Source organism: Oratosquilla oratoria, chromosome 18 (genome assembly GCF_046742065.1).
Source record: "Oratosquilla oratoria isolate Oo_2021 chromosome 18, ASM4674206v1, whole genome shotgun sequence".
In the NCBI taxonomy this organism is placed as follows: Eukaryota; Metazoa; Arthropoda; class Malacostraca; order Stomatopoda; family Squillidae; genus Oratosquilla; species Oratosquilla oratoria.
Genome location: NC_134794.1, coordinates 59,607,164 through 59,679,252, shown reverse-complemented (window position 1 = coordinate 59,679,252; position 72,089 = coordinate 59,607,164). Strand labels below are relative to the sequence as shown.

General features: G+C 38.0%; 2 protein-coding genes and 1 pseudogene across 7 annotated transcripts in view; 2 read left to right on the top strand and 1 right to left on the bottom strand.

The window, feature by feature from the left end:
- Positions 1-1,284, bottom strand: part of LOC143034941 (uncharacterized) — a 3,915-nt pseudogene extending 2,631 nt beyond the window's left edge.
- Positions 1-36,684, top strand: part of LOC143035289 (uncharacterized) — a 63,835-nt gene extending 27,151 nt beyond the window's left edge. The window contains exons 5-16 of one of the 5 annotated variants that reach the window (XR_012967310.1): positions 2,925-3,055; positions 10,647-10,712; positions 11,318-11,483; positions 11,813-12,022; positions 12,263-12,455; positions 12,777-12,922; positions 13,290-13,384; positions 24,684-24,901; positions 25,210-25,533; positions 26,124-26,188; positions 28,712-28,802; positions 36,162-36,684. Coding sequence is in view for 3 of the 5 variants with exons in the window: in XM_076202163.1 (XP_076058278.1) it covers positions 2,925-3,055; positions 10,647-10,712; positions 11,318-11,483; positions 11,813-12,022; positions 12,263-12,455; positions 12,777-12,922; positions 13,290-13,384; positions 24,684-24,901; positions 25,210-25,631 (1,647 nt within the window). In the remaining 2 variants the exon portion in view is untranslated. Of the gene's footprint in view, positions 1-2,924; positions 3,056-10,646; positions 10,713-11,317; positions 11,484-11,812; positions 12,023-12,262; positions 12,456-12,776; positions 12,923-13,289; positions 13,385-24,683; positions 24,902-25,209; positions 26,084-26,123; positions 26,189-28,711; positions 28,803-36,161 lie in introns of those variants that run through there. The other 4 variants (XR_012967309.1, XM_076202165.1, XM_076202163.1 and 1 more) reach the window with 4 other exon arrangements.
- Positions 36,685-42,220: 5,536 nt separating this feature from the next.
- LOC143035288 (uncharacterized) lies at positions 42,221-71,443 on the top strand. Of its 2 annotated transcripts, XM_076202161.1 has the most exons (5): positions 42,221-44,429; positions 52,313-52,363; positions 52,683-52,781; positions 67,329-67,379; positions 70,686-71,443. In XM_076202161.1, the coding sequence occupies exons 1-5, from the start codon at positions 42,387-42,389 to the stop codon at positions 71,367-71,369; spliced, it is 2,928 nt and encodes a 975-aa protein (XP_076058276.1). In that variant the 5' UTR covers positions 42,221-42,386; the 3' UTR covers positions 71,370-71,443. The 2 variants fall into 2 exon arrangements, with proteins under 2 accessions (XP_076058276.1, XP_076058277.1); XM_076202162.1 differs by lacking the exon at positions 67,329-67,379.
- The last annotated feature ends 646 nt before the right edge of the window (positions 71,444-72,089 follow it).

Sequence of the window (72,089 nt, the reverse complement as noted above, 5' to 3'; positions counted from 1 at the left end):
GCGCCTGTATCTGCGATGGCTGTGGTGGAGTGCTGTGTGTCGCCATCCGGCCCGGAGACGATGACTTGAAGCCGTGGCTGGCTCATCACCCCGGCGGTCGCTACCACAGCACTGGCCACAGCGTCCTTCTTCGCAGGCTTCTTACCCCCTTTGCACACTTTCTGGAAGTGGCCCAGCTTTCCACAAGCAAGACACGTGGCGTTTGCTGCCGGGCAAGCTGCCCTACCGGGCTGGTGTCGGTCACCGCAGTGCCAACAAGGGCGGTGGCGGGCTTTCCCGGGACCAGCAGCAGCGATGACGTCGTCGTCACTCGCAGCGTCGTGCATGACGTCACCCGCGGCAACCTTGGGATGGCGGTTTGGCGGGAAATCATGCGCGTCCCTCTGAGCTGCTTCAAATGCCACACAGTAAGATCTGAGGCTGTCAACCTCTTTGAATTGAGCGTAGCACTGTAATACCTCGCGTCTTAGGGTTGGTTCACGCAACCCAGCAATGAGCTTCCGCACTAACATGTATTCACTTAAACTCGCGTCACAGCTTGGGCACTGAAAAGCACAATCTAACACCATCTGGGAACACTTCGTGAAGTAATCGCCCACCGACTCCCCCGAGGCCTGCTTGACACTAAAGAAGTCCGACCACTGTACTGCCTGGTTCGCCGCACGGAACACTAATTTGCTGACGTTCTCCAGGGCCTCGGCAGCAGGAAGGGTGTCCCAACGAGCCTTGGGGAACCTGGCGTCGAGCGCCTTTTGGAGCCTTGGGGCACGTAAAAGCCGGATGTAGCGCGCGGCGTCGCCGTCGCCGACAGCGTTGAGCTCGATCCAATCTTCCAAGGACCGACACCATGACCTGAAGTCTGCTGTAGTCATGTCCAGGTCGCACTTCTCCAACCCAGCTGTGCTAAGGGCCTTGCGGCTTGGTGTCCCCATCGCCGCCATGTTTCGCTGCAAAGCCGCTATGGTTCCCTGCTGGGACAGTAAGAGCGTCTGAGCCTGTGCTAGGAGGCCTTCTCCTTCCCTCCGTCTACCTGATGTGGCAGGGAACCTAGGGCGTCTCGGGGTGGTCATCGTAGATGCGTAGGAAGGATTATCACTGCGCCATGTTAGGTTTTTATTTAAGCTTGCATACAATAGGGCTCTTGGCGGGTGACTGACTACCCGCGCTTGGGGTAGTCTCTACGAGCGTGACTCGCAGTTGCCAGCTCTCACAATAAAAACTCCTACAATGTATCAATTTGATATTTTTACAGTATAATCAAATTATTGTTTTCCATATTCCATGAGCATTTGAATGATGTATGTCCATCTCTTCATCCGTCAGTCCATATGATGTCATTGATGACATGTTTTCCGATCTTAATACTTTCCCTAGACTACCGTATTTTCCGGCTTAAAATGCGCATTGGGTTATAATGCGCACCCATGCACTTCGTTATCTCAGTACACAGATAGCGCGCACCGACGTATAACGCGCATGCCCGATCACCATCTAGCGAGAGAATCGAGAACCAATTTTAGTTCCATGTTGTGCGTTGGTCCCTTATTACTTTGTAGCTTAAATAGTTTGTAGGAAATATGATCTAAAAAAAGTTTATTGAAAGTAAAATGTACAGAAAAATTTCGAGATTTTTACAGAAAATGTTCATTTTATATCTTGAGGAAATATTTCGTCTTTACCATTTTTTATTTAATACTGAAACAAACTACAGACTTTCGTTTTAGCTTTGAACCTGCAATGACAGTGGTGAAATAGGACAGTCTCTCATCGAGGTGACATTTAGTTAATATAACTCCCGAAAGAGGGTGTTGTAGTCAGGTGTTTGACACGAGTTTATGAACGGCCGCAACGGAATTTATACCATACCTAAAGTGAAGCAACAAAGCCAACATAAAATTCAAACTAGGATGCTGTGAACATGGGCAAATATCATGAATATTGATCATGTTTCATGGTGTTTAGGCCTATTTAAACATGAAAAATAAGATTCGATAGATACCTATCTATACCAAATATTTATATACAGTAGCCCATGCTGGCGTATTCTTTCATGTCACCATGGCTGTTCTTCTTGTTCTCACGGAATGTCATGGAGAAGTGTGCCGTCCCGACTTTGTGACGGCCAACATTGTCACATTGTTGTGAAAAAAATGACACACACAGCCGCAGAATTTTTATCGTAGGCCGTAGATAATGCGCACCACCGGATAACACGCACTCCCCATTTTAAGGCCCTTCCAACGAAAAAAAGTCGCGCACTATACGGCGGAAGATACAGTAATCTGCTTTTGTATGTAAAATCTCAAATACCATACAAACAGTGTGAATTTTTTTTTTTCCTAAAAATCTTAATAGATCAAGATATACATAGGTCATAAAATGCATGACTTTGTGACGTCACACCAATAGCGTTTTTTTCCAATAAGATTCCCTCTAGCGATATTATTTATCCTTTTAATCATTTATCAAAACTTACTCAAGAAAGGCACAACATTCATGTGTTAGCATGGTAAGTTTTAAGAAAATTTGATTATTTTTTGATTAATTTTTTTTATGAATATTTTGGAAAAATCTGCAAAGCACTGAAGCCACGAAACGTGAAGCGCGAAGTGGCGAGGGAACACTGTATTTGGATTTTGTTCTGAACTCTATCATTATCTTACATAGACTATCTCATATAACCTTTGAAGGCTGTGTATTGAGTATTGAACAATTAAGGGTTTTATTGTAACACAATTTTTTTATTTTGCTTTGAGGTTCACTTGGGTCTCAGTGGGATATAGAATTTTGATAAACTGGTTTTATGAATATGAAAATGGTTTATTCACACTTCTTAGTTATATGGTGTATCTAGAATTAAGTTAATATAGATTTTTCTTTTCTTTTTATCACACCTCGTTTATCAACCCCTCCTGCAAGTGTAGGTAAATGATGCAGAAAAGGAGAAGGTGGAAGCAACGGTAGACCATCGTCGAACTTCAGCCCATTTCCATGAAGCTGAGACCAGAGTAAAAGCATTGCAAAAGGAACTGAAGCGAGCTATTGCCAAATCAAGGTACTCAAGAATTTTGTAATTATTTTATGTCTTGCTTCCCCCTCTTAAAAGTTTTAGATCTGTGCCATGGGAAGACATGCGGACTACTTTAGTTTACTGGTTGAAATCCGCTTCTTTTTGTTCAAATATTTTACAGAGTAATACGAGTATTTTATTTGTAGGTAGATTGCACAAGAACCCAAAGAGAGATGGAAAGGAACTTTGAGGAGGGTATCATTGATAAATGCAAAGATGAATCAAAACTGTTGCACAGGTTTATCAATGTTAAATTGAGACTGGGAAGGAATCACTGATCTAATATTGGATGTTTAGGTCTTTGATGAGGTAGTAACTCAGGCTGAAATAATGAATACAAATTTTCAGCGTATTTTGACTAAGAATATTTATTTTGTAGAGAAGATTGAATGATAATATTGTGTTAGAAGATATAAACATAAAAGTGAAGGAGCTGTTCAAATTATTGGAATCATTAGATATGAGAAAATCCCAACAGGATCTCAAACAGGAAAAAATTAGTGGACAAGATTCATAACCTTATTGTGTTTTCATTTAATGAAGAAGTATCACAGTATTGGAAAAAGGTGAATATGATACCAATCCACAAAATAGGAAGTAATGAGATACCATTAAGTAACAGATTGGTGTTTCTGATGAGCTCAGTAGTAAAATTGTGAGGGAATTGTAGATGATTGATGGGTGAAATACCTAAAAGTGATGAATGTTATGGTAGATAGTCAATTTGGCTTCAGATGATAAAGTTAAAAAATATATACAGACTGATGTCATAAAACAAAATGTACTTTATTTAGAAGTTACAGATCTTGGTCCCCTTCAAAGTATTCTCCTCCCCAACTCACACACTCATCCCAATGGTGTTTCCACTTGTTGAAACAGTCCTGGAATGCAGTGGCGGATCCAGGATAAAAATTTGGGGGGGGCTAACCTGAATTCCTTCCTCTGAGTAGTCTGATGTATCAGGAGTCTGAGGTATACTTAATAATGTTTTTCAGATTTTTCTGTATTTTAGACATATATAATAGAATGTATATTCGTTTTATATTGTTACACGCTTGTGCTAGTCAGTGATAAGGCACTGGCACGCGTAAACTCTCGCATAGAGAGAAATTATTGCAGGATCCGTGTGTAGTGTTAGTGCACATGGACTCATGGAAGTAATGAAAAATAAAAGTAGCTTTAAAAAACAGAAACACAAACAAAAACGTGTATGAACTTCTGAACCTGTTAATAAAAGTATCTAAATTACATTAATAACACATAGCATTGTTCATGAGATCTCACAAACATCAACCTCCTGTTTTTTTGGGCAAATACATTGATTATACTGTCTATTTCAATATTGATTTCATTGTGAACGCCGAGTAGCGCCAGGCCGTTGAGGCGATCTTGATCCATAGTATTCCTTAGGTAGGTCTTCAGTCGCTTCAGGGTTGAAAATGAACGCTCGGCCTCTGTGTTTGAGACTGGGAGCGTGATCCAAACTCGGAGGAGCTTGGCCAGGTACAAATACATTCAGGTCTGGGCGTGGGCAAGGGCATCTCCAATGGATTCAAACTTCATTGTTGTTGAATACCAGCACTCTGCTTCCGCCTTCACGAGGCTCAAGGTCTCGATGTCAGCCTCATAAACCTTTGCTGCTTCCAGTACAGCAGCAACATCTCCATCAGCGCTGCTGAGCAGATTCTTGATCTTGAAGCCAACAGGAATGGTATCATTCCCGAACTGGGTCTGCATCTCAGTCAATACATGGTCGAAGAATGGGACATATACAGATCTTCGGTAATACTCCTCAGCTGTCTGGAAGGGTAAATTCCCTCGCTGCGTTTGGCGCTTGCAAACTTGAGGTACAGGAATGGTGTCGTGTGATGAACCGATCTCCTGGAGGAGCCCCTCTGCCTTCTTGAAGATGTCCTGGAAGCTGGTCAGTGCACCTTCCTGGGTCTTGTTTAGATGCATCACCACATCACCAATCATAGCGTACGCTGAGACTAGATCGACCATAGGGGACTGCAGGGCTCGACTAGGCTCCACAGTGTGAACTAGCACAGACTCAGCGACGGCAAGACCAATCAGAAAGCGCGGCTCTCGGATTGCTATTAGTAGTAGTCCTGCCATCGCGTCCGAGTTGCTCTCGTTCTCCAGAAAGACGGCAATAACTGCCAGGAATTACATAAACACAATGACTGAGTCGTGTCGCTCAACCCATCTAGTAGCACAGAGGCTGACCAGCTTCTTCCGCTTCGTGGACGTGTGGTCTTTTATGAGCTCAGTAAACCTCATTGAGCGCATGTTTGAGGAATAGATGTAGTTATACACCTCGCTGAGAGTCTGGAGTGTGAGCTTTACCTCCTTGGTGTCACAGGCCTTGGTCAAGATGAGGTTGAGACGATGACTGAAACAATGAATCATCTTTGCGAGTGGGTATTCTCGCACTACCACAGCTGCACACCCGCGAAACTTTCCCATCAATAACAGGCAGGTAACTGACAACCATGAGATCGCTGATATGTTTAATAACTTTTTCTGTTCAATTGGTAGTTTATTGGCTGATAAGCTGCCAAATGACCCAGGAAACCCACTTCAATATATAACTCCAGTCTCATCACAATTTAGTCTAATAAAACCATCAACTCACGATATTTTGCGTGTTATAAATAATCTTAAATATAAGTCCAATGGCTATGATTGCCTTAATACAAAGATCCTTAAACTTGCTGCTCCCAAAATTATTCATTTACTCATGCATTTAATCACTTTGTGCTTTCAACAGAGTTGCTTTCCTAATGTCCTAAAAATTGCTGTAGTACACCCGATCCATAAAGATGGGCCCACTTCAAACGTATCAAATTTTCGTCTGATTTCGATCCTTCCGGTATTGTCTAAAGTACTTGAAACCGTTATTCTTGAGCAATTGGTAGATTACCTTGAGTACCATGGGATCATTTTCGATAATCAATTTGGATTCCGTGAAAACCACTCAACATATATGCCTGTTGCTCTCTTACATGAATATATTGCAACTCAACTATCTAATGAAAAATATGTGCCGCAGTTATTCTAGACATTGAAAAGGCTTTTGACACAGTTGATCATAGTATTCTATTGATGAAAATGGCTGAGTACGGAATAAGAGACTTTGAACTTCAGATGTTTCAGTCATATTTATCTAATTGTAATCAAGTTGTCTTATTGAACAGTGTTAAATCGAGATTAATGGGTGTAAGTATGGGGGTACCTCAAGGTAGTATTGTAGGTCCTATTTTGTTTTTTATTTACATTAACGATATCTATAAAGCCTGTGGTATTCCTGAATACTTACTGTTTGCAGATGATACATCTTGATTGATTGCTTCAACTTGATTGCTTCAACAACACAAAACAATCATATAGGTGACAATACAAGTACGTTAAATGGCCAACGAACGTGGTATATTGTATCTCCTTTCTATCCCTTTTCAGTGCAACTGAGACACAACCCTGGCAACCCTACAATATGCGCAGCACAAAACAGATAAATGGAATTAAACAAATGCCAAACACAGCACAATTCCGCCCAAATACCGCACACATGCTATCAGTTTATTTAACCCCCGGACCTGGCAAAACATCAGAAAGTACTAAAATCGATTAAATGACATCCTTACAATGATTCATGCAAGAACAAATTTGGGGGGGGGGGGGCTTCAGCCCCGTCAGCCCCCCCCCTGGATCCGCGCCTGCTGGAATGCTTCTTTTGTAATGTCCTTCAGCTCCTTCGTCGCATTTGCCTTAATCTCGGGAATCATCTCAAATTTTCTTCCATTCAAGGGTATTTTGAGTTTGGGGAACAAGAAAAAATTGCAAGGAGCAAGATCAGGTGAGTAGGGAGGGTGGGGAAGAACAGTGATTGAGTGTTTGGTCAAAAACTCACAAGTTCTGAGGGCTGAATGGGCTGGAGCATTGTTATGATGGAAAAACCAGTCACCACTCCTCCACATTTCTGGCCTTTTGCGATGGATGACATCCCTCAGGTGTCTCAGAACTTCAATGTAGTAAGTCTGGTTCACTGTGGAGCCTTCGGGGAGGTCCTCATGGTGAACAACACCCTTAGCATCGAAGAAAACTGTCAGCATCACCTTGACCTTGGATCGAACATGGCGAGCTTTTTTTTGGTCTGGGGGATGTTTCACTCATCCACTGGGATAATTGGACCTTTGTTTCAATGTCAAAACCATAAACCCATGATTCATCACCTGTTATGATCCTGGACAAGAAGTTTTCATCTTCTGAACAATCAAGCAGTTCCTGACAAACCTGGACACAATGGGCTTTTTGTTTGTCCATCATCAGGCGTGGCACAAATTTTGCAGCAATGTGGTGCATCTTCAATCTTTTTGTCAAAATCTTGTAACAAGATCCAACTGATATCCCACACTCTTCAGCAAGCTCCCTGACAGTCAGACATCGATTTGCCTGCACCAGGGTGTTGATTTTGTTATCGATTGACGTGTAAGGATGTCCAGGACGCTCATCATCTTCAATGGACTGTTGACCATCCTTAAAATGCTCATGCCACTTAAAACATGCTGTATGCTTCATAGCACCATAACTGTAAGCCATGTTAAGTATAGCAAAAGTTTCAGTCTCAGATTTTCCAAATTTAACACAAAATATCACAGCAAGTCATTGCTCCTTCACGTCATTCATGCTGAAATCTGCCAAACAAAAAAGAAATTGCACTTCACTAAAAACCACATAGCTAATACACAAATAAAGATATCTGGAATCAGGTAATGGCATCGTAATCAGCTGATCTGTGCGAACCTAGTGACACCAGGTGGATTCCCCCTGGAACCAACTGGAGCTGTGCAATTCAAACAGTCCTTGTATTTGTTAAACAGACCTCATAAAATCTATTTAGCTTTTACCTGAGAGTGATGATGTGCTGCAGGGGAGGACTAGATGGACTATGTGAACCAAGATCTAGAGAAGGCCTGACACAGTACCTCACAATTGAGTACTATGGAAATTGGAGGATGATAGAGACCTAAAAGGTAAACTATTTGATTAGACGAAAGATTTCTAGAAAGGTATATGAATACATGATGGAGGGCAGTAACCAGTGGAGTCCCACAAGGTTGGGTACTAGTACCTGTATTATTCCTCGTCAGTGTAAATGACATCACAAGCTACACTGTTATGCTTACAGATGATAAGATGATAGGAAAAGTGAGATATGTGGAGGGCTTTAGATTGTTGCAACAAGATGTAGGTAAAACATGCCTGGAATCAAGAGTAGAAAATTAATACCAGTACCAGAGAATGCAGAAGAAATAGCTCAAAAAGACCAATCCATTGCCTCAGGTCTCTTTCGCAGGAGACCCACAGCTCCTAGATGGCAACAGCCACTTAATTGGCCCATAAATCACTCATGAAAGAAATATTGTACTCGTGTTTGGATATGGCTAGAGTAGGGTAGTGGAATTCTAACTTCTACAGGTTGATTTATTTTAACATGAAATGTCCTTCTCAGAGAAGACTGATAGTGTCTCCTTGTAGAGGACTTTTTTAAAGTAGGGGATTCAGTGTAGTCATTTCAGATGTTGCCTCAAGTTTCACAAAGTGGAAAACCCACACTCCCACAGTGGCTGGCAATGCTCCTCAGGCTCTACCACAGATCTCTCTTGGAAGAATGCTTTGACTTGTCTGTGCCGTATCAGTACGGGACTGTTTCTATGACTGAAAATGGCAGTGAGAAGGGCATTTTCTGGTTCTCAGCTCTCCAAAAGCAAAAAATATATAAGAAATACAGTTGAAGTTGATGAAGAAAGATCTTTGGCTCAGCCCTGAGACTGAGTGTCAGCCCCTCAGGGTTGCACTTCCTGATAGAGGTGAAGAGGCTGATGGGTTTTGATGATGGGCAGCTTTGCTGTCCATCTTGCAGGACCACTATATGCAGGTACTTGTCACTGGTCCTTTCACTGGAGTATGACCATAACATGAACTCATTGCTGAACAACCTTGAACTGTTTCAACTACTGACCTCTCACCCAAGTAGTGATACTCTAAGCCACTCAACCAATACCTTGAAGCTCTCCTTTACCATGTCTATAACTCTATCTCTTTGGTAAAATGGCATACTAAAATATTCTGTAAATCCCAACTACTATTTGGTAATACCTATTGTACATACATACATATACCAAGGCTTTTTCCCCCTTTCAAGGGAGGTAGCCAAAAAGGGAAAGGCATAAAAACACTCCCACCCATTTCATCCCTAAATACACTCCACACCCCTCCCACCCTAAGTTAAAGGCCTCATAAAACTTCATAGTGACAGAAATACCATCATGTAAGTGGTGACATCAGTAGTAGTAAGATCAGCAATGTTTTATTTTTTTAAGTGCTCTACTTTACAATTTCAATTATTTATTTTTAATGACCAACCTAATTTATTTCTTAGAAACATTTCAAGTAATTTGCATATAACATAACAAGTTTTTGAAGGGATAGAAAAAATTAATGCCAAAGGGTACCTGACCAAATGAAAATCGGAATCAGTGGAGGTCTTTAGTACATTACCTTGTCAATAATTAGGGTGTATTTTATCTTGTTCAACACAGTGACATGACTAATGTGGTTATATAGAATATAAAAAGAGCTTGGATGAGTTATATAGTCCTCTGTGCATTATTTGTATTGTTTAATAGGAATAGATATTATACAGTTCATTAGGAGAATTCAGTTGACAAGTTTTTGTTGCTTGATTAGGTTACAGAAATTTACACACAAATTTCCTTCTCAGTATGAATTACCACTTAATAGGTGTTCTCAAGTAAATAGACCAGAGCATGAAATCAAACCTGTGATACAGTTTTGGTATTCATTTATTAGAACTTTGAAATGTTGTCTTAGCAAAGCAGAATACTCAGACAAGTGTTTATTCCTGTAGATTCTATGTACAAAGTATATCTTCAGTTGACTTTTCAAGGAAAAGGAACACATAAAATACCTTACAGAAAAAAATTAACTTATATTTTTTGTAATTATTGAATGATAGAAAATATCTATGATAGAAAATATCTATGATATTCCTCAAAAGGATTAAATCAAATTCATGTTTTATTGTAATTGCATGCATGCATGGAATGTATTTTATGTGTGCCTTTCAATTGGAGCTATTCAAAGGGTAAATGTATGACAGGAATGAAAGAAAGCAAATTTGGTGTTCATGTAAGTCTGGTAGATTCATCCACTGTCTTTGATGTTATTTTGTGTGTGTTATGGAAAGGTTGCTAAATTACCTACATGATTTCCAGTTCTATAGTTCAAAATTGTTTATCATATTAATTGTGTTTTCATTTTTAAGTTTTAATGCTAGTTAATGATTGCAGTGTTTTGAGAACATGTACTGGAACAATTGAAGGTATTAGCATTGGCTACCATAACTAAAAAAACATTTTGCAGTTTATTTTAAAAATAGTATTTTTATTTGTCATTCCTGTCAAAACTTTTGCCCATTTTCTGGCTTGCATCCTCAAGGCAGATTTTGTTTTATTTTTTCTCCCTCTTTTTTTCTATTTTTATTCCCAAGTCGTAACGCACGTCGCAGTCTGTTGCAACTCAATAACCTTGCAAGGATGCACCAGCTTCAGTTGTTGTAAGTAGTTGGTCTGTTTAGTTGTTAGTAGGCAATTAGTTTTCACACCACTGCAGTCAGTCTTAGTTGCAAGTGATGCTTTAACTTTTATTTTTCTTTTCACTTTATTTTTATCATTTTATATATTTATTTTTTATTTGCATGTTCTTGCTGTTGGGTGCTGTAGAATCTTGTTTTCTTTGAAAAACTATGATAGAATCACATAATTTTAGATTTTGTGGATGATCACAAATAATATTTTAAGAAAATTTATGCTCTAGGTAGCCATGGTGTTATTGTCATGCAAGAGATTAGTTATGGTCTATCACATATTGTTGAATTTTCCAGTGATACTGGGGCTGATTATTTTTTGAGTAATTACTTACACTTTTAACATACAATTAAGGGCATGTCTTGAGTAGGCCTTTGTATGTATTAAAAATGCAAATATATTCACATTTTGAAATTGCACTTTGGGTCATGCAAACTTTTTTTTAACACTTGTTTTGAAAGATGGATTTTAATAGTATGAGTAAGGTAAATAAAGTAAAGTAAATGCAAGTTTGTACAGCAGTAATTTATCTACAAATACCATTAATGTTTTATGCACTTGTTCTTTTATCAAGGCCCTACTTTGAGTTGAAGGCAGCTATGAATCAGCAGCTAGAATTGCAGAAGCAGCGTGTAAAACAATTAGAGGAACAAGTGGCAGCAGCTAAGCTAGACTACTCTCAAGCCCTTGCCAACCTCGAAACCATATCTGATGAAATTCATAAAGTCAGAATTGCTAAGGTAAATTATAATCTAGTTTATATGTAAGTAGTATGTAGTTTTTTTTTCATAAACATTACAGGAAGGAATAGATTCACAACTGGATTTTTTTATGAAGTGCACCTTAATGTATGTTTGTTATGTTGTGTTGTTGGCATAATTGGAAGTATGCTTGTCTCACATTTTCATAGTTGTGAGTTTGAATCCCACATTCCTCTGATTCCAAGCAGTGACTATTATCTGCCCCAACAGTCCAAGTGCACAAGGGCATAGGTGATGGCTTTGCTGCTTCCTGGCATAGGCTCCTCACCTTTCATCTTTGTTATAGCATCCCATTCATTGCATTTCAGACACAACAGTGCCAACTAGATTTAGGAGTAAGAGGAGTAGGTGTTGGGGCAGAATCTCCATTGCCTCCCCACACTGCCTCAGATAGTGAACTTGGAAGTGATAGACTTAGTTCTCAGATTATGCTGTTGGATGACGATTCAGAGGGAGACGAGTTCATGAACCTTCCTGAGATACTTACTCCTGCATCTGTGACTTTGATAGGATCACAGGTAAATTGTTTATTATAACTAATTGAGTTTTTTTTTCAGAATTAGGTTCATATGTTCTCTCATGTATTGCCTCATGCAAAACAGAATCTACTCGATAGAATACCAATTCTCTCATGTGCAATGATTCCCAGTAATGTGTAAATCTGCTTTTCCTTTATTTATTTTGATTGCATTCTATATCACAGTTTGTTTATATACAGTGGGGGCAAGTGATCTTAACTTTTTTCTCTTGACCTGAAGGTGCAGTCAACAGATTCTTCCGAGTTTTTGGTCCCAGCAATTCGGTCACCATCAAGTGAACAATTGTCAGTAAGCAGTAGACAAAGTGGAACCCAAATCACAACTACCCCATATTCCTTCAGTGGTATCCAGCCATTTACTGTTGCATCAACTTTTATCGCTGGATCCACTCTCAGCTCCTCTGGTGTTATATGTAAGAAAATTGTTTATCCTTTTGTAATGGTACTGGTAATGCATTGAATTTTATTGACAGAGGAAATAGTATACATAGTGTTTAATATTATTTTGTTTGGGTTGTGGATGTTTCTTTTACTTTTAAATACTGAGCTTCAGCCAAGGTCTTTGTTTACCCCATAATAAAAATTGGATTTGGCCCATAAAATGGCCCTTTTGTGAACACACATAATCGTGGGTTAGAGTGAATCTTTTTATAGAACTAATGAAATTCATTTCCAATCACTCCTGAGATGGCAAGCTTAATAAGTACTCAAATGTTGTTTACTTTTTATTTCAGCTACAAGTGCATCTACCAAGGTCACCGATATAAAGACAGTTGATACTGCACAGATTGAACTGGAAGGAGAGGTAGAAAAAACTGTAGTCAAAGAAGTTGAGGTTACTGATGGAGGTGCAGCTTCCTCAGATCTTAGTGGTTGGCAGGTAAGTAAGCTTTCATTTTCTGAAAAGTACATATATACATACATATACCAAAGGATTTTTCCCCCTTACATGGGAGGTAGCCAAAAGACAAGGTATAGAAACCATTCCCACCCATTCCATCCCCTACATACTCCACTCCCCTCTACCCTCTGCCCTCACTCTTATCTTGGCACCTCCTGTCCCCTGAAAAGTAATTTAATAATCTTTTAGCTGAAATATGGTAATTCTAAAGGCTTGCATAGTGAACTAGTAGTGTAGGTAATAGTATAAAAGAATTATATTTAGAGCATTTGTAGTTTTGAAAGATATAAATATATTTGAGACATTCTCTAGATGAGACGGTATTTTTATATTTGCTTCTTTTCAGGTGGTTGGGCTCCAGAGTGGCTCAAATGCATCCTCTCACTACCTCACTGTTGATGACCGTGACTCAGTTATATCTGACACAGAAAGTCTTGCCAGGTAAACTTCCAGAGATTTTTAGGATTTGTGCAAAATTTATTTAGTTCATGTGTAGTTACATAACTTGGTAGGTATTTACCTAATTCTGAAGTTTGGAAAGCAATTCTGCAAGTCTATATACCAAGGACGTTTTCCCCATTATAAGGGAGTTAGTTTTGTCAAAGGCACACACCCTCTGCCACCCATTTCACTCCCACCCATTCCACTTGCATCCACTATCTTTGTTTTCATATTAGCTCATCATGGATGAAGGGTCATCCTTGTCTCCTGCCCACTGCCTGGGTCAGAAGCAATGCAGCAAGAGAGCACATCCACAGCAAGGCTGCTTCACTTAATTGGCAACCTCACCTCTCCGTCCCCTTGTGTGGAAAAAGAGAAGACTAGGAGAAACTCCTTCAGACTGTCAAAATATCCACACACAATCACTCCCTGTATATCTCCCTCCTTCTCCTTTTCTTGCTCAGCAGACATAGAAAAGAAAGAAGACTGGGAGAAAATCGAAGAGCTGCATCAAAGTATCATCCATTCACAGCCATTCTTCACTTACCCCTATCCCTTGCCTTCTCCCTTCCTTGTTCAACAGACATTCCACTCTTGCTCAAAGCCCCTTTCACCCCACCCATCCATCTCATCTTCAGTCATTCCCTCAATTTCACTCCATCCACCTCTGCCTTCGACACCTCTTTTGCAAATCTGTCTTCACTCGTTCTTTCCATGTGTCCAAACCATCTCTTTCAGCACTCTTTCATCAGCCCTATCTGTCATCTCCTTTTCCATCCCAACTCTCCTCATTTCCCACTCTACCCAACCTAGTAACCCCTACCATACATCTCAGACAAAATTAAAAGGTCCACTACCATCAAATACTGTGGGAAAAGGTCTATACAACCATTGGGCAAAAAATAAAAACAGAGTGGAGGAGTCATATTTTTGACTAAGAAAGGCTTAACCCCTTCCATACGGTGATGCCTATGTAGGCATCATGAGGAGCAAGTGGGTACGCGAGGATGCCGATGTCGGCGTCTTGATTATATTTATTGTAGTTGTACCTGCGTGACCCCCATACTCTGTAAACTGGCTTCATCATATTTTCTATGGTTATCAAAATTCACGGGTGAAAGAGAGAACGAGCAATACAGCGGTGACTTTATTTTTTATAATGTGAGTATTATGACGCAACATCACACGTCTGGCAACTAATGCTGCCCACGAGATTTTGGCCTGGTGTGAAGGGGTTAAATGTGACAAAGATAACAGAAGGAAAAAGTAAGGTGGAATTGATTATGGTTGAAGTTTAAAACAGACATGAAAAGTAGAAAATTTGTAGTAATATATATGCCCCCAAAAACACAGTCTTGGACAGATTGTGATCATTCCAAAATGTTGGAAGACACAAAGAATGCATTAATTGAATTACTGAAAGAAGGAAGAAACATAGTAATTATGGGTGACTTTAATTCAAAAGAAATATATTGGGAAGAAATGACAGTGAAAGGTGGAAAAGACCTTTGGGGAAATATTCTACTGGATATGACCATTGAATATACATCGACTCAATGGGTAAAGGAAAATAACAGGTATAAAAACAGTGAAGAACCATCGAGACTAGATTTAACATTTACATCAGAGCATGAAATTGTGGATAAAATGAAATACAAGACTCCAATTGGGAAGTGTGACCACATACTAATAGAGTTTGAACTAAAAGAACAGATTGATTTGGGAAGAGATGAGAAACATAGGAAAGGAAGACTAATGTACAGAATGGATTTTGAGGAACTCAGAAAATTCTTTCAAAATGTAAATTGGGAAAACTTCTTAAATGAAGAAACAAAGATGGAAGAGAAATAGAACATATTAAAAGAAAATTATAATGAGGGAATAGACAAATACATACCAAAGAAGAAACAAGAATGGGTGTACATAAAGTTCTGGTACAGTAAGTCCTCATTATATGGTACATATGCGTTCCTGAAAACCTTACCGCAAATTGAAATTACCATATACCGAACCCATTATAACATGTAATAATGGAATATGGCAGACGTACCTTCTCCCTGCTCTTTCCTCTTCAAAATATCTAGCAGATACTGTATACATGAATTTTTCTTACCGCAAATAGAATCGAGGGTAGTAATTACCAAATACCATAACTGTTAATTTACTGGATAAAGAATTACCGTATAAGGAGGACTCACTGTACAACAAAAAATGTAATGAGGCTAAAGATATCAGACAAAGCCTGGAAAAGATGGAAAAAAGAAAAAAAAATTAGCAACTGGCATATATACATCAAACTAAGAAATGAATATGTAAAAATACACAGGGAAGAAAAGAGAAACTATGAAAAGGATATAATAGAAAAATGCAAGGACCAACCTAAACTATCCTATAGGTATGTAAATGACAAACTAAACGATAAACATGAAATAGTGAAACTGCGTCAAGGGAATAATGAATATATAGATGATGTAGAAATGGCTGAAATTATGAACAAACAATTTAAATCTGTATTCACAATTGAAAGTACACAAAATTGGGAGGAAGGACAGAGATATATCCCCCCAATGAAAGAAATAACTGTGACAGAAGGAAATAAGGGACCAAATAAAAAACCTTGACATCAGAAAATCACATGGGCCAGATGGAATTGCAAATTGGATATTAAAAGAATGGGAATGTATCCCTGTATCCCTGCTTCTGGGTGCAGGAATGGCCCGTCATCCGGGAGGTGCTCAGATGAGAGGAAGGGTGGGAGGGGTGTGGAGTGTATTTAGGGATGAAATGGGTGGGAGTGTTTTTATGCCTTTCCCTTTTTGGCTACCTCCCTTGGAAGGGGGAAAAAGCCTTGGTATATGTATGTATAGATGAACTAATGTACAAAATACACAAGATAATCGATTTCTCACTCAAAGAAGGAAAAGTACCACAAGATTGGAAAAATGCAAATATTGTATCAATATACAAAGGAGGGGACAAGGAAAATCCAGCTAACTATAGACCAGTCTCCCTTACAAGCACAATAGCAAAGATATGTGAAAAAAGTTATCAAAAGTAAATTCATTTGGAAGAGAATATACTAAATCCAAAACAATTTGGATTTGGATGTGGAAGATCATGTGCCACAAACTTGATTTGCTTTTCCTCAAGGCTAATAGAAATAATGCAAGAAAGAAAGGGATGGGTGGGCAGATTGTGCCTTCTTAGATCTACACAAAGCATTTCATAAAGTAATGAATAAATATAGGAGAGGAAGACTTACAGAAAATCGGAAAAAAATGGAAAAAGGACCAAGAAAGCCAAAAGACAGCTTTCAAAGAAATTATTCAACAACAAATGCAGGAAAATACCAAGGACACAGTTATTCAAGTAATCAAAGAGAAAGAAAATTGGGTTACAGATACAGTAGACACCCCCCCCCCCAAAAAAAAAAATGCATAATATATAATATAAAGGAAAAACATATTTGAGAGAAAAAGAAGGGAAGGAAATAGCAAAAATATTCTGAAAGGAGTACAAGACAAAGCAAGAAATAGAAAAGGAAATAGAAGTGCATAGAATAGGGCAATATTAAAAAAAAATATATCTAAAGATCAAATTAAGGTCACAAATGGTAGCAGAAGTATTAGCAAAGCAAGAAAGTTGGCAAATAGTGAAAACTATAAAAGTATATGGATAAAAAAAATGAACAATGAGGAAAAAAGAGAAAAACAGTACAAGACAAAGACCAAGAAATAGAAAAGGAACTAGAAATGCATAGAATGGGGCAATGCTAAATATATATATATATATATATATATATTTAAAGATCAAATTAAGGTTACAAATTGCAGCAGAAGTATTAGCAAAAGCAGGAAAGTTGGCAAATAGTGAAAACTATAAAAGTATATGGATAAAAAAAGAAATAAACAATGAGGAAAAGAGAGAGAAAACACTAAGAAGTAAAGCTAAAAAAAAAAAAAAAAAAATGGAAATCGAAAAGAAAAAGTTCTATTGGAGAGTACTAGATATTAGGTTGAGAAAATGGTATATTCAAGAAAAAGAAATGAAAGAAACAGAGAACAAGATAGAGAAGGAAAAAAATTAAAAGTGACTTGTACTAACATAGATGATTTGAACTCAGGATTAAATGAATTAAATTATGTGTCAGAAGAAAAACCAGATGTCATGGGAATTGTGGAGACAAAATTAAGGGGTCCACTACCACCAAATAGTGTTGGTCAAGGATTATATAATAACTGGATGAAAAATAGAGAAAAACTTGAATGTGATGAAGGTTACAGATGGAGAGAGCAGTGTGGAAATGATCATAATAAAAGTTGAAAATAGTGACATGAAAAATAGAAAGGTTGTGGTAATCTATGCGCCCCCCCTTTTTTTTTTTTTTTTTTTTTTGAAAGAACAATTATTTAAATATGTTAGAAGGATGGAGGAAACGTAGCACTTATGAAAGATTTTAACTGCAAAGAAATATGTTGGAAAGAGATGATAGTGAAAGGTGGAGAGGACCTTTGGTTGAATATATTACTTGACTATAGAACATACAATGACCCAATGGGTAAAAGAAAATACTAGATGTAGAAATAATGAAGAACCATTGAGACTAGATTTAATATTTACATCAGAGCCTGAAATTGTGGATAAAATGGAATACAAGACACCAGTTTGAAAGAGTGACCACATACAACTTCAGTTTGAATGAAAAGGGGAAATACATATGGAGAAAAATGAGTAGTACAGAAAAGGAAAATTGGTGTATAACAAAATGGACTTTGGGATTTTTTTTTTTTTTCTAAAAAAATGAGTTGGGAAAATTTTCTACAATAAAGAGACACAAGTGGAAGAGAAATGGATGATTTTGAAGGATTTTGTGCTTTATGCCCCCAAGTATTACAATTGTAGCATTCTATTCAAGCATCCCTTGAATTGCTTCTGACTCTATGTTCAGATCCTCTATTTCTATAATCACTTCTAGATATCCTAGTTTCTGTTGTCCCACTGTTATCACATATGGACTAATTGCTTTAGATTCACTATACCCTTGAAGAAGATAATCTACCTCCCCTAAATTCATAGTTGTCTTGAGATCTTTATACAGCTTTTCTGCCATTCATCTGAGCTATTTGTTAGCAAGGCAAATGTGATTAATTTGATTACCTGAGAAATTTTCATTTTATCACTAGATCTTTCTATCCAATCTGAATTTTTCAAGATAGAATTGATGTCCTTAGACCATCTGTCTAGTTTTGCTAAGTATTCTGTGTCTGATTCACTTGTTTATACTTTATCATTCTAACCAAAGACCTGATAGGATCCTGATCACACTTTGACATAAAATGTTTAATGAATGCCTTCTTATAAGCTTCATATTGGTTGATATCTTCCATTTGCTGGAAATTTATTATAAGCCTAGCTCTACCCTTCTCAGGATCTACATTCTCTTTTAAAATTTCTATTTTCCTTTTTTCATCTGTTATATTTTTGCTTACAATTAATGTATCAACCAAACTAAGAAACCTATTAACTCCCAAGGTGTTTTCATCACCTGTGAATTTGGGAATATTGACATTTGAGGTATGAACCTCGTGTCTTAATACATTAGTGTTAGTGGTCATACCTTCAGTGTTTTTAAAGTCAATTTGAATTGACTGCCTCCACATATGTCAACCTCATCATCCCTCATCAATCCTTTTTCACTGCCTCATAGTGGTTGCAGACTCATTAATTCACTGTAATAGTTGTAGCTCATCCCCTCGTTCCTCATAACTCAATGTACCTCATTCACTCGTAGTAGTTGTTTGTAGTGTTGTAGACCCCTTGCTCCTTGTCTTGCTATCCCTTGGAGTCAGCATATGCATGGTTGTGGTTGCGTTTGTGGTTGTGCACTGTAGGTTGGTGTACCCTTACACCTGTAGACTTATCTTGCATTCAGTCTTGTTGTTTGCTGCACTCACCAGTCTCTTTGGAGTGTTTTCTATTCACTCAGTTTGTCCTGTAGCTGCTGTCACTTTCTTATCCCCATGTGTGCCACCACTTTCAACCGTGCCACTTTCAGTTCCCGTCTCTCCATAATTATTGATTTAATTCAGTTTAACTGTTCCCTTCTATGATATATTTCTTCATTCACTTTCCTTTTATCATATCTTGCTTTAGAAAGTAATGTCTCTTGATGGAGTGAATTAAATGGAGGTATAGTTTTTCTTTTCTTCTCAAATATTATACACCAAGGGACTCCTGCCTAGGATCCCCAATCCACTCACTAAGTCACTTCTGCTCTGACGTCACTACCTTATCCATCCAGTGATCTTCAATGTTACAAATAAGTGCCTCCCCTAAGGGTGTGACTTTTCTCCCATGTACCAATAATTTTTTCTCCTCCCACCCTTCTCCAATCAGAAAGACTGTTACAACATCTTAAGCAATACCGCTTACACAAGCAATCTCATTATCAAAGGCAGAAATGGCTTAGTTTACATATTGTCACATTAGCATTAAAATCTGGACCCTAGCAATTGTTTATAAACTTTAGATGGTGAGTGAGATTATGCAACTCCTTTGCAGCTATTGTTTTCAAAACCTCCTACACATGAAATAAAATGCTCATCACTTACACTTCTATCTACCTACTTATCTACCTTTATTTACCAGCCTCATACAAACCTGGTCATGCACAGGAGGGGAGTCATATATGGAAACTGGCCTATCTGTTGCAGGAATAACAAAATTACAGAAAGTCACTACACAGCAACTAGGAGGTACATTAATGCCATGTGCTGTAAGAGCATCGATGCCCAAAAGGCAATCACACATAAAGGCAAGACCAGAGACAATGACAAAAGTGACATGGAAAACTATAGCATGTGAGGAAAACCTTTAGGGAATACAAACGGACCCAAGAATAGGCAAGGGAGCACCTTGTACAGAATATAACTATTACAAAAAGGAGATAAAGGGAGATTGTACAAATCCTGGAGAGCATAATAAACTTTTCTACTTATGAGACTACATTCTGCACCAGTATCTATAGTGACAGAAAGAGGTGTATTCTCTGTAAGAAATTGGAAGGTGAGTAACTGAGAAGACTCAGCAGCCACCAAGGGGATAATCTGTGACCTCACAGTACCCTCAAACTTTTGGGTTGTGAAACAAGTGCTTGTGAAAATGGGATGGAGATTGTCTAGGGTGAGAAGGTGCCTCAGCTCGAAGCTGCAAAATCTTGAAAAATCAATCAGTCAAGTGTTTACAATGACCATGGATATGACAGTAGTTAAGCTTGTCCTGTGGCTCTACTCTAGAGGGGTTATGTGTCACATTAGAAGTAACATCTGATACATTCCTATGGACAGGGGACTGTCTTGACTTATGTACATGACACTTACGACAAAAACAAAAATCACTCGAATGACCTGACTTGTTACAATAGGTACATGTGAGTACAGGAGGGGTAAATGTAGAGGAAAGGGAGCTGCATGTAGGAACTGAAGACTGGGGGTGGAGGAGGAGAACTAGGAACATTGGCTTGTTGCTGAGTACTGCTAATACACAAGGAACCAGAAGTTACTTCCCTAAGTTTACATGAAAGCTTAGTTACAAAAGACGGTAGAGTCTCATCTGTCTTATAGCTGAGAGAAGAGGCAGGTCTCCTTTCAAAAGGTGCTAAAAGAATGATGTATAAAAGAAACTCCAAAATAAGGTGGAACCTATCTAAAGAGATAGTGCCATGATCAACCCACTCTGAATGGGAGAGAGAATCTAAGGCTTCAACCATAATTTTGCTGGCCTGGGCCTTTGTACGCCTATAGTCAAGAGTGCCCAATTTCAATGTAAGAACATCAGCCAAATTAAAACACCATTGAAAAGAATTGCCTACAGGGGGATCAGAAAAAAATTAAGGAAATTAGACCGAAAGAGGTCGTAATTATACCCTAAAGACTTGAGGTCGAGGCAAGAAGACATCTCAGACGCCAGAGAATTAGGCACAACCTGTGACCTTACGAAAGAGAAATTCTCTGACCCCGCAGAAATATTAGTATTAACAATACAATCTTCACACTGGCAAAGAAAATCAATGGCTTTATACTGGGGATCACCAGAAATTTAATAACAGAAGGATCCTGATGTAACAGCATGAAAGTATGAGCCATTGTCTGAGGTGATGTTTGGGTATTAATAAAGGAGGGCAGCTTATGTTTAGTAGACATTGCTAAACAAGATCTTGGAATTTTGGTACCACTGCGACATTGAGAAAAACAGAAAAAATATACATATATTAAGAATTGGAACTGCTTTACAAAATCACACACTCCTTTACAGGAAAGATGAATCCATCTAGTCTGATGGTCATATAACAATGTCCAATACACAGGAAATACCTAAAAAAAAAAGATTGAACAATAACACCAGTTTTCTTACAAACAACCAAAGAAAATGTGACTGTCAAGAAATGACATCACAGAGGAAACAAACATGGCAGCCAAGACAACATGCCTGGCTATATACACAATACACAATAATGTTTAACAATTCAAAATAACCAGTCAGAGGCAAAGTATTGAAACCGGCAAATATGTTGGCCAATTCTTCATTCAATCTAGGCATGAACTGTAATCCGTCCTCATCCAGTCTCCAAATTAATTGCCATAAACACAACCATAGGGAAGCATTCCACCAATGCTGAAGACGATGACAATAAACAAAAGTTCAAACGAAGCCAGAACATGAAGAACCACGAGGCATTTGTCTCTCAATAAAATCACATGGGGGACCTTGCCAATACACTGTTCCTTAGCACCATCACTTATTAAAAGTTATTAAATCCTGTAACCCTAGAAACTAGAGAGGGAGACAGAAAAAAAAGCACAAATACAAACGCAATATGCTGGCCGGCTCTAAAGTTCACAACACTGCAAAGTTCAAAGTTGCATTAAGTATACTTTTGAATGTTCAAAACACAAAGTTAATGCAATAGCAGATGTTTTTAATGCACTGTCACCATATGTATAAGGGTGGCCAATGAAATACTGAATATGTATAACTTAATAATTGTAAAGCACTACATATACAAGTGTGCGGTCACTTGGGAGGCAGAACCAAGACTGCCTCTGATGCCAAGCCATGCCACCAAGCTCAGACTTGGTGGGAAAGTCACAGCACGGGAAAAACATACACAAATCATAACCAAATAATACAAAAACAAATAAAACATGATTATATAACATGTGACAAATATATAAGTGAGAAAACATGTATCTCCTGGTCTATTAATACATATGCACAATAATCACAAATGTACGGTGCTATACACGTACACCATAACAATGATCCTTGATGTCAGGGAATTGCATGGCCAGGATGGAATTGCAAACTGGATATTAAAAGAATGTAAAGATGAACTAATAGACAAAGTATATAAGGTAATAAGCTACTCACTCAAAGAACGAAAAATACCAGAATACTGGGAAAATGCCAATATCGTACCAATATATAAAGGAGGAAACAAGGAAAACCCAACAAATTACAGACCAGTCTCCCTTACTAGCACAGTAGCCAAAATTTGTGAAAAAGTTATCAAAAACAGGTGGACAAAACATCTGGAGGAGAACAGTATACTAAATCCAAGACAGTTTGGATTTAGACAGGGAAGATCATGTGCCACAAATTTGATCGGTTTCTATTCAGGACTAATAGACATAATACAAGAAAGGGATGGGTGGGCTGATTGTACTTTCCTAGATTTACAAAAAGCTTTTGATAAAGTACCAAACAAAAAATTATTAAGAAAACCGGAAACCATAGGAGGGATACAAGGTAAACTATTGACACCTGATAAACATGTCAATAAATTATTTGGAGAGACTTATAACTTATTGAGATCAATGAAAGTGGCCTTCGACTACATAGATGAGGAGATGGTAAAAAAAAGAATAGTTGTCACACTGATAAACTAGAATATGCTGCAACACTGTGGGCACCTAGTACAAAGAAGAACATAAGAAAATTAGAAAGAATCCAAAGAGCAGCAACAAAAATGTCACCTACACTGTCAAATCTGACATACGAACAAAGATTGGAGAAATTACATCTGTCAACACTGGAACGGAGAAGAGAAAGGCGATTTGTTGACCATTCTCAGAATTATGAAAGGGATGGAAATTCTTGATAGAGATGACTTATTAAAGTGGAACAGAAGAGAAACAAGAGGACATGAAAAGAAACTAAAGAAAGACAGCTACAGAAGAGACCTGAAAAAAATAGCTTCCCATACAGAGTGATTGATGTCTGGAACAAACTGAATGGAGAAACAGTGAATACCAGAACCATACACGATTTTAAGCATAAACTGGATGTGGAGAGATACGAAAATGGGTCACTACGAGTATAGCTCTCATCCCGTAAAATACAACTAGGTAAATATAATCTTCTCTTTGCATCCATCCCCAGATGCCTATTTCTCATGACACTTTTTTAAATCCCCCAAGATATTTACTTACTTCTCTCAGTCTATAGTTTACCTCTACTCACACCACTCCATTTCCTGCCACATGTATCCTCAAATACTTAAAACTGCCCACTTCCTGTAGTCTCTCTCATGTAAGACTTGCTTCACTCACTGCCACCCTCTCCCTTTGTACATCTCATCATCTTACATCTACCCACATTTACCTTTAACTTTCTCATATCGCATACCTTCTCAAACTTCATCACAAGTGCAATGTCATCTGCAAGTTCACTGGGTCACCTCCCACTTCTCTCCATTATCTTTAACCATCTCCAGTCTTCTGTCTGTTACCCTTGCATATACTTTTCATACCACCCCATCCATGTACACATTAAACAGCCATGGCAACATGACACAGCCCTGTAGCAGCCCCACCTTACCTCAGACCATTCACTCTCTCTATTTCTAACTTTAACTCAGGCTCTACTACTATTGACTGCCCTTAACAGCTTTCTCCCAGTCCCATATATCTACAATACCTCCCACAGTGCCTTCCAGTCTACCCAGTCATAAGCTTCATCCAAATCCATAAAGGCCAAAAAAAATCCTTAGCTTTTGTCAAGATTCTGCAGGTACCAGTGATAATAATTGTTTTCCTGAGTTTTAGATTAAAATTTTAACTATATATGTACATTTGTGATCTTAGTTATATATATTAGATGTTGGAAACCCAATATAAGAAATTGTGCCATTCTTTCAGGTTTCATTAATATTGAAATCAAAGGTTCACTATAATTCTTCAAAGCTGTATTATATACATTTGATATTAGAACCAAATAACTGTAGCCTTATCATTGACAGCATTGAAATGTTGAGTGATGAAGCCATAATGGGCCTCATGCTTGAGGAAGAGCTGATGGAAGCCAGCCAGTCAATCTGCACACCAGTAAACACCCCAGTCATTGAGAGCTGCAAACCATCATTACAGCCAACTGCTGCACACCAATCTTCATCAGCCATTGAGACAGCTACACATTCTCTCCTCAACCTTCGGATCAGTGGGCAGCCTTCGTGCCGGGGTTTGTGATGCTCATTTTTGCTTATTTTTGTAGATGCATCACAAGTTTTTTCTTTATATCTCAAGATTTAGAACTTATATACCATTGACTTGATTAGGACCAGTACTGGGAGGCTGCTTGTCGGCTGTACTAGATGGACTTTTGGAGAGAATCATCTTTTTTCTTTATGAAATATGTTAACTTAGATTAGTAGTTATTATTATCATTATTTTTATCTAAAAAATTTAATTCAGCCATATTGCCTGATTATATAAATGGTAAATTAGAAGTGCATAAGTCATGCTAAAAGTTACTTTTAAACTTTTCAGGATCCTCCGCATCATGTCTATCAGGCGTCAAGGATAGAGTTTTCTTGTGTAAAAAAGAAGATAATTGTGGTGATGATAGTGACTGTGAAGAAGAGAAATCAGATCTTAACAAAACTTGTTTGGCATTGGACCTTGACTCAAGTTCCCCTCTCTTTGAACGCAAGTTTGATCCCCCCAAGTCATTGACCTTATCAGCAGAAACTCCATCAGATCCTTCTTCACCAGAAGCCATCACTCCAGGTTATGCCCCCTTAAGAGACACTCCTAATTCACCAGATGACGATGATTTTGAATTTGATTCAGGAACTCCACTGTCGCCTGAAGGTAAACAACTTATTAGATTGAGCAGCCAGAGAGGGGACTACGAAGATCCAATATGCACCTCAACTCCCATGACAGATAAAGCTAAATTCATGAAATGATTATACATATAATTGTTTACTATGCTGTCAGTCATTACACTGTATGAAGCAAGTAATTCATGAACATCTTCAGACATAACAATCATAGGATGGGAGATTCTTAATATTTTATTTAAATTTTATCAATTTTGTGGTGCTACCACTAAACTACTATCTTTTTGTATAGTAATGGTAAGGGAAATTGTTCATGTTTATTCATGCTTGATGATAAATTTTTACTGTAAAAATCAGTGCTATTCTGTCCATTTGATTCAATGCAGTGATTTGAGTTTTTCAACATGAATATACACTGTTTTTGTGGGCCATTGCAAACACCGTAGTAATAAAATAATTGCCATCAGATACAAAAATCTCCTTTCCTAAATTCCAAATAAGTTTAGAGTCCACATATCATATAGTTATACTGTGGATTTTACTTTGAATTTTCAGTCGTATTATGCAATTCTTTTCAATTTTTGTTTTGTTTTTTTTTCCTTTTTTGCTTATATGTAGAAGTATGGAGGTTGTGACAAGAAGGCCAAAGTTTATGATATTCCACTTCAAAGAAAATCTTTAAGGTAAAGGAAATCTATTATGATCAAGTAATGTTGAATTGTTTGTGTACGTGTACTTAGAGTAATGACTGACTTCACCTTTGTAATGAATGCAGGTAATCAACAAACTTAGTTGCCTTCAATTGGAATGTTGTTGTTTCTGATTTTATAGATAATTTTTACAGAAACATTTTGTATCCGACTTGATGCTAGTAGCCTTGCATTTCATTGTACGCATTCCTATGTAGGTGTAATACATAACCAGTTTTATAAGTCTACTCTGGCTTTTCAAATGAAATGGTTTTTCCATGCAAAAGAAACATCTGAAGAACCTCATGTCAGTGATGCAATCTGGTGTTAGGATTTTGGTTGAAGTCTGCTTGGTGCTAATCTTGTTAAGAAATGAGGGTTTATCGTAACAGCATTTTGTAGCTAAATGTATGAATGTTAATTCTTTTTTTATTTACATGTCCAGTAGAAAACTTTATCATAATTTATTTATTTATTAATTTGCATATATATAGTTTATATTTATCTTATCCCCTAGACTAGATTAATTAATATTTTGGTGATTCCAAATACAGGAATGGCTTTTCCAAGTGGGAAATGGTAATTGTCTTAATCTGTTGCTCCTGTAGTAAACAAGTAAGAAACTTGAAATTGTACATATTGAATAGGGATTGGTTTTCTTTTGCTTTCCAGATTTGTAATAATAAATTTCACTCTGGAATTAAACAAATTAGCTTATATGGTTCTATACACATCCAGCAGGACCAATGATGGGTACCTGCCTGTGATGATCCTACAAGATGGACAGCAGAGCTGTCCATTTTCAAAACTCAACCCCCTCACCTCCATTAGGAGGTGCAGCTCTAACTGGCTGGCCCCAAGATCTATCTCTCTCTCTTTCTCAATCCTCACAGCATTTCTTGTATCTTTTTCACACATGAAGAACTGACAAACAGTGACTGCTCCCTTCCTTCTACTAATTTTAGCCAGTGAAAGAGAAACAGTCCCACACTAATACAATACAAACAACAGTCTAAAGTTTCTTCCCAGAGAGATCTGTTGGATGCCCCAAGGACTATTATTAGCCACTGTTGGGCTGCAGGTTTCCAGTCATTGAAACTTCAGGCAACAATTATTATCATGCATCCAGCATACAGAGATTTTCCTTCCTCAGGAAAGGATTGACATTTGCGGGGTCCTCCTTCTCTTACTCCCAAATGATTGTACCTTATTTGAAATTCATGTATGGGTCTAGCTTAGGTTAAATCATCCTCTAGGTTATTCCAGGAACTTATTCATCACCTCTCCAATCCCTGTTACGTATGATCCCAAGTACAGCTCTCTGCTTCCTTCAATTGTTTATCTTTGAAACTTTCCTCCATCACACCTTATACATCTCATCACCATTCTTTTGCCCATGTGCTCATTTCACATACCCTCCCAAAGGCTGCCACTAGTTAGGTAAATACTATTAGGTAAATATTTAAAAGACAGGAAAATCTTTGTGGGCTGTATGTGTTTGTAGTGATGTAAGCAAACTACCAAGTGTTTATTGCCCTTGCTTTAATTAAGGCTTGGTTATTGTTTGTTAGTACATTCTTGTTGCAGCTTTATATACTACTTTGTGAGTGAATATGGATTTAAAAGCTTAATTTATTGCGCTAGAACCAACAACAGGTACCTGCAAGAGTAGGTCCTGTGAAACACAGGTCCAAGAAATTCATCTATTTGCTGTATGTAGGAAGAACCCATCAACACCCTTGCCTTCAGCTGGAGATGCAAGTCAGTTTCTAGAGATGGCCCAGAATCTGTCTTTATCAGCTTTAACTGCTTTTCCTCCGTTTCACATAGGTGGAACTCACAGCCAATCGCTACTCTCCTCCTCCTAAGCTGGTGACACTAATACATCACATACAATAGCCTAACATTTCTTTGCAGAGAGATCTATGGGATGACCTGAGGACCAGTGACAGCAGTTGTGGGGCTGCGGGTTTTCAGTTACTAAAACTTGAGGCAGTATTTTTATTATTATTATTGTTATTGTTATTATTATTTAAATATTATTATTATTTCATTATTGTTATTATTATTATTATTATTATCATGATGATGACTGATGATGATGATGGGGGTGGTGAGGGAGTAAGTGTGAATGATATTTTGACACAGCCCGAAGGGATTTCTCCCCATCTTCTCTTTTTCTGCATGAGAGGACAGAAAGTGGGGACTCACCAGTTAGATGAAGCTGCCTTGCTGTGGATGTGCTGTGTCTTACTACATTGCTTCTGACCCAGGGCAGTGGGAAAGATGCAGCGATGACCTGTTATCTAGGAGGAGCCAAGATAAGAGGGAGGGAGGGTGGTGAATGGGAGTGGATATGGGGATGGAATGGGTGGAAGTGGATCTTATGCCTTTGTTTTCTGGCTACCTCCCTTGCAAGAGGGAAAAAGCTATTGGTATATCTATATATGATTATTATTATTATGATAATGGGGGGTGAGGGAGTATGTGTGAGAAATAAGTTAAAGTAGCCCGAAGGGGATGGAGAGCAGAGATCACCAATTTAATGAAGCAGCCTTGCTGTGCATGTGCTGTGTCTTGTGACACTGCTTCTGACCCAGACCAATGGGTAAGATGCAGGGATAAGCTGTCATCCAGGAGGTGCCGAGATAAGAGGGTGGAGGGGAGTGGTGTATGTTAGGGATGGAATGGGTGGGGGTAGTTTTTATGCTTTTGTTTTTTGGCTACCTCCCTTGTAAGGGGGAAAAAGCCTTTGGTACATATATGTATGTATTATAATAATAATAATAATAGAGTGAGAAACAAGGAGGTGAGGAGGAGAGCGGGGGGTGGAAAAGGAGTTGGGAGATAGGGTTGATGAAAGAGTATTGGGATGGTTTGGACACATGGAAATAATGAGTGAAGAAAGGTTAGTAAAAGAGGTGTGGAAGGCAAAGGTGGAAGGAGTGAACATGAGGGGATGACCAAGGATGAGATGGATGGATGGGGTAAAAGGGGTGTTGGGAAAGAGGAGGATGTCTCTTGAGGAAGGAAGGGAGAAAACAGAAGATAGGGGTGAGTGGAGAATGGTTATGTATGGATGATGCTGTGATGCATGGAAGGGAGTGGATGGGGGATGAGGGGATTAGAGAGTATGTATGAATAATATTTTAACACAGTCCGAAGGGATTTCTCCCCATCTTCTCTTTTTCTGCATGAGGGGACAGAGAGGGGGTGGCACAGATTAAATGAAGCAGCCTTGCTGTGGATATACTGTCTTGCTGCATTGCTTCTGACCCAGGCCAGTGGGCGAGACGTAGGGATGACCCATCATCCAGGAGGAGCCAAGAAAAGAGGGAAGGAAGGGTGGTGAATGGGATTGGAGTATGTGGGAATGAAATGAGTGGGAGTGAATTTATGCTTTGACTTTGGCTACCTCCCTTGTAAGAGGGATTATATTTGTATTGGTAGCATCCCTCTGTGAGGGTAGTGAGTGGAGAGAGTGAATTGTATGAGGTGAAGGTAGGGCTGCACCAACATTGTATAATGTCACCATGGTTGTTCAACATGTATATGAGTAGGGGTGGTGCAGGAGGTAAATGTGAGGTTCATAGGCAAGGGTTTGAAACCAGTGAGAGAGGAAGTGGGAGGTAAACCAGTTGTTTGTGGATGACCCTGCTGTTGTTTGCTGCATTGCCTCTGATGCAAGTAGTGGGCAGGGTACAGGGATGGCCCTTCGTCCACAAGAAACTATAAACATTGACTAGCAAATGCAACATGCTCACTGTTTGTTGTTTGAATTTCAACTTACAACACAAATTTGATTATCTTATAAATATATATATATATATATATATATATATATATATATATAATAACAATAACAAGATAAAAAATAAATAAATAAATAAAATAAGATTATTTGTTCGTATAGCACACCATACATAGAGACCACATTGTATTACATTGAAGTAAATACAATGAAGTAAGTACACAAATTACAAAGTAAATTCTACTTAATGGATCTCTAGATCCTATACTTCACCAGATTCTTCCAGAAATTAACTCAGCAGAGAAGGTACTCCCAAGACAAGCAAGAATTGCACTGAAATAGTATGATGCAGAATTGGCCTGGAAAGATACTCGATTCCCCTGACACAACCCCTACTTGGAGGACAAACCTCTTTCTACTAAACTATCTTGCACGCAGTCACTCCACCTACACAAAAGTTTTTCATCAAATGCTTTATGAGCTCAATTTGTAGCTATAGCTCACCCCTTGGGAGCTGCATATCTCCTGCAAAGAAGAACTATTGCAAAGGATTGATTGATAGGGTCATTATCCATTTCTATTTTATGCCTTCCATTCAGCCTTTGAATTTGTACTTAAATTACTGTGAAAACATGATTAAGTTCCTATATGTTGAATATTATCATAGTGCAGTGATTTTCACTCTCACCTTATACTGTGGAGGCACATTTTCATTTCCAATGGCTGCTAGTGATTGTAACTTGTTTTGGAAGTCTGTATATGTAGAGTTAAGGTGACAGCTTTACCCACAGTTAAGCACCTCACATAAGGTCCCCACTTCTTAGAATTCTTAAGTAAACACAGAAATAAGTTATCTTACTTTCCTTAATTAAGTGTAGTATATCTTAATCCTCATTTCCTTGGTTGGAGCATGCAGCTAATTACCATTGCTTCAGTGTATGAAACACTGCTTCATATAGTTCATTCTAAATTTATTTTTCTGAAGTTGGTATGGTTACAGTTATATATTTGCACTTATTTTGGTAATTTTGAAGCTTGTATATGCAAAGGAGTCAAGGCTTTAAAATAAAGGTTGTATTAGTAGAATTCTAGAAAAAACACTTTAACACTAATGATTACTTGTTTGTAAATTTGTTAATTTGTAGGCTATTTATGTTATTAGTCTGTCTTTTTTTGTAGATATCTTTCTTCAGTTTTATTAGTGACCCATTTTGTTTTCTCTTGAGTTGTGAAACTTCATCTAGGCAAGTATAAGTTTGTAGGTAGTATTTGTCCTTGTTTTGATAATACATAGGATATGCATATTCCATTGGATACATTTTGAAAAGCAAATCATTTACTTCCTTCCAATAGTAGAGGAAGGGTTCTTAAACAGGGATATCCATGGTACAGGAGGCAAAGGGTGGGGATATGGAACACTATCCCTGAATAATCAAAGAAAAGGAAAATTTGATTTGATTTGCACCATTAGCAGTATAGAGGAACCTTGATTCACAAATCCATTTCATTAAAAAAAAAAGTATATTGTGAACTCAATACCTATGAATGAAAGCATATTTTCCAGTAAAAAGTATTGTAAATCTAATTCATTCTTTGCCCCTCAAAAGTATATGCATGTGTATTGTATACAGAATATATTTTCACATATCTATCTATATAACAAGGACTTCTTCCCTTATATAAGGGAGGCAGCCACCTGCTCCCACCCATTCCACCCCTGTCCACCACCCTTGTTTCCCTCTCACCTTAGCTCCTCACTGGTGAAGGGTCATCCCTGTCTCCTGCCCACTCCTCAGTTAACCCCTTTGATACGATGACGCCTACGTAGGCGTCATGAAGAGCAAGTGGGTACGTGAGGATGCCGATGTCGGCGTCTTGATTATATATATTGTAGTTGTACCTGCGTGACCCCCATACTCTGTAAACTGGCTTCATCATATTTTCTATGGTTATCAAAATTCACGGGTGAAAGAGAACGACCAATACAGCGGTAACTTTATTTTTTATAATGCGAGTATTATGACGCAACATCGCATGTCTGGCAGCTAATGCTGCCCGCGAGATTTTGGCCTGTATTGATAGGGTTAAGAAGTAAAGCATTAAGGCACAGTACATCCACAGGAGGGCCACTTCACTTCACTTGGCAACCTTCCCTCCGCATCCCCTCATGCAGAAAACAAGGAAGATAGGGAGAAGTCTCTTTAGACTGCATCAAATTATCATCGATAGACAACCATTCTCCACTCTCCCCTATCCCTTGGTTTCTCTTTTCTCTGTTCAACAGACATTCCCCTCTTGCTCAGAGCCCCTTTCACTATATTCATCCATCTCATCCTTTGCCATCCTCTTAAATTCACTCCAACCACTTCTGATTTTCATGCTCTTGTTACTAATCTTTCATCATTCATTCTTTCTGTGTGCCCAAACCATCCCAATAATTTATCTTTCATTAGCCCTATCTACCAGCTCCCTGCCCACCCCTGCTTTCCTCCTTACCTCCTCATTTCTCACTCTATCTAATCTTGTAACCCCTACCATACTTCTCACATACTTCATCTCAAACAAATTTTAACTTCTCCTTTCTGCCTCTCTTAAACTGCAGGTCTCCACCCCATACAGTATTGTCAGCACAATCACCCCATCATGCAATGTTCTCTTTGCTTCCATTCCCAAAGGCCTATTTCTCATGACACTTTTCAGTCCCTTAAGACGTTTACTTGCTTCTCTCAATCCACAGTTTACCTCCACTTCCATTCCTCCATTTCCTGCCACATACAACCTCAAATACTTGAAACTATCCATTTCCTCCAGCCTCTCCTTTAAGACTTACTTCCGACTCTCTGCCACCCTCTTCCCTTGTACATCTCACATGCAGAAAACAATAAGATTTTTTTATAGAATAGAAATTAAACAGAATAAATGAGCAGTTAATTTCACTTTACTGTTATTGAGGATTCAATCAATCATTTGTTGCCTCAAGTTTCAATACTAGGAAAACCCACAGCCCCACAGTGGCTGGTAACAGTCCTTGGAACCTCCCACAGATCTCTCTGGGAAGAAATTTTGAAATGGTGTTGTATCAGTATGGGACGGTTTCTGTCACCTGCTTAAAGTGATAGAAAGAGGAGAACAGTGGTTGTCAGCTTTCCATGTGTGAAAAAGTGCAAGAAGGTGAAGCTGATAGAGAGAGAGCTTGGGCCCAGTCTAGAGACAGAGTGCCTGTCCAGTATCACCTGATAGAGGTGAGGGGGTTGATGGGTTTTGAAAATGGGCAGCTTTGCTGTCCATCTTGCAGACTACCACATAACATGCAGGTACATGTCATCAGTCCCTTATTGAGGGTTCTTCTTCTTATCAACAGTCACTGAATATTCTAATAAACGCTGTCACATGCTGTTACCATTTAAATATTGCCAGCGGCATACAGAATTACTGTGGTCAACTAAAGAAGCAAAAAAAACCCTGCTTGTGCAGTTTTTACTGACACTTAAAAGGATTATGTATTTGTCTCTTGGGGCCACAACCCTTGGTGGGTATTCATATTTCATTGGCAATAACCATCATATCATCTCTGTTTTCGAGGACAATATTACCGGTACAATGAATAGGCAGAGTCTTGAAGGTGATAAAGGAGAAATTTATAGAGGGTAGCAATGAATGGATAGTAGAAGTTAGATGTGAACAGCATTCTGATTTTGGGTAGATACCAGTTTCTAATTTAAAAGAATGCTATGTAATTCTGGTCCTTAGGGATGTCAGAGTCATTTATCATTCTTTTATGTTGGAAACTAGTCTCCATCTTGAGGGTAGCAAAGTACTTTGAGCTTGGAGTCTTTAGTAGGCAGCATTTTCACTGTGCAGCACCTTGGGTCACTCTCCTCCTTTGCCATACTGTAGGTCTACTGCTGCCAGATGCTTTCCATCAGCTGAACAGCCAGCCCCTTTCTCAAAACCTAAATCCTACATTAATAACATTCATATTTTACATATACATAACCTTCACTCCTCACCAAGAAACCTCCCAAGGAAAGCAAACAAATAATTGAAGATACTGTAAGTATGCTGAAAAATAATGATACCAGACCCAAGTCAAATGTTAAAAACAGACAAAATGTTGGGAATCAAAATGGAAATAAGAAAAATAATAATGAGAAAAAAAAAAAATAATGATAATAGCAATATATATATATATATACATGTATATGTGGAGGCATAGAAAAAATTGTAATGAAATCAGGAGGAGTTAATTAATATTTACAGATTGGAACAGTAGAAAAAGGAGCAACAAAATAGAATGGAGGCAAGTATGGTAAGAATCCTTGAAAAGATATAATCACTTGTCAGGGATTTGGTAGACAAAAATGAATGTATTTTATCATAGTAACAGGTGGGACATAGGCTTGCATTTTTTTCATGAGTAAGATGGGAGCACAATATGCAAACTGCTAGAGAAATTACATTATGATTATGAGAAATGACTCGAGCTCACCAGAGCTGTGGGTCTTCTACAAGAGAGATGTGGGGCAATAGAATTATCAACTGATACACAATTACAGCTCATTTAACACCATTCCCAGCTATTTCATCTCATATACGGTACATTTAGGCTCCATTAAATTGTCTCTGCCCCATACAGTGTTATGGGTAGTCATACCTTCATACAGTCTTCTCTTTGTGTCTGTCCTTGAATACCTATTTCTCGCATCACTTTTTATTACCCTCAAACATTGTACTTATTCCCCATAACCTATAGTTTACCTCCACCCCTACTCCTGCTATATGTGACTCTAAATATGTAAAGCTCTTCACTTCTTGCAACCTCTCTCCTTTAAAACTCACCTCCTACTTGCTGCCACCATCTCCCCTTGTACATCTCATCACCTTATTTTTGCCCAATCTGGCCAGGAATAGGTTTCTCAAGACCATAGGTCTCCTACAAAAGAGAGGAAGTTGATTGATTTAATAAGATTGATAATTCAACACTATGTTGAAAGGATTATGGTGAAATGTTGAGCAATCCACTGAGGTCTAGAATCATGAAAAGGCTAAGAACCCCTACTTGAGAACTAGATTGGCATTTTATTTCAGTAATGTAATTTTTGTAAATCAACTGATCTTGCTTCTTCAAAAATAAAAAATTGTAACAGCTGCTGCAGGAGTATTTTGATAACAGCTTAGATTAACATTCCAAATAATGGTATATGAAATTTATTTATTTATTTTTATTTTTACTTTTTTTTTTTTTTTTTTTAAGTTGAATTTCCTAAGTTACCCAAGTCAGGTCATTACAGTAATAGTCCACCAGTTTACCATCCATTTCAAAGCTTGACAAGCATCCATGGTGTATTTATTGTAGCCAAAATATACTCCTGTGAAAGATACAGAAAGAAGTGCTACAAATTAGCAAGGCTGAGTCTCAGACTTAGAAAAATAGCTAATAATGTTTTAAGCATTATTCCTTTGTGTATTGTAAAAGTATTATGAAACAGTACTGCTCATCTGACTTGCATTTACTGAAGTGCTGTGAAGCAGAACTACCTGGTTCATTGAATGTGTGAGAGGGATGTATAAAAGGATTGTGAAGCAGTTTTGCACATGTGAATATCTATTGTAAGTATTGTAAAGGAGTGCTGTTTTATGTGTTTCCTATGTTCAGACTTTTCTGTGTGGTATCACCTATTTATGAGCTGTCCATTTGAAAATTGTTAATATGTACAGTAGTAATATCCTTATCCTCATAGTGGTCAGGAGTTGCATAAAACCCTGCACAGACCATTTGTCCATGCCGTTATGGTTTTATGAGGGATGTGGTCAGAAGTGGCATAAAGTAACCAAAAGTATATCAGATTCTCAGAAAAAGAGTAGCACTTCATCGCACTGTAATTAACAGTGTCACAGTGTGAGATAACCTTGAAAGTGTTGTGCAAAACAGACAATATGTGGGAGTTGGCATTATCCCACTACTCTTAATTCTATTCAGCAGTTCTTCTGTAAGATCATTCATTGCCATAGTCCATTTTATAAGCTAAAAAGTATTGTTTCTCAAGAGGAAATAAAAATGTTATTCATAATTAGAGTAAATATATTTTAAATTGTTTTGTACAGCACACTTTTAGGTCATAGAACATTTACAGTGTTTATGAAAATAAGTTTATTAGTAAATTCACCACAGATTTTTTGTGTTCTAGATACTAATCTTGTTTTATAATGATACAGATTTGAAATGATTGCCTGAACAACTAGGGTAGAAAGCTGGAGTGATTTCTGAGGAGTTTGCAAGAGACTGCAGAAGCCCAATGCCATATTGTACATTGGCCTAATGCTAGTATTGTTATTTATGAACCACAAGGTTGTACCTGTGTGTTTTTTTTTTATGAATTTGATCATTTGAGCTTTGTAGGTGAGTCGTAATGATGAAAATCTGTCTGGTTGTGCATATTAATTTTTGTGAAAGCATTGTGTGAAATACAAAGGTTATATCAGCCAAAAGTGTTTCTATATAATTGTAATTCATTAAATTGGTATAGCAAGGGTAGGTAAGACTAGTGTCATAGAATAATTTGAAAATTTATATGGAGCCTTGTAATTCTAATGGATATAGCAAGTAAGATGGAATATGAGATATCATCTTGATGTGGTCTGAAGTCCTACCCAGCTAAAGCAAGCTGCCTAATAAATATAAAAGGAAGAAGTCTTTGGACTGAATACTATAAATTATAATGAAAGAGATATTGAGTACTATACTTTGTTTTATTTTTTACCTTTAATTTGAAGGACAGAGGTCATAACTAAAAGAAAGAAAAAAATAGTCAATATATACCTTTGCAGCAATACTCTTCACACATCCCCCCCCCAAGAGAAGACATCAGAAACAATATCTGATTTTATATAACTGTCTGATAACCCTTAGATGAGATACTATCACAACCTTATAAAATATAGAGGTAGCACCTATTTCTCACTCCCTAACTCTCCTTCAGTCAGGCAAGCATTCACTCTGAGGGATGGGGGAGTTGGGTAGAGAAGTTAAAATGTGCAGATGGTCAAATGTTCTTGATGACAATATGATGATGATATGGTTTAACATCACAAACTCCCCCTTATGGAAGGGTAGGATGGTGCCCCTCACTGAGAACTTTGTAGCGTGGAATTAAATTAACCATGCCCTTGGTTCAATTTCACTGGTGGCAGGAATCAAACTGCCATCCCCTCGACCTTCTCCGCAAGTAACGACGCCCCAACCTGATCTAGATGACTACCTCCTCTGCAAAGTATCAAAATTTGCTGATGGCACAAAAATTACTGGTAAAGTAACAACCACCAAAGAGAAAGATTATCAAGCTGGGCAAGCAAGTGGCAAATGAAATTTAACATTAATAAATGTAAAGTCATGCACATTGGAAGTAACAATATTTTGGGGAGATGTTGACTTTAGAAGGATAAGTAGGTTTTGATAATTGCAATGGGAGATGCTTGGAAAGTGAGTCAAAGGAAAGGAGAATGAATAAGTAAAAAAGGTGGTATAAAGAGTATTGGAAGAGATGAAAGCTGGTAAGGTATGAGTTAGATGGTTCTCATTATGATAATGGGAAGAACAGATATAATAGAATGGCTGATGAGACTTTACTGTGTGCTTATGGGCAAGAAGTGTACCAGTGGACTGGAAGAGTGCATGTATAGTTTCACTACAAAGGAAATGGGTAAAAGTATGAATAGTTTTCAGGGGATCAGTCTATTAAGTTTAGTCAGTAAGGTGTAAAGGAGGGTGTTATTTGAGAGAATTAGGAAAGGAATAGAGAAAATAACGGAGGAAGAGTAGTATGGGTTTAGGAAAGGAAGTGAGTGCATAAATAAAAATTTGTAAATTTTGGCAAAGGATAATGACATCTTAGACCTACTTTCAGGGATGTGGAGGAGGCATTTAAGAGGCATTATGGAGTGCATTGCAGGATGTACAGGATATGGAAAAGTCTGTTGTGGGCAGTCAAAATTTTTACATTAGTAGAGCTTGTGTGAGGGTTGGGAATGGAAAAAATGAATGGTCTCAGGAGAAGGTGGGACTGTGCCAAGGTTGTGTAATGTTACTGTGGTTTTTCTATGCCTATGGAAGGGGTGGTGAGGGAGGTTATCATGAGAGTGCTTGGTAGAGGTTGATGAGTGAGAGTTGAAGAAAGTGGGAAGTGAGCCAATTATTTGCAAATAACACTGAGCTTCTGGCTGAGTTTGAGGACATAATGAAACAGTTGATGTCAAATCTTAAAAAGTGTCAGAGGAGAAAGCTGAAAGTAAATGTGAACAAAAGTAAAATGATGAGATGTACAAAGAGTGATGATGGTGGCAGGTTAGAGATAAGTTGGATATAAGGCTGGAAGAAGTGAACAGCTTTAAGTAATCAGGGTCACATGTGGCAGTGAATGGAAGAATGGAGGTAGTAGTGATCTATAAAGTAAAGGAGGAAAGTAAATAATTACTGTCTCAATTGTCCCTAGAGAAAAGTAAATGTCTGGGTGAGTAAAAAATTATGAGAAATAGGTATCTGGATATCAACAAAAAAGAGGGGGCTGTTCAAAAGAATAATTCTGTCCATTGTGTATCAAGTAGATATATGGAATCTGAAGGTGGCAAAGGAAAAAAAAAAAAAAAAATTGAGATGAAATATCTAAGAGGTACAATAGGTGTTTCAAGGATGGATAAAGTGAGGTGGAGACAGCTGTTGGGTAGGGTAGATCAAAGAGTGCTGAGGTGGTTTAGGGCATATGGAAAAAAAAATGAGCTATGGAAGACTAGTAAAAAATTTGGGAAGCAGAAGTGGAGAAAAGAAACTTAGAGGATGACCAAAAATGAGGTGAAAAGAATACTGGATATAAGAGGAATATTTGTCAGGCAAAGAAGAGAGTGCAAAAGATAAGAGTAAATGGAGATGGATGGAGAAATGATGTGGCTCTAAGGGATGTCATCATGTCTGCTCCATTTTTTCTTGGGGAATGGGGTGTGAGGTGACCATATAATGAAGCAGTAGGAATAAACAAATTCTGGCTATCAGGCTCTTAACATATTAAGTCTTGCTGCACCGCCTCTGACCCAAGTAATATGGCGGGGGACGGGAATTATCTTGTAGCCACATGATGCTAAAATGGGAGGGATAATGAGTGGGCTTTGAATGGTTATGGTATGAGTTGGTGTATGCTTTGACTCTGCACCCCTTTATAAGGGGGGAACCCTTTTACTATTATATTTGTATATGTAGATTCATACTATTTGACAACTTTCCAGAATACATTCCTTCAATACATGGAGAGACTCATTATACTGGTCATCTGACATAAATAGAATCTCAAACAAGATAAAGAATGGCGCCTATTAGAATTACCTTTAGGAGAGCACTACATGAAAAACAAAGGTTTTTGTAATTGTATTAAACTTCTCTAAAATGGGCACTAAATCTAGGGTGGGGTGGGGGGCATTGGGGGTGGCATTTAGGGTCAACTTACCTAACCTACATTTTATTTCCTTTATGCCATGACTTGAAGAACATGCCATTTAGATTGATTTTATATTAGATTACAAGTAATTGTTGATTACAGTTAGGTTAGACATTGTTACAAATAAAAATTGATGTTAGGCTATGATTTTAGGTGAAGCTGACCTGAATGAAGAATATTCACACATTGCAAATGCTTTCTTATCATGCCAACTACACAATCAATGAATGGAATAGATTTCATGTATAGCATACAACTTTATTATGGACCAAAATACCTTGTTGACATACTTTGTTACTGTCACCTGTTATAGCACCAAAGTCCTTCCCCTCTTCCCTTGGCAGGGGGCGGGGGAAAGCAGCACACCTGGGATATGCATCAGTAGTATAGTCCACACACAGAGTGAAGGATATAAGCAAGATTGAGAGAATACAAAGGGCAGCAACCAAACTGGTCCCCAGCCTCGCAGATAAACCATATGAGGAAAGACAAAAAACAATGGTCTCAAACTGTCTGGAAATAGATTTAATTTGGAAGTGGGTAGAAACAACTTTGCCAACCATGTAGTCAATCAATGGAATAAACTTCCTGCAGAGGCAATGCGATGTAATTCAGTTTGAAGCTTTAAGAATCATTTAGATAAACACCTAAGCAAGATGCTGTAATGACTATCATTTATTCTATATTATTTGTTTATTTATTTTGTTATCATTTGTCTATTTGTTTATTATTATTTGCTTCTCATTTATTATTAGTTATATGTTTATTATTATTTACTATTTACCTGTTTATTTATTATTCACCTATACCTATGCGTTTATTTATGTATTTTATTATTTACATTAATATAGTTCTTATTTATTCACTTATTTCTTTATCATTATTATGATCTTTTTTTGCATCCGACCTAGATATGGGCCAAAAGGTCTCCTGTCAGCATACTCCGTCTTTGTAATCCTTTGTAATACTGGGTCTACCAACTTTGAAAGATCGAAGAGAAAGATGTGATGTGATAACAGTATTCGGGTCACTAAAGGGGATAGATTGCATTGATAGAAGAGATCTGATTAAAGATAAAAGGGCTTTAAGAGGTCATGAAAGTAAATTAAGAAAGACCACATGTTGAAAGGATGTGAAGAAATACAGCGGAATAGCTTAGAAGGCGATATAACCCAAACTTAAACAATACATGAGTTAAAATCTAAATATGATAACTGGAAATCAAAGATATAGATTAAGTTGGAACTACATAAATTTGAGTCTAGGTATGTTAGAAAATTAGAGAATAGAAGACAGGATCCAATGAGCATTGCTCCTTTCCTGTAACATACAATTAGGTATATACACCTGAATGAATCAAATACATGACAAGAAATATATGTGAATTTTTACACTCTCACATTAAATGTAAATAACTGATGTAAATTACTACAAATCCACAATTAGCGAAAATGTAAATTTAGGGATGCTATGCATCCCCAAGACAATGGTATTAGAAATAAACTTAAAAGAAAAAAATACATACATACACATATACATACACAGAACAAGCTGGATGGAAGCACAATTTAAGCCAACACCATAAACTTAAAGGAAAATTTTGATGAACGGAGTCAAAGGTATGTGACCCCACAAGCACGGCTTGAACCTCATATACTACAACTAGATGATTATTACTCCTTACAAGGGGACCAGCCAAAGGTAGTTACCCATTTGTTGTACCTTTCATCTTAACTCATTGTGGATAAAGGGCAATCCCTGTTCCCCTACCACTACTCAGGTCAGATGCAAGGCAAATTGCACTTAAGTATATGTGAGATTAACTTAAAAAAGGAGGGGTACATGGCAAGGGAAATGTACTATTCTAACATAACTAAGAATTAAACCCAATTGATTGATAATTCACAAATTAAACATATAGAATAAAAGTGCTATAGCCAGTGTAGATAGGGTTATTGGAAGAACTCGGTGTTTGGAGAAGTTAAATTAGATGGGGAAAGTTGCACATGGTGTGCATAAAGGGTGTAAAAGAACGGTGGTTAGAGCACTGAACTTGCATCTTAATTTAGTTTTGTATCTATCTTATGTCGTTCAAATCCGAGCATGGAGCAAACTTCCTTATAACTCTGCTTGCTTCCCAGTACGAAGACGAGTGGAAAATTCGTCTAGTATAATTATGAATCGCATAAATAGCATCAATGCAGTCTTTACTGAGAGTTGTGACAATAATAATAATAATATAGGATATAATGGTCGTGAGACTATTTTAGAAAACATCATACCGACTGAAAGCAATAAAAGTGTCGTGTAACACATTGGTCATAACATCCATGAAAATGAAGACTTTCTGTTGGTAGTCTCATCGATTGTTTCCAACTTTATTCGGCGTTAGCTCTCGTCGCTTTTCGCTGCGGCATTTGCGAGCCACAGCTAAGCATTATCCGATATGACAAAGATGTAAATTGGAGCACCTCTTTAATTTCTGAAAAGACAGAGAGGTTTGGTTTGGCAATAAAATCAAACAAGATGAATGGGGGAGAAAGGTGGAGTTCAGTGGTTTGAATTGATGTTTACACCGCGGCGATACCGATCGTATGTTATCGAACGTTAGCGTTTGAAATTTTTTTCAAGGATTCAAAGGACTGACAATAACCGGCAGTTGGGGGGCAATTATATATTTCTTGTTTCATATTCGCTTTTTTGGTAAAAAAAAATGCCCACACAGTCGTTTATCCCGCTTTAACGATCACCTCCTTTTACCCCTCGCTGCTGTCGTTTACATCGCAGGTTCGCAGCCCAACGCTTTGTTGTTTTCCTCTTGCGATCATAGCGCCTTCACTTTCTCTTCGCGTTCGATTCGATTGTTGAGTGTTTATCAAAATTTTAACGACTGTAGTGTCATTCCGAGGTACTTAGAGAGATCGCAGAGGCTGTGTTTGGTCCTTGTGTGTCTTGAGAAATGACTGGGAAGCGCGAGACCGAGTTGTACAAACTAACCATGACCCCCGATCCCCTCAGTGTTGTGGGTCATGACATGAAGTTAGAATTCGTTGGCTATGATAAGGGTGGTGAAGCAACTATTTCATATACCGAAGATATGGATCCTGCGCGGCCCAACGTCGTCAGGAGTGAACGAACTGTAAAAAAAGATAAAGAGACAAGTATGGCAAATTCTGCAAGCTGGATTCCAAAGTATCACCTTAGTGTAATGGAGGACAACGATCGGTCCAGTGAAATTATGTACGACTCGAAGAAGCCGCGCAAAAGTGTGAATCTTCAAGTGAAATTAGAAATTATAAGGCGTCATGAGGCAGGTCAAGGTGCCAACTCCATTGCTAGAGCAGTAGGTTTGGCACAATCAACAGTTTCTACAATTATAAAAAATTCATGTACTATTAAGACTGCTAAGAGTTTTATGATTCCAGCTTCAAACAGAATCCCAAAATCTCGTGACATTGTGATGGCAAAAATGGAACGTATTCTTAGAGTGTGGATTGAAAATCACATCCGTTGCCAAACTCCTTTATCCACCGGTGTGATTACGAGCAAAGCGAAAACCTTGTGGGAAACTGTCCGTAGGGATATGGCACCTGAAGCTCTGAAAGGAACTGCTGATACTTTCAAGGCAAGTTCAGGCTGGTTTGAAAGGTTCAAAAGACGTTCCAACCTTTGCAACCTAACCTTCAATGGGAAAGTAACTACCAAGACAGCAGCAAAGTCGATAGCTGTCAAATATGGACTGGATGACCTCCAGGATATAATTGCAAAGGGAGGGTACTCTCCAAGGCAAGTCTTAAATATTGACAAGACAGAATTGTGCTGGAAGAACCTGCAAGCCCACACAGAAATCAGTCAAGAAGGGAGCATACCCAGTGTCAGGATTGATGATGATCCCCTTACATTGATTCTGGGAAGCAATGCTGAAGGTGATTTTAAGCTAAAACCATTGTTAGTATATCAGTGGGAGAACCCTTTGGAAATCAGTAGAGTAGACAAAGAGAATCTTCCTGTGATGTGGCAATCCAGCCCTGGTGCAAAGATTACAACACCACTATTCCGCAACTACATCGTCAATTACCTTACCAAAGCCTGCAAGGAATATAGCAAAGCTACTAACATTCCTAATAAATTCTTGCTCCTCATTGATGACTCTTCAACATACCCTGTAGACATGGGTAAGTGGACCAGCAACATTGAAGTAATGTTTCTCCCTTCTAACACAAAACCACCCATGAGCCAGGATGTATTATCAACCTTTACAGCCTATTATTTTCACCATACAATGGAGCAGCTCATCTTTGAAACAGATGGAGATACCAAACCCACTGTTGAGGAATTCTGGAAATCATTTACCATAAAAAAAGCTATTGATAACATTGTGGCATCATGGACTGAGATTAAGCAATCTACTCTCAATGAAGCATGGAAAGCAATCTGGCCTGCATGTGTTTATGAATTCTTTGGGTTTAATGATGATGAATGTATAAAGCGGTACTCCTTGGACCTGTCTCATGAATCTGGTTTCAGTGAGGCTGATGATGATGAGGAATACTTTGATAGTGACTCTGAGCTAAGTGATGAAATGCCATTGACTTTTGGCAATAAGAAATTGGATGAGGAGCAAAAGGAAAATCTTAGTGCCCCTTTGAAGAGCTCTTTGGTGATGCATCACCAGATGAAGAGTGACAGTAAGAGCACAAGTAAGGAAGAAAGGCAAGAACCTAGTGCACCATTGAAAAGCCTCTCCACAACACAACTTCGCCTTTTTTTGACTGCAATTTCTGATGCATTGGCCATTGTAGTTTGCAGTGACGAAGATACTGCAAGAAGCTCAGAGGTATCAAGCAAGGTGAATGAAGCCATTGAGTGCTATCAAGAATTGTACAAAAAGAAGTTAGAGAAAATAGAACAGTCTGTTACCTGCAGCTCCTTCCACCCAGTTAATTCTGTTTCACAATCTAGTGAATCTGGACCTCCCCCACCTAACTCATCAATGTTCCATGTATGTATTATTTACTTGACTAATATTCTAATTTATTCATGTAGTTCTCTCAAATATTAATATGTTGCACTGGTGTCCTAGCCTTTTACTGTAAAGTCGCATTTAACGTGTGCTATTCAATCCTAATTATATTTAGCTTAAGGAAGAACTTCTTGCTAAAGGCTGTAAGGCACCCTCAGTTAATCCTTTCACTATAGCAATACCTTTGTTTGGTTTTTGTAAATGCCAGACAATTTCATTCACTAAATTTAAGGACTTCATGTTTAAGGGTTAGGTTAGATATGGTACCTACATGTCGGATGAGTAACAACACAAACATTGAAGAGAATCATTTCACCATCAACCCCCTCACCTTCACCCACTCCAGAGCAGGACCAAGATCTATAAATTTCTACAGTTTTCCCATCATGTTTACACATCAGTGACACTTACAACTGGTGACGTCTTTCATCTCGCTAACCAGTGACATAGAAACAGCCGTACATTTATAGTTATGTAAATACAATTGGAAAATGCTACATGGTTGAAGGATGTCAAAAAAACAGTTCACTATACTGTACTTACTAAGTACGTTTATTGAAAACTGGTCATCAATTCTGGAATAGCTTAAAAGGTGATAAAACCCAAGCAAAAACTATGTGCAAATTCAAAACTAGGTATATAATAACTATGAAGAAATTGAACCTCATAAGTACAGTGCCTCTCTTGTATATTACAGTTAGGTAAATACAGCTCAGTGTCATTAGTAAATTTAGATATCCTCAATGATCCCAACTACCCAAGCTAAAACTATGAGAGAATTAAAATCTAAATTTAAGATTTGATAGTTGAAGAAAAAGACAGTACCATACATGTGTAGCTTATTTCCTGCATATTACAGTTAGGTAAATATAAGCTTTAAGATTATATAACTAAAGTTAAAATCATTGCAGATTCTTAGTCGGCACAATAGTTCGGGATAAAGAGATTGGACCTTAGGAGTGTAGCTTCTTTTGTGTATGTTACAATTAGATAAATAAAACAAAAAGCAGTCATAAATTTGTTCTCAAAGATTTGAGTGGGCCAAAGGACCATTGCTGGTTATTGTGGGTTTCTGCAAGTTTCTAGTGGAAAAAAATTAGTGAATCTCTTCTAAGTTTCATTCTTGGGCCACTTCTGTTGAGTCAGTCAATATATTGCCTCAGATCTGTTTTGCTGAACTGCAGCCCCCAGAAATGATTCATGACCTAGATGCTGTGGATGTATTTCATTGCATTGTGTGAATTGGAGGATATCGGGCAAAGTGTCCTCAGTGGGTCCTCAGTATAATATTTGCCTCTTGAGCATAAGGCATCTGTTGCCAGGTGTATTCTGTGTTGTTATTGTTTCATGACTTAGTGATGACCATCCCTACTTTGGGGTTGACTGATACCTGGTCACCCCTCTTCCAAGAAATATGTGTGAATGACATAAACTGTGGGATAGATATGGAGTTTCAAACAATAAGATTTGTTATTTCTATTTTGCTCTTGATTTTTTTTTTTTTTTTTTTTTTTTTTTCCCCTAAGTAAATTCTTTTCAACAACAAATAAGGGTGATATTGTCATAAACATTTTGGATAGATAAAATTGATCTACCAAGAGTGAGAACCATTTTGGTTGTTCTTTGTGGGGTTAAAGGTGATGATTAACCTACCTAATCTAATTTAACCTAGCCTAACCTAATTGTGTGCTGGTGGCATTATCGTAAGCATGCTGGTCACACATTTGCACAGTTGTGGATTCAAATCCTCCATTTATTTCCTAATCCCAAGAGTGACTGTTACCGGTTCCAACAGTCCAAGCACATAGGGCAAAGATGACAGCTTTGGCCGTACTACCGTATTTTTCGGACCATAAGGCGCTTCGTACCATAAGGCGCACCCGTAATTTGCTATTCCCTGTCCTTACATAAGGCGCACCTGACCATAAGGTGCACCTGGTCTCGTCATCGGATAATCATGCATATGTGAGTGCATTCAGAACAACATTTTCGTTGTTGAATGAGAAAAATCAGTTGGGATTTAGCAAAATTACAAAAATAAGTGATATATATTTTTATTTTGGTCAGTGAAATCAGACCACCTCCATGGACGTCTGCCCTGCCAATTCTCCTAAAAAACAACAAACACATTACGGGAATTGTGGGAAATAAAACCAACATTAGCAGTTTTATTCCCGGAATTCTCTATTCACTTACAAACACAAGATTACAAATGGAGGTAATTTTTAGTTTCGACCATGGGCGCAATATAGCAATAAAAAATTGGTTATTAATTTTGTAAATTATAATATATCAACGTAATATGCAATTTTGTGAGCGGAAATAAAAAACAAAAAATGTGCTGAAACAGATTTCGTAAGTAACAAAGTCGTGTCGGACGAATGGTACGCCATGTTTGTTATGATAGATGCCGACGTTGAAGATATGAAAGGGTGATAAATTTGTCTAACCTAACCTAACCTGTGTTAAATCATTACCTGCAAATTAAATGTCATCCGGCTCATCCTTGTTGTCGTCGTGAGAGATGTTGGCGTCCCGATCCTATGCTACCGACTTTGTTCATTAGCATATTTGCTTGTAGCAAGGTATTTTTTTATTTTCATTTCTGCCCACAAAATTGTATATTACGTAAATTTTAATTTACAAAATTAATAATTAATTTTATATTGCTATATTACGCCCATGATCGAAACTAAAAAAATACCCAAATGACTACAGTCTGAGTGGAGCGAGACTATATCAATGCAAAATGGCAGTCTGTGTTGTGGACGCTATCATGTCATAGCCATGATAGCGTGAATGAATGCTGTGGCATGAACCCGAAAACTGTCGAAGTTTTCACAATTTTCTTGTGAAGATACATGCATCTTGGTTATAACTTGGTTGTAACTTTTGCTAGGCCTATCATGCACTGTCGCCGTCGGCAGGCTAGCTACGAAACGTGTCAAAATAGTACGTCACTATCCGAGGCATTTTTTTGCACTGAAGTCACACATAAGGCGCACCACCCGATTTTGGCCGATTTTAAGGATTTTTTCCGCGCCTTATGGTCCGAAAAATACGGTACTTGCCTCCAGATGTAGTCTCTTCACCTTCCTCTAACCTAATGTAACCTAACCTAACATAGCACATACATTATTGTAATTACCTAATTGTAAATGAAGCGGCCTTGCTCTGGATGTGCTGTGTCTTGCGGCACTGCTTCTGACCCAGGGCAGTGGGCAAGGTGCAGGGATGACCCGTCATCCAGGAGGTGCTCAAATAGGAGGGAGGGTGGGAGGGGTGTGGAGTGTATTCAGGGATGAAATGGGTGGGAATGATTTTATGCCTTTCTCTTTTTGGCTACCTCCCTTGTACATACATACATATACCAAGGCTTTTTCCCCCTTCCAAGGGAGGTAGCCAAAAAGGGAAAGGCATAAAAACACTCCCACCCATTTCATCCCTAAATACACTCCACACCCCTCCCACCCTCCCTCTCATCTGAGCACCTCCTGGATGACGGGTCATCCCTGCACCCTGCCCACCGCCCTGGGTCAAAAGCAGTGTCGCAAGACACAGTACATCCACAGCAAGGCCGCTTCATTTAATCGGCGACCCCCCCTCTCCGTCCCCCTTTGCATATAAGGCGAGGACGGGGAGAAATCCCTTCGGGCTGCGTCAAAATTTACTCACACATACTACCCCACCCCCCCGCCCATTCCTCCTCATGCAATCACAACATCATCCATATACAACCATTCTCCACTCACCTCTGTCTTCCGTCCTCTCCCTTCCTTCCTCAACAGACGTTCCCCTCTTCCCCAAAGCCCCCTTCACCCCATCCATCCACCTCATCCTAGGACGTCCCCTCATGTTCACTCCCTCCACATCTGCCTTCCACACCTCTTTTACTAGTCTTTCTTCACTCATTCTTTCCATGTGTCCAAACCATCCTAATATTCTTTCATCAACCCTATCTCCCAAATCCTTTTTCACCCCTGTTCTCCTCCTCACCTCCTCATTTCTCACTCTATCCAGCCTAGAAACCCCCACCATACTTCTCAGACACCTCATCTCAAACACATTCAAACTCCTTCTCTCTTCTTCTCTTATGTTCCACGTTTCTGCCCCATACAGTGCTGTTGGCACAATCACTCCTTCATACAGTCTCCTCTTCGCATCCATTCCCAAATGTCTATTCCTCATTACACTCTTTAAACCACCAAGGCATTTACTCGCTTCTCTCAATCTACATTCTACCTCCACCTTCACTCCACCTTTTCCTGCTACACTTGCACCCAAGTATCTAAAACTATCCACTTCCTCCAGTCGCTCTCCCTTAAAGTTCACTTCCAGTCTACTGCCACTTTCACCCCTTGTACATCTCATCACCTTATTTTTACCCACATTTATCTTTAGCTTTCTTCTATCACATACTCTCCCAAACGCTGCCACCAGCTTCCTCAATCCCTCCTCTGACCCTGCCACAAGCGCAGTGTCGTCCGCAAACAACAGCTGGCTCACCTCTCACTTTTCTCCATTTTCTTTAACCATCTCCAATCCCTGACCCACTACCCTAGCATTCACCTCTCGCACCACCCCATCCATGTATAAGTTGAACAGCCAGGGCGACATAACGCATCCTTGACGAAGTCCCACCTTTACTTCAAACCACTCACTCTCTCCATTTCTAATCCTGACACATGCTCTACTACTCTCATAAAAACTCTTGACAGCTCCCAAAAGCTTTCCTCCTATCCCATAAATCTGCATAACCTTCCACAGTGCCTTTCTGTCTACCCTATCATAAGCCTTTTCCAGATCCATACAAGCCCAAAAAACATCCTTCCCCTTTCCTATAGCTTTCTCACATATCTGTCTTACCACAAAGATCTGATCTACACAACCTCTACCTGTCCTAAATCCACACTGTTCCTCACCAATTACTCCTTCTGTTCCTCTCCTAATCCTCTCAATTAAGATCCTCCCATAAGCCTTCCCTACTACACTTAACAGGCTAATCCCTCTGAAACTACTACATTCACACTTGTCCCCTTTTCCCTTGTAAAGAGGAACTATACAGGCACTTCTCCAGTCCTCCAGTACTCTACCCTCTCTCCAGCAAACATTAAATAACCTCACCAACCAGTCCACCATCACTGAACCTCCCATTTTTAAGACATTCTGCATGGCATCCATCCAGTCCAGGTGCCTTACCTGCTTTCATCATCTTTACAACTGCCTTCACTTCATCCTTCCTTATTTCTCCTCCATTCTCCTCACTCATCACTCTCATTTTCTTCGCATTTCCCACTGCAGCTATCTTTCCTTCCCTATCCTCCTTCACATTTAGCAACTCCCTAAAATATTCTGCCCATCTTCCCCTTACTGCCATCTCTTCCATTATCATCTCTCCATCTGTACCTTTTACCTTTTCTTCCCTACTTGATTCGCCTCCTCTTCCTCTCTTAATTTCTTTCCAGAACATCTTTTTATTACTTTCAAAATTTTCTGTCATACTCCTACCCCATTTCACATCTGCTCTCCTCTTTGCCTCCTTTACCTTTTGCTTTACTTCTCTTTTCTTTTCTTTGTACGTCTCATATGACTCCCGCGTCCTCTTTTGTAACCAATCTGTGAATGCTCGCTTCTTCTCTTCTACAACCTTCTTTGTTTCCTCATCCCACCATTCACTACCCTTTCTTCTATTTCCCCCTGTCCTTGTTCCACACACCATCCTTGCACACTTTAAGACTCCCTCCTTGAACCATCCCCATTCCTCCTCCACACCCATCTCTGCTCTATCCTTTACTCCCTCCCACTCCTCCTTCAGCTTCTTTTCGTACTCCTTCTCCTTTTCCTTTTCATTCAAGGAGTTCACTCTAAGCACCTCCCTACCTTTTGTCCCTTTCCTCTTTCTCCATCTATCCTCCACTCTGAGCTTACCTTCCACCAAAAAATGATCTGATATTCCCCCACCCTCTCCCCTTAGCACATGTACATCCTTAACTCTTCCTATCATAATCCTATTTACCACTACATAATCCATTAGCGCTCTATCTACCACCCTTCCCTCCACCACCCTCTCCCATGTGTACTTATGCTTGACTTTCTTCCGAAACACTGTATTTGCTATCATCAACTCTCTTTCTAGACACATTTCCACCATCAACTCTCCACTACGATTCTTTCCTGGAACTCCACACTTCCCAACCACTCCATCGATTGGACCATTTCCCACCCTAGCATTAAGGTCTCCCAGTACTATTACATTGACATTTCTTCCTAAATCCTCTATGCACTCATTTAAATCTATCCAAAAGGCCTCCCTTTCTTCCACGCTCTTCTCACTGCCAGGCCCATATGCACTTACAAAGACCCACATCTCCTTTCCCAGTTTCACCTTCATCCACATTATCCTTGAGGAAACCTCCTTCCACTCCACTACCTGTTTACCTATCTCCTCACTTACTAGAATAGCCACCCCTTCCCTCCCTCGCCCTCTCTTCACTCCTGATAACCTCCCACTTACACTCCCAAACTTACACTCACCCTTCCCTTTCAACTTAGTTTCACTCAAAGCCAACACATCCATCTTACTTCTCACAAACATACTACCTATCTCTTCCCTTTTACTCTCATCTGTACCACATCCACGCACATTAAAAGACCCAAACCTTAGGGTGCTGGCCCGAGGCCCTCCAGCACCCCTTATGCCTTCACTTTTCTTTTTAGGAATATGCCCCGTGGGGCTACAAGGAGAAGGAGGCCTAGTCCCTCTCCCCGTCCCTTTCTTCTCGCCTCTTATGATCCAAGTGGGATACTTGATGGCAGTATTCTTTTCCCCCATCACAGAAAGAGAATACTCAGAGAAATGGTACAGGACAGCAACAAGGGGTTGGGGGACAGCATAACGGAGGGACAGTCGTAGTATAAAAGTGTCATCATTTCTCTATGAACAGAATTTCTTCTATCATAGACAAAATGATGTGTGGCTCTGGTCCGTAGGGGCACCCCATATAGACCCTAAAGTATCGACTGCATGCTACTTTGCCACAATAACAAGCAGCCAATACCCCAGACGGGGTATATACGGAAAAAGCCTTGGTATATGTATGTATGTAATTGTAATACACAGGATAGAATTTATACCTAGTTTAACTTATGCTACAATTTAGATTGGTCACATCAGCTTCTAAGCTATTCTAGTTGATGCTGGAATCCCATAGAAGTTGAAATATTGTAGAGATGGATCATGATGTCTCTCTCTGGCTCCCTCTGTCTCCATGAGGGATTGGAACAGGTGGGTATAAAGATGACAATAATGGTGTACTTGTGATGTATAAATGGTGGGGGAAGAGAAGAACCAAGCTTATGAGGATTGGTTGGAAAATATTTTGAAAAGAATAATATGTTTTGGAAGTAAATGAAAAGAGTGAGGGTGGTTGAGTCAGGTAGAGAGGAAAAGTTAAAGGGTGGAGATAGACACTGTTAATGGAATTAGTGGTAAGGGGAATATGGGCAAAGTATTTCAGGGAATTGTTGAATATGAGAGTTAGTGAGGGTCTGGTTGTGGCAGTGGGAGATGCCTGGAAGATATTTAAAGATGACAACTATCAAAAGTTTTGGCAGAGAAAATACCTATGGAAGACAAAACTTTTATTGATTGTACATTGCATTCAGATCTTTTTCAAATATGGAGACTATACTCGGAACGTGAATGTGACGAGAGAAGATAATGATAGGGTTATGGGAGATGATGAGATGCAGGGAGTATTGAAGTTGGTGGGGCACTTGGGTTGAATATGTGTTTTATAGGGTGTTGTGGTATGTAATTCATTTATTTATTTTTATTTATTTATTTATTTTTTGCATTTCAGTATGGTTCACAGCAGAAATTCCCAGTCTGTTCAAAGGAAGATATAGAAGATGTATGTATTTACTGAATAAGAATTTTTAGTACTTCCCTTGTCATAACTGTTAAATCTTTATTTTTATATTCTTATATGTTGATTAGCTGTCTTCTCTACAATATAAGCACCAGTAAATCTTGATTTTTATGATTTACATTTATAAGGCTATCAAAGAAGGCCAGGATGTGCACAGCATGCATTTTTTATTTATATTACCACTTTCCTAGCCAATTCTTTTTTTTTTTTTTTCTAATGATGTAAACCACATACCACTAGATTTATATCTGGTGTCATGTATGTATAAAATTAATGAAAAAAATATGTTATACTACTGCAGACATCCTACAGAAATGGACGACCTATACGTAAAAGGAAAGGAACATTCATAACTGGCCCAGATTTCATAAATGGAGATGAAGATGGTGATATTGCCTCAGTAAGTATTAAACATAGGGAGTAGTTATGTGAGAATGATATTTTGATGCAACCTGAAGGGATTTCTCCCCATCTTCAATGTTACTGCTTGAGGAGGAGAGGGGGAGTCAGTTAAATGAAGCAGCCTTGCTGTGGATGTACTGTGTCTTGCTGCATTGCTTACCGAGGGCAATGGGCAAGTTGCAGGGATGACCTGTCATTTAGGAGGAGCCAAGATGAAAGGGAGGGAGGGGTGGTGAATGGGGATGAAATGGGTGGGAGTGGAATTGTGCCTTTTGACTTTATCTGCCTTCCTGGTTAGAAGGAAAAACCCCTTGGTATATGTAAGTATTAAACAAGGAAACATTTCCTTTCCTCTTCTTTTTTCTGTCTGTGTACAGTTGTTCCTCCTTTGCAATGCCCTTGGCATCATATACCTTTAAGGGTTCTCATGAATGGATTCCTATCCTATTACTTGTCTGTACTTAATTTCACCTATTAGATTATGTTCTGTTTCTTGGATCTGTTTGTCATCTTTTAAAGTATCTTATTTTCCCAGTCTGTATCTTAATTATAGTTGCCATTGTACAAATATTTAAATTCCATTTCTTACTGCATTTCTTCTTTCTTGTCCAGATTCCACTCTTCTATTCATACCTTAGTCACACACACACACACACACTTTCAACGAACGGACGGCTTGAAGAACGTTCTGAAGAAAAGTGCCAATTGTGGATCCCAACGCAAAGAGAAGTGCCTTTTTGTATTTACAGGGTGGGGGGAAATTGCTCGTGGGGTAGTGGGAAAGTAAGGAAAGAGGAAAAGGGGAGGGATTGCTGGGGAAATGGAAGGAAATGAGGATGTAGAGGACTTGGCCCTAACAGACCGCCGAAAAGTAAACAAGCGACCGCAAGACGAGCTGGAGGACGACGGAATGTCTAATAAGAATGTAAAGATTAGAAGTATAGATAGGAACAATACAGTAGAAAGTGATGAGAATATTTTCAAGGGATTTAAAGAGAGTGGGGGGGACACAAACCCCCCCCCCCCCCGACTGACAAGACTAGAGAAGAAGGTTGATAAGGTGATCGAGGACTTGGAGAGTAGGTTAGGTCATATGAACACCATTTTACAAAGGGTTGAAAGATTGGAAGAACTAGAAAAGGCGAATAAAAACTTAACTGATGAAATAGAAGACCTAAAAAGACAGTTAAGAGATGTAAAGGTGGAGAATGAGGAATTGAAGAAGAATAGTAAAGAAAACAGAGAAACAATAGCTAAAGAAAGTAAAAATTGGAAGAAAACCCAAGAAGGAAATAAGGTTTCATTCACTGACATAGTCAAACAGCAATTGAAAGAACATACTGAAGACTCAGTTATTAAAGTGATGAGACAAAAGGAGAATATAGTAAGAGATTTAGCAGACAAGAAGAAATGTATAATTATATTAGGAATGGAAGAGAAACACAACACAGATAGAACCACAAGAATCAAAGAGGAAAATGAAAAAGTAAGCCAATTACTAGAATCAGTTCAGGAAGATGAACCAGAAATTATGAAACAAATCGAAGAGAAATTTAGACTCGGAAAGTATAGCACAGACAAGACCAGACCAATTAAGATTAAATTCAAGTCACAAACAACGGCAGAGAATATCTTATCCAAAACAGGGAAACTAGCAACAAGTAAACAATACAAAAAGATATGGATAAAAAGAGAAATGAATAAAGAGGAAAGAGAGGAAGAAAAGCAGAAAAGACTGGAAGCTAAGGCAAAAAACGAGAACAGAACGGAGTCAGAGAAAGAGAGATTCTATTGGAGAGTAGTGATCATGAAACTAAGGAAGTTCGACATACAAAAGAAAAACATAAGGGAAACAGAGAACACAATGGAAGTGGCAGAAAACTAAGAGTGTCTTACACAAATATAGATGGATTAATAACAGGATTGAATGAGCTGAATGATTATTTGAAGGAAAAAGAACCGGACATAATGGGAATTGTAGAAACAAAATTAAAAGGCCCACTACCACCCAACAGTGTAGGACATGATGCATACAATTATTGGATTAGAAACAGAGAGAAAAAGCAAGGGGGTGGAGTTATGTTCCTGACTAAGAAGGATATAAACGTGAAAGGTGTCATATATGGAAAGAATACAGTAGAGATGATTATGATAGAAGTGGAAGACAGAGATAAGAAGAGCAGAAAATTTGTGATAAATTATGTGCCTCCAAAAACAGCCTCATGGGAGGAGAGTGAACATAAAAGTATGTTAGAGGACACAAAGATAGCATTAACTAAAATAATGGAAGACGGAGGAAGAATAGTTATGATGGGCGACTTTAATTGCAAAGAAATCTGCTGGGAAGAAATGACAGTAAAGAGTGGTGATGACTCATGGGGAAATGCTCTACTTGAGATGATTACTGACCATTCAATGACACAATGGATACAAGAGAACACTAGGTATAGAAATGAAGAAGAACCATCGAGGCTAGACTTAATAATTACATCTGAACCTAGAATAGTGGACAAGATTGAATATAAAACACCAATAGGTAAAAGTGACCACATATTGATTGAACTGGAACTTAATGAAGAAAAATATATGAAAAGAAATGAACAATATAGAAAAGGAAGAATGATGTATGAAAAAACAAACTTTGATAAAATAAGAGAATTCTTCCAACAAGAAAACTGGGAAGAAATATACAAAGAAGAAACAACAGTGGAAGAGAAATGGAATATTTTGACAAAAATTTACAAAAAAGGAGTGGAAAAGTATGTCCCAAGACAAAAACAAGAAAAAGAATATGTAAAATGCTGGTACAACAAAAGTTGTAGGGAGTTAAAGGACAAAAGAGACAAAGCCTGGAACAGATGGAAAAAAGACAGAAGACCTGAAAAATGGAAAATATATACTGGTTATAGAAATGAATATGTACAAAAGTGCAGAGAGGAAAAAAGAAAATATGAAAAAGATGTTATAGAAAAGTGTAAAGATCAACCAAAACTATTCTACAGATTTGTAAACAATAAACTGAAAAACAAACAAGACTTAGAGAAATTAAGACAAGGAGGAGTTGAATACACTGAGGAAATGGAAATGGCAGAAATTATGAACAAACATTTTAAATCAGTGTTTACAAGGGAAAATATACAACCTGAAGAGATTGAGTGGAAAGAAAAAGTCCCCCCTATGGAAGAAATAGAAGTAACAAAGAATGAAATATTGACACACTTGGGTAATTTTGATGTCAGAAAATCGCATGGGCCAGATGAAATAGCAAACTGGATTCTGAAAGAATGCAGGAATGAACTGGCAGACAAAATACATAGCATAATAAGCAGTTCCTTAAAAGAAGGAAAAGTTCCAGAAGATTGGAAAAAAGCAAATATAGTACCTATATATAAAGGAGGAAATAAAGAAGAACCTACCAACTATAGACCAGTCTCTCTAACAAGTACAATAGCAAAAATATGTGAAAGAATTATCAAAAGTAGATGGGTAAAATACTTGGAAAAAAACAACGTACTAAATCCAAGGCAATTTGGATTCAGACAAGGACGATCATGCGTCACCAATTTAATATGTTTCTATTCAAGGCTAATAGATATAATACAAGAAAGAGATGGATGGGCTGATTGTGCATTTCTAGACCTAAAAAAAGCTTTTGACAAAGTACCACATAAGAAGTTGCTTAAGAAATTAGAATATGAAGGAGGAATACAAGGTAAATTGCTAAATTGGATGGAAGACTTTTTGCAAGAAAGAAAAATGAGAGTAGTGATAAGAGATCAGCACTCAAAATGGAATGAAGTAATAAGCGGTGTCCCGCAGGGAACAGTTCTGGCCCCAATAATGTTTGCTATATATATTAATGATATGGATGAAGGAATTGAAAGCTATATGAGCTTCTTTGCAGATGATGCAAAATTACTGAAAAAAGTGAAAACTGAAGAAGATTGTGAATCACTACAGAGAGATCTAAATAAAGTACAAGAATGGAGTAGGAAGTGGGAGATGGAGTTCAATACAAAAAAGTGTAGTATAATGGAATTTGGAAAAAGCAAAAACAGAATAACAGGATCATATAATTTGGGAAAAGAAGGAATAAAAAAAGTAGAAAATGAGAAGGACCTGGGAGTCATTGTTATGAATAATATGTCACCTGAGAAACATATAAATAAGATTTTTGGAGAAACTTATAATTTAATAAGAACAATCAAAGTGGCATTTACATACCTGGATGAAGAAATGGTGAGGAAAATCCTAATCACCCTGATAAGACCAAGATTGGAATATGCAGCAACGATATGGTCACCAAGTACAAAAAAATGTATAAAAAAACTTGAAAGAATACAAAGAGCAATTACAAAACTGGCACCAACACTCTCAAAACTATCATATGAAGAGAGACTACAAAAACTTAAACTACAGACACTAGAGCAAAGAAGAGAGAGAGGAGATTTGATAGCTATTTACAGAATCATGAAAGGCATAGAAATTACTGATAGAGAGAATCTGATAAAATGGGATGACAGAAATACAAGAGGACACGGAAAGAAAATAAAAAAAGACAGCTATAGAAGAGATTTTAAAAAGAACAGCTTTCCTCACAGAGCAATAGACAGTTGGAACAAGTTAGATGAGAAAGTGGTGTGTGCAAAAACAATACATGAATTTAAAAATAGTTTAGATAAAATGAGATATGAAGACGGGACCCCACGAGCATAGCTCCCCTTCCCGTAAAATACAACTAGGTACAACTAGGTACAACTAGGTAAATACACTTTCAACGAACGGACGGCTTGAAGAACGTTCTGAAGAAAAGTGCCGATTGTGGATCCCAACGCAAAGAGAAGTGCCTTTTTGTATTTACAGGGTGGGGGGAAATTGCTCGTGGGGTAGTGGGAAAGTAAGGAAAGAGGAAAAGGGGAGGGATTGCTGGGGAAATGGAAGGAAATGAGGATGTAGAGGACTTGGCCCTAACAGACCGCCGAAAAGTAAACAAGCGACCGCAAGACGAGCTGGAGGACGACGGAATGTCTAATAAGAATGTAAAGATTAGAAGTATAGATAGGAACAATACAGTAGAAAGTGATGAGAATATTTTCAAGGGATTTAAAGAGAGTGGGGGGGACACAAACCCCCCCCCGACTGACAAGACTAGAGAAGAAGGTTGATAAGGTGATCGAGGACTTGGAGAGTAGGTTAGGTCATATGAACACCATTTTACAAAGGGTTGAAAGATTGGAAGAACTAGAAAAGGCGAATAAAAACTTAACTGATGAAATAGAAGACCTAAAAAGACAGTTAAGAGATGTAAAGGTGGAGAATGAGGAATTGAAGAAGAATAGTAAAGAAAACAGAGAAACAATAGCTAAAGAAAGTAAAAATTGGAAGAAAACCCAAGAAGGAAATAAGGTTTCATTCACTGACATAGTCAAACAGCAATTGAAAGAACATACTGAAGACTCAGTTATTAAAGTGATGAGACAAAAGGAGAATATAGTAAGAGATTTAGCAGACAAGAAGAAATGTATAATTATATTAGGAATGGAAGAGAAACACAACACAGATAGAACCACAAGAATCAAAGAGGAAAATGAAAAAGTAAGCCAATTACTAGAATCAGTTCAGGAAGATGAACCAGAAATTATGAAACAAATCGAAGAGAAATTTAGACTCGGAAAGTATAGCACAGACAAGACCAGACCAATTAAGATTAAATTCAAGTCACAAACAACGGCAGAGAATATCTTATCCAAAACAGGGAAACAATCAACAAGTAAACAATACAAAAAGATACGGATAAAAAGAGAAATGAATAAAGAGGAAAGAGAGGAAGAAAAGCAGAAAAGACTGGAAGCTAAGGCAAAAAACGAGAACAGAACGGAGTCAGAGAAAGAGAGATTCTATTGGAGAGTAGTGATCATGAAACTAAGGAAGTTCGACATACAAAAGAAAAACATAAGGGAAACAGAGAACACAATGGAAGTGGCAGAAAACTAAGAGTGTCTTACACAAATATAGATGGATTAATAACAGGATTGAATGAGCTGAATGATTATTTGAAGGAAAAAGAACCGGACATAATGGGAATTGTAGAAACAAAATTAAAAGGCCCACTACCACCCAACAGTGTAGGACATGATGCATACAATTATTGGATTAGAAACAGAGAGAAAAAGCAAGGGGGTGGAGTTATGTTCCTGACTAAGAAGGATATAAACGTGAAAGGTGTCATATATGGAAAGAATACAGTAGAGATGATTATGATAGAAGTGGAAGACAGAGATAAGAAGAGCAGAAAATTTGTGATAAATTATGTGCCTCCAAAAACAGCCTCATGGGAGGAGAGTGAACATAAAAGTATGTTAGAGGACACAAAGATAACATTAAATAAAATAATGGAAGATGGAGGAAGAATAGTTATGATGGGCGACTTTAATTGCAAAGAAATCTGCTGGGAAGAAATGACAGTAAAGGGTGGAGACGACTCATGGGGAAACGCTCTACTTGAGATGATTATTGACCACACAATGACACAATGGATACAGGAGAACACTAGGTATAGAAATGAAGAAGAACCATCGAGACTAGACTTATTAATTACATCTGAACCTAGAATAGTGGACAAGATTGAATATAAAACACCAATAGGTAAAAGTGACCACATATTGATTGAACTGGAACTTAATGAAGAAAAATATATGAAAAGAAATGAACAATATAGAAAAGGAAGAATGATGTATGAAAAAACAAACTTTGATAAAATAATAGAATTCTTTCAACAAGAAAACTGGGAAGAAATATACAAAGAAGAAACATCAGTGGAAAAGAAATGGAATATTTTGACAAAAATTTACAAAAAAGGAGTGGAAAAGTATGTCCCAAGACAAAAACAAGAAAAAGAATATGTAAAATGCTGGTACAACAAAAGTTGTAGGGAGTTAAAAGACAAAAGAGACAAAGCCTGGACCAGATGGAAAAAAGACAGAAAACCTAAAAAATGGAAAATATATACCAGTTATAGAAATGAATATGTACAAACGTGCAGAGAGGAAAAGAGAAAATATGAAAAAGACGTCATAGAAAAATGTAAAGATCAACCAAAACTATTCTACAGATTTGTAAACAATAAACTGAAAAACAAACAGGACTTGGAGAAATTAAGACAAGGGGGAGTTGAATACACTGAGGAAATGGAAATGGCGGAAATTATGAACAAACATTTTAAATCAGTGTTTACAAGGGAGAACATACAACCTGAAGAGATTGATTGGAAAGAGAAAGTCCCCCCTATAGAAAAAATAGAAGTATCAAAGAATGAAATATTGATACAATTGAGTAATCTTGATGTCAGAAAATCACATGGACCAGATGAAATAGCAAACTGGATTCTGAAAGAATGCAGGAATGAACTGGCAGACAAAATACGTAGCATAATAAGCAGTTCCTTGAAAGAAGGAAAAGTTCCAGAAGATTGGAAAAAAGCAAATATAGTACCTATATATAAAGGAGGAAATAAAGAAGAACCTACCAACTATAGACCAGTCTCTCTAACAAGTACAATAGCAAAAATTTGTGAAAGAATTATCAAAAATAGATGGGTAAAATACTTGGAAAAAAACAACGTACTAAATCCAAGGCAATTTGGATTCAGACAAGGACGATCATGCGTCACCAATTTAATATGTTTCTATTCAAGGCTAATAGATATAATACAAGAAAGAGATGGATGGGCTGATTGTGCATTTCTAGACCTAAAAAAAGCTTTTGACAAAGTACCACATAAGAAGTTGCTTAAGAAACTAGAATCTGAAGGAGGAATACAAGGTAAATTACTAAATTGGATGGAAGACTTTTTGCAAGAAAGAAAAATGAGAGTAGTGATAAGAAACCAGCACTCAAAATGGAATGAAGTAATAAGCGGTGTCCCGCAGGGAACAGTCCTGGCCCCAATAATGTTTGCTATATATATTAATGATATGGATGAAGGAATTGAAAGCTATATGAGCTTCTTTGCAGATGATGCAAAACTACTGAAAAGAGTGAAAACTGAAGAAGATTGTGAATCACTACAGAGAGATCTAAATAAAGTACAGGAATGGAGTAGGAAGTGGGAGATGGAGTTCAATACAAAAAAGTGTAGTATAATGGAATTTGGAAAAAGCAAAAACAGAATAACAGGATCATATAATTTGGGAGAAGAAGGAATAAAAAAAGTAGAAAATGAGAAGGACCTGGGAGTCATTGTTATGAATAATATGTCACCTGAAAAACATATAAATAAGATTTTTGGAGAAACTTATAATTTAATAAGAACAATCAAAGTGGCATTTACACACCTGGATGAAGAAATGGTGAGGAAAATCCTAATCACCCTGATAAGACCAAGATTAGAATATGCAGCAACAATATGGTCACCAAGTACAAAAAAATGTATAAAAAAACTTGAAAGAATACAAAGAGCAATTACAAAACTGGCACCAACACTCTCAAAACTATCATATGAAGAGAGACTACAAAAACTTGAACTACAGACACTAGAGCAAAGAAGAGAGAGAGGAGATTTGATAGCTATTTACAGAATCATGAAAGGCATAGAAATTACTGATAGAGAGAATCTGATAAAATGGGATGACAGAAATACAAGAGGACACGGAAAGAAAATAAAAAAAGACAGCTATAGAAGAGATTTGAAAAAGAACAGCTTTCCACACAGTAATAGACAGTTGGAACAAGTTAGATGAGAAAGTGGTGTGTGCAAAAACAATACATGAATTTAAAAATTGTTTAGATAAAATGAGAAATGAAGACGGGACCCCACGAGCATAGCTCCCCTTCCCGTAAAATACAACTAGGTAAATACATATCCAATTTACAATTAGGTAAATCTATGTACACACACACACATGGAAGAGGTCATGGAAGTGAATTAAGAAAGACCACATGTGGAAAGGATGTGTAGAAATACAGTTTTCCATATAGATGTATAAACATGTGGAATAGCTTAGAAAGTGATATAACCCAAGCTCAAACAATACATGAATTCAAATCTAAATATGATCATTGGAAATCAAAGATATAGATTAAGTTGGAACCATACATGAATTTGAGTCTAGGTATGTTAGAAAATTAGATAATAGGAGATGGGACCCAATGAGAATTGCACCTTTCCTGTATACGACAATTAGGTAAATACACACACACTATTTTATTTATATCACAAAGTGTTGTCTTTCATTGGTGTATCTACACTGATAATAAATTATTTCAAAGGCTTCACGCCCAAAAAGGTAAGTCCATTGGAAAAACTAATCAATATAGTAGAGAGAATGAGTTTGAAAAAGAAGACGAGTCTCAAGTTGGTTACTTTACCATGGAGGTAAGTGAAATTCTTGATGATGATGTTATGGTTTAACGTCACACACTCCCCCTATTGGGAGGCTAGGACATTGCCCCTCACAGAGGGCTTTGTAGCGTGGAATTTAATAAACCATGCCCTTGGTTCAACTAAGCTGGTGGCAGGATTCGAACCGCCCTCACCTCGACCTTCGCCGCAAGTAACGACACCCTAACCCGCTCAGCCAGCGAGCTTCCAAGTGAAATTCTTACAAAGTTGAAAAGATTTAGAGAGAGTTGAAGATAGCAAATACCGTGTTTAGGAAGAAAGCCAAGTATAAGTACACATGGGAGAGGGTGGTGGATGAAAGGGTGCGAGATAGGGCTTTAATGGACTACAGAAGAGTAGGAAGAGTTTTGTATGTACATGTTCAAAGGGGAGAGAGTGGGGAAATATCAGATTTTTTGGTGGAAGGTAATAAGTTGAGAGTGGAGGATAGATGGAGAAAAAGGAAAAAGACAGAAGGTAGGGAGGTGCTTAGATTTAACTGCTTAAATGAGAAAGAAAAGGAGGAGGAGGACAAGAAGAAGTTGAGAGAGGAGTGGGAGGGAGTGAAGGATAGAGTAGAACTAGGAGTGGAGGAGGAATGGGGATGTTTCAAGGGAGTCACAAGGTGTTTGGAACAAGGAGGATGGGAGGAAATAGAAAGAAGGGTAATGAGTGGTGGGATGATGAAGCAAAGAAGGTTGTAGAAGAGAAGTGAGCATTCACAGTTTGGTTGCAAAATAGAATGAGAATGATATAAGAGGTACAAAGAAAAGAGAAGTAAAGTATAGGATAATGGAGGCAAAGAAGAGGGTAGATGTGAAATAAGGTTAGAGTGTGACAGAAAATTTTGAAAGTAATAAAAAGGTGTTTTGGAAGGAAATTAAGAGGAAGGGGAGGTATATCAGATAGAGAAGAAAAGTAAAAAGTGCAGATGAAGAGGTGATAATGAAAAATGGCAGTAAGAGGAAGATGGGCAGAGTATTTTAGGGAGTTGTTAAATGTGAAGGAAGATAGGGAGGGAAAGGCGATTACATTATTAAAATGATGAGAGCAAGTAAAGCACTTGTGGTACCTTACCTTCTTTGAGCGAGCATTTGATTATAGTGTGTATTTTATCTGTTAATTCCTCTACGCATTCCTTCAATATCCAATTTGCAATTCCATCCGGACCATGTGATTTTCTGAGATAATTTTTTTTTTTATTTGGTTGCTGATTTCCTTATTTGTTAAAGTTATTTCCTTCATTGGGGGGGATTTCTGTCTCTATTCCCTCACATTTAGGTGTGTTCTCAATTGTGAAAACTGATTTGAAGTGGTTGCTCATAACTTCTGCCATTTCTTGTTCTGTGTATTCATAACTTCCTTGGCACAACTTTTCTATATCTTGTTTGTTTTATTAGTTTACCATTCACATATCTATAAAATAGTTTAGGTTCCTTGCATTTTTCTATTATTTCCTTTTCATAATTTCTCTTTTCTTCTCTGTATATTTTTACATAATCATTTCTTAGTTTGATGTATGTTAGCCATTTGCTTTTTTTTTTTTTTTTTTTTCCCTCCATTTTTTCCAGGCTTTGTCTCTTTTATCCTTGGCTTCACTACATTTTTTGTTGTACCAATTCTTTTTGTATCTTTCTTGCTTTTGTTGTGGAATATATTTGGTCAAACCCTCATTATAAATTTCTTTTAGTATATTCCATTTCTCTTCCATCCTTGTTTCTTCATTTAGGAATTTTTCCCAGTTTGCATTACAAAAGAATTTTTTAAGCATCTCAAAATTAATTTTGTTGTACACTGGTCTTCCTATTCTATGTTTCTCATTTCTTAGGTCTATTTGCTCTTTTAGTTTGAATTCTATTAGTACATTGTCACTCTTTCCTATTGGTGTTTCGTAATCTATTCTGTCTATAATGTTGGGTTCTGATGTAAATATTAAATCCAGTCTCGAAGGTTCCTCATTGTTTCTGTATCTGGTATTTTCCTCTATCCATTGAGTCATTGTGTATTCAATGGTCATATCGAGTAGCATGCTGCCCCATATGTCCTCTCCACCCTTAACTGTCATCTCTTCCCAACATATTTCTTTTGAATTAAAATCACCCATAATTACTGTATTTCCTCTTTCTTTCAGTATATCAGTTAGTTCATGTTTAGTATCTTCTAGTAATTTGGAATGATCGTGTTCTGTCCATGTGGATGAGGGTGTGGAATGTTACATGAGCTTCTTTGCAGATGACTGAAAACTGTTGAAGAAAGTTAGTACTGAAGCTGATTGTGAGTTGCTACAGAGAGATCTGAACTGGGTTTGAGAATGGAGTCAGAAGTGGGAAGTGGACTTTAACATTAAGAAATGGAATTTGGAAAGAAAAAAAAAGAAAAAAAAAGGATATCAGGACAATATAAAATGGTGCAAAGGAAGTAAAAAAAAATGGGATCTGAAAAAGACCTGGGAGTAATCATCACAAAGGACATATCCTCTGATAAGCAGCTAAACAAAATTGTCAGAGAAGCCTACAACATGCTAAGATCAATAAAAGTGGCTTTTACTTACTTTGATGAAGAAATGGTGAAGAAAATACTAGTCACACTGATTAGACTAAGACTGGAGTATGTAGTGACACTATGGTCACCCAGGAAAAAAAAAGGAAAGAGAAGAGAGAGAATCCAAAGAACAACTACAAAGATGGCCCCAACATTTTCAAAACTGTCATATGAAGAGAGTTTGTCAAAACTAGAATTACCAACTCTGGAACAGAGAAGAGAAAGAGGTGACTTTTTGACTTTAGAATCATGAGAGGTATGGAAGACCTTGATAGAGAAGACTTATTAAATTGGGATAAGTGAAATACAAGAGGATGTGGAAGGAAGCTCTAAAAGGACAGTTATAGAAGAGACATGAAAAAGAACAGCTTTCCCCACAGAGCAGTGGATGTATGGAACAAACTAGAGGAATCAATAGTGTGTGCAAAAAATATACATGAATTTAAGAGTAATTTTGACATTGCAAGATACAGATATGGGACACCATGAGCGTAGTTCCCCTTACTGTAGGCTGCAACTAAGTAAATACACATTTGTTCAGTGATGAATTATGCAAGCCCCACATGGGCCCCTAATCTCACAAAAACATCACAACACCCTACAGACCATACAAAACAAAACCCTAAAGACAATTACAGGCTGTACAAATACAACTCCTGCAGACCATTTACACCATGAAATGAAAGTCCTCAAAGTCAGGGATCACCATGACATGAGAGGCACACAAACACTTGATGCAGCCTCCAATAACGCAGCACACCCACTACACTCATTGAAACCCTGATATGTCCAAGACTGGAATATGCATCAGAAGTATGGTCCCCACACAGAGTGAAGGATATAAGCAAGATTGAGAGAATACAAAGGGCAGTAACCAAACTGGTCCCAGCCTGGCAAATAAACCATATGAGGAAAGACTAGAAGTACTGGGTCTACCAACTTAGAAGATCGAAGAGGAAGAGGTGACATGATTACAGTGTTCAGGTCACTAAAGGGTATAGACTGCATTGATAGAAGAGATTTGATTAAAGATGGAAGGGCATTAAGAGGTCATGGAAGTTAATAAAGAAAGACCACATGTCGAAAGGATGTGAAGGAATACAGATTTTCATATAGATGTATAAATATGTGGAATAGCTCAGGTGATATAGCCCAAGCTCAAACAATACATGAGTTCAAATCTAAATATGATAATTGGAAATCAAAGAAATAGATTTGACTGGAACTGTACATGAATTTGAGTCTTAAGTAGAAAATTAGAGAATAGGAGACAGAACCCAGTGAGCATTGCTGCTTTCATGTATATTGCAATTGGGTAAATACTACATAGCAGAACACACACATTCAACATCAAGAAATGCAGTATAATCAAATTTGAGAAAAGCAAGAATAGGATATCAAGAGAGTATAAAATTGATGGAAAAGAAGTAAAGAAAGTCAATTTTGAAAGGGACCTAGGAGTAATCATCACCAAAGACATGTCGCCAGATACATATACATATACTAAGGCTTTTTCCCCCTTACAAGGAAGGTAGCCAAAAAGGAATAGGCATAAAATCATTCCCACCCATTCCATCCCTGAATACACTCCACACCCCTCCACCATCCCTCTCATCATATGTCGCCAGATAAACATATAAATAAAATAGTCGGAGAAACATATAATTTTTTGAGATCAATAAAGATGGCTTTTAAATACCTGGATAAGGAAAGGATAAAAAAAAAATATTACAAACACTGGTAAGGCAAAAACTGGAATATGCAGCACTGATATGGTCACCCGGTACAAAAAGAATATAAGAAAATTAGAAAGAATACAAAGAGCAATGACAAAGATGGCCCCCCAACACTTTCAAACCTAACATATGAACAAAGACTGGCCAAACTGGAATTGCTGACCCGGGAACAAAGAAGAGAACGAGGGGACATACTAACCAGCTACAGAATTATGAAAGGAAAAGAACGCCTTGAAAGAGAGGACTTATTAAATTGGTCACCATTAGTATAGCTCCCCTTCCCATAAAATAACTAGGTAAATACACATGCCAATAAACATTAAAACATCTAAATATCTATATCACACACATATACTCTCTTCTTTTCCTCCACAACCACCAGCCTCCAGAAGCATATCCATATCACCCAGTGTTTCATCAGTAAACTGAAAGAAAATACATTGATGCATGCCAGACCCCCAGATATCCATCCCTCTGAATCCTCTCTCCACCAAAAGGACAGAGTCCACCTGGCCAAACTGCAGGGTGGCCACCATCCAGCCCTTGTAAGCTACCAGAAGAGATTGGATGACCGCATCACAGATAACTGTCCAGGATGCAACACATTATGGAAGACAGTATTGTATGCAATCATGCATGCCAACAACACAGTATACATTACTCAGGTTGAAGGCAGTGGAGCAAGGCACAGCATGAATAAATGAATAAATAAAGCAAATGCTAGGACTAAGTTAAGAGATGTGTTGCAAAGGCTACAATTGCTGTTACTGTATCATGTAGGAATTTATCCTTGTATAAATTCATATAATTTTTTTTTCTTTTGTTTATAACTTCATTAGGAGGTAGTATACACATGTAATTGTACTCATGAATTTCTTATGCTTCACAGGCAGTCAGACGCTGTTTTTGCTGTTACAATAATGGGCCACAGGACACAGAGGTACAGGCATACTTTCTTTGTTGTTTCACCTCAGTAAGGAAACATAGGGGACATAACCATCAGCTGTCTGAAAAGACTTTAAATTTAGAATTCATTGAGCTTTTCAAAAATAGGGGAATAATTCAGTATTTACCATTGTACATATTGGACAATAGCACAGGGATTGATTTCTCTGCCTTACCTAATTTATTATTTATTTCCTAGTTTCAACACATTCCTAGCTGCTTTGGGTCACTTTAGATTTTGCTGTCCCTTATGGTTCTATATACCTTGATGAGGGTATTTGTGGTTATTCATAAATACTCTTGATCATCATAGATTATGATGACCTCTTTACCCATATGTATTCACAGAGATAACTTACAGTTACATGTATATCAGAGGTGCAGTGCTGCTGGAGCTTGCCAGAGCAGTACTCTGGCACCTTTGCAAGTGGGTGGCTCTTTTTTCTTTATTTGCTTTATAACTATATTTATTTTATGAGTATTAGTGAGTGCAAACACAAAATATTTGACATACAGTGGGCCCACTGTATATAGAAACATGATAGGGATGGCAGGTATTTACCAGGCTCTCCAGAGCTGTGGCACCTATAAAATTGGCACTGCACTCCTGATGTAAATAGAGGATATTATGTAATATTTTTAAAGTATATTAAATAACTTTGTAGAAAAGTACAATAATATATGTATATGTATATATATGTATATATATGTGTATATATATGTATATATATATATATACATATATATATTTATATATATATATTCTTTTTTTCTTTGGGGGGTTAGAGATTGCTTGCATATTGACAGTTCATAGGATTTGGTGCTGCCTTATCTTAAGTAGGAGGCCAAGGGGGAAATCAGGTTAATAGCACCCACTTTAGTGAGTAATCAAAGATAGCAGGTTAACCACTTCCATGCGGTGACGCCTACGTAGGCGGCATGAGGAGCAAGTGGGTACTCGATGATGCCGACGTCGGCATCTTGATTATATTTATTGTAGTCATACCTACGTAATTTCCATTCTCTCTAAACTGGCTTCATCAATTTTCTATGGTTATCAAAATACATGGGTGAAAGAGAACGAACGATTGAGCACTGACTTTATTTTTTATAATGCTATTATTATGACGCAACATCACATGTCGGGCAGCTAATGCTGCCAGATGTGCAATGTGCCCCGGAGTGAAGAGGTTAATCTGTTGGTTCTTACCCCAGTCCTTCATAAATCCAATAAATCTTTTCTTAATCATATGTTGTTACTCCATACATAGCTCCCAGGCACCTCATTTACATTGCCTTCGCATTTCTCTCTCTCTCTCTTGCCGTCATCATCTATATCTCACTTCCTTACATCTATCTACATAATATGGCTTTTTCCTCCTTATAAGAGAGGTAGTCAATTAATAGGCACACACCCTCTCCCATCCATTCCACTCTCATTCATCCCCCGTGTTTCCCTCTCATTTTAGCTATTCTTGGATGAAGGATCATCCCTATCTTCTGCCCACCACCTGGGTCAGAAGTAATACAATAAGGCCATTTCATTTAATTGGTGACCCCCCCCCCTCTTTGTCCCCCTCATGTGGACAAATAGAGAAGGCAGGGAGAAATCTCTTCAGGCTCTGCCAAAATATCCACACACAACCACTCCTCACTCATCCTCCCCCTCCCATTGTTGCTCAACAGGCATAGAGAAGACAGAAGATGGGTAAAAAATCCCTTCGAGCTGCAATAAATCCATACACATCCATTCTTCATTCACCCCTATCCCTTGCCTGTTCCCTTCCTTGCTCAACAGACACACCACTTGTTCAGACCTTTCACCCCATCCATCCATCTCATCCTCGGTCATCCCCTAAGGTTCACTCCATCCATCTCTGCCTTCCACACTTCTAAGTAATCTTTCTTCACTCATTCTTTCCATGTGTCCAAACTATCACAATACTCTTTCATCAGCCCTATCTCATCTCTTTTTCTTCCACCCTTGCTCTCCTTCTCATCTCATTTCTCACTATCCAACCTTGTAACCCCTACAGTGCTTCTCAGACACATCATCTCAAATACATTTAAACTACTCCTTTCTGCCTCTCTTAAATTCTAAGTCTCCACCCCATACAGTGTTGTTAACACAATTACTCCTTCATATAATCTTTTCTTTACATCCGTTCTCATACATAGATAATATAAATAGTCAACATGAATGATACTTTAAACATTGCTGTCATTGCTTCCATGGGCATACTTTTATTTCTCTATATTGCTCTTAGGGCACCTCTACCTTCTCTCTCTCCCCTGTCTTCCCTGTAATTGATCTCTTCCTATAGTCTTCCTCTTTCATGCATCAATCCCCAGATATCTATAACATTTTACCTGCTCCATTTTCCTGTACACCAATATGTCAAACAATCTATTGGGTGACTTATGGATTAATCTAGTGGCTGTTACCAGTTACCTAGGATCCATGGTTCTTCTACAGTAAAGATCTGGGACAAAGGATTGATTGATTGACTCATTCATTGGTTAGGCTTCTTCCCAGACCCTCTTTTGCATTGACTATTTGCAGAAGAACTTTACAGAAATGGGAATTCCCAGTCCCCTCTTTCCATCTCAGTTAGTTACTATCTGTGACACATAGGAACACAGTGGCAACATTCTTAACCTCCCCACCACAGGAGCATAGATAAATGAAGAGGGGGAGACTGAGGAGTGGTAAAGGAAAGATTCAAGAAGGTAACTGAAAGGAAAAAAATACATTTACCAAGGCTTTTTCCCCCTTACAAGGGAGGTAGCCAAATAGGAAAAGGCATAAAATTATTCCCACATCTCTGGATTATTGCATGTGTTGTATCATTGTGTAGGTTGTTTCTGACACTAGCTTAAAGTAGCAGGAGGGAGACTGTTGCCGAGTGTTGGCCTTCCTTATGTGAAGAGGTGGAGGAAATATAATCAAAGTTGATAGATCTTGGTTTCGAAAATGGGCAATAGGGTGATGAATTTTTCTGATGTCCATCTTGCAGCCCATCACTTTCAGTACCCTTCATTAGCCACATGAAATTTGTTTTTGACATAGACAAGTGCTCATTGACTGATCCATAGAGGTTCCACTAAAGGTCTGAAAATTAATATTGTTATACAGTCAATATCCCAGTATTGGTTGGTGGTAGTAGTGGTATGGTAATTGTGATAGTATTGATAGTGTTGTTTGTCAGTTTCAGAATTGTTAGTGTAACTGCAGTAGTTTTTTTCCACTAGGAAATTTTTTTTTTTTTACTTTTTGTAATTGAATTTTTCTTTATTACAGGTAAGAAAAAATCCTACAGCAGTACTTACAGAAAGCTCCAAGAAACCTAGATTGATTAAAAAATCTCCAGGTAAAGTTAATAGTTGCATTCAAACTGAAGAGCAAATACACAAAAGTCCTGAAAATAGAGTGAATTCTTGTATTACAAATCCCCATGATATTAGCTGCCAGTTTAATCGCCCAATGGTTTGTATCGATAAGGCTGAAGTGAGTTCATACATTAATAATCGCAAACTTGAAAGACCAATGGTATTCATTGATAGGGCTGAAGTGAACATTCATAGCAAAAAACGGGATACTCATCCAGTGGTGTTTGTTGATAAGGCTGAAGTGAATACCTATAATAACGGTCATCTGTTTGATCGGCCAATGGTGTGTGTTGATAGGGCTGAGGTCAGGAAATGGTGTTCTACAATTGATGTGGAGAAGTCTTCTGGAGTTGACAAAAAAAGACAAGAACAGAAAGGTAAAGAGTGTGATAAGCCAGATGTAGTAAAGGAGGAATGGGAACTGTTGGAATTGGATAGAGTTAAACAAGAACCAGATATTTTCGCTACTGAGGGTTTGGAAAATATTAGTATATGTGATGTGCAAATAAAGGAAGAGCCTGATGAAAATATGACCTTGGTCAAAGAGGAATACGAAATGGATAACACCAACTCTGTACAACTTAACCAGATATAACCATACTGGTGGCATTTCTGGAGGACCTAGTTTATTAACTTTAATTTTCTAATGAAAATAAATGTGAATATTTTTGTTGGCTTTAATAATCCTATAGTTTTTATGTTCTTCATGGAGATTTACACCTTATTTTTAAAACATACATATACCGAAAGGCCTTTTCCCTCTTTAAAAGATGGGTGGGCAAGCCAGGACATACACCCATTTCATCCAACACCCATGTGTTGTGAATAAAGGGTCATCCTTGTCCATCCATCCTCTTGGGGTGACACAATCCATTCTTCACTGCCTTCACCTTTGGTACAGCTGCTTGAAAGCTGGACACTGCAGCTCCAGTGATACAAGCAACACCAACACTAATGTAGCTCAACAACAGTTCAACGTTTCTCCTTAGAGATGTATAGGACTGTTGCTGGCTTCTGTAGGGCAGTGGGTTTCCATTGAAAATTGAGGCAGGAGTTATTATAATTCTCTCTATATGCCATATACCAAGAGTCTTTTTCCCCCTTATAAGGGAGGTAGCCAAGTCAAAAGGCACACTCCCATCCACCACTCTTGTTTTCCTCTCAGCTCCTCATGGATGAAGGGTCATCCCTGCCTCCTGCCCACTGCTCTGGTGTAACTGATAATGGTTGTGGTTACATAAGGTGGACTTAATGCAGGCAAGATAAACTCCAAAACCGGAGTTTCTTCTATTTCTCTATAACAATTTGATTATTA

Bases quoted from the DNA above. Each gene is read 5' to 3' on its own strand.
- LOC143035288 (XM_076202161.1), top strand. From the start codon at position 42,387: ATGACTGGGAAGCGCGAGACCGAGTTGTACAAACTAACCATGACCCCC. The intron at 44,430-52,312 runs GTATGTATTATT...TTTGCATTTCAG, and splicing joins CTAACTCATCAATGTTCCAT to TATGGTTCACAGCAGAAATT. The intron at 52,364-52,682 runs GTATGTATTTAC...ATACTACTGCAG, and splicing joins CAAAGGAAGATATAGAAGAT to ACATCCTACAGAAATGGACG.